Source organism: Tachypleus tridentatus, chromosome 6, assembly GCF_004210375.1.
Source record: "Tachypleus tridentatus isolate NWPU-2018 chromosome 6, ASM421037v1, whole genome shotgun sequence".
NCBI classification, from domain to species: Eukaryota; Metazoa; Arthropoda; class Merostomata; order Xiphosura; family Limulidae; genus Tachypleus; species Tachypleus tridentatus.
Genome location: NC_134830.1, coordinates 81,357,344 through 81,429,432, shown reverse-complemented (window position 1 = coordinate 81,429,432; position 72,089 = coordinate 81,357,344). Strand labels below are relative to the sequence as shown.

At 31.5% G+C, this 72,089-nt stretch overlaps 1 protein-coding gene and 2 long non-coding RNA genes across 3 annotated transcripts in view; all 3 read left to right on the top strand.

The window, feature by feature from the left end:
- Nucleotides 1-641, top strand: part of LOC143254599 (uncharacterized) — a 1,258-nt gene extending 617 nt beyond the window's left edge. The window contains exon 3 of the long non-coding RNA XR_013030275.1: nt 326-641. This is a non-coding gene — a long non-coding RNA (uncharacterized LOC143254599). The remainder of the gene's footprint in view (nt 1-325) is intronic.
- A 15,239-nt stretch (nt 642-15,880) lies between these two features.
- LOC143252912 (uncharacterized) lies at nt 15,881-19,539 on the top strand. Its single transcript, XR_013029238.1, has 2 exons — nt 15,881-16,045; nt 18,835-19,539. It is a non-coding gene; the product is annotated as an uncharacterized LOC143252912 (long non-coding RNA).
- Nucleotides 19,540-43,366: 23,827 nt separating this feature from the next.
- On the top strand, nt 43,367-45,943 carry LOC143254597 (uncharacterized). The gene is made up of 2 exons (XM_076509748.1): nt 43,367-43,912; nt 45,241-45,943. The coding sequence occupies exons 1-2, from the start codon at nt 43,368-43,370 to the stop codon at nt 45,266-45,268; spliced, it is 573 nt and encodes a 190-aa protein (XP_076365863.1). The 5' UTR covers nt 43,367; the 3' UTR covers nt 45,269-45,943.
- Nucleotides 45,944-72,089: the final 26,146 nt, after the last annotated feature.

Genomic DNA, 72,089 nt, shown 5'->3' with positions numbered 1-72,089 from the left:
CCTTTAAAAAGTTCTTTTTCACGTATCTTAGAGTTGCTTAAAATATCACTTATTATAACTTTTGTAAAATGGAAATAGTTAACTCTTTAGTACCTTGAAGAATACCTTTAGTTTATTTTCAAGAAAGTAAATATAAAAATATGAGGTTAAATACTGATTGTTATTGGAAATATTTAGCTATTAAGTGATTGCATGTTATAAAATAGTGTAAGATTATGTATTATTCACATTGTGATTAGATTTTTGATACTTTTAGAAAAGATTTATCTGACTTGCAAAAGCAAATATTAAAAAATTAGTTACCAAGGATTTTTTTATCTTTCAGTTACTGGTGAACAGGAGTTGGACAGTGAAATATGTTTGGAAGTGGACAATCAACAATATTAAGATTAGTTTAGGATTTACTTTAGAATTTCCGTTATATTTGTTTCTTGTGTGAACTCTTTCGTTTTTTCTTGAAATCAATAAAATTATTAAAAACATAACGAAAGTGTACCATTATGTGTCTTTTTATTTCAGTTAAACTCAACGTTTTCTAACACAAAGTTTGGATGTTATTACTAACGGCATTTGTCAAATATCTTTGTATTTTATTTACTCCAAAATAAAATAAAATTTTCGTAGTTTTTATTTAACTTTAACTATTTCTTTCAATTTTTTACTGTCACTTTGCAGAAAATTATTGTATTTTATACAATTTTAGGAGTTTGATATTGTCTAATTTTTTCACTTGCTATATATGATACAAGCATTGTAAAACTTCATTTTCCTACTTTAAAAAACAAAATGATAAAAAATGATGATTCTATCGTAACGAAAAGATAAAATAGAATGCTTAATTCCAAACACTCATTCACTCACTTTCTGGTACTTGAAATTCTGTTATAGAGGAAAGTTAAAGTACAAGAACTCAATATCAAAACTACCACAAAAAATCAACTTTTAATTTACCAGTTGTTTGGATACCCAAAATTGTATAAAATTCTTATTACTGGCGTTATATGCATGCAATACCATACGTCTTATACGTGCTTTTATTAATATAGTATTTTGTTTAGTCTGTTTGTAGTACAGTTTTGACATAAGTCCAGAAAACCATTGAAATTGCCAATTTTAGTTTCATTTGTATTTTGGTTGTTCTATGATAGACATATTATCTACTTTGCTCATGCGAGTATTTACCTACTTTGTCTACGAGAGTGTTGTCACAACTTCACACATTGTGTACAATAGGTATTCAACATCACTGTCTTTTGCTGACGAAATAGATGATATCTAGAGATTCCAGCCTTTATATTTTGTACAAGTACAAAAGTGATGATACTCACTGCTGATGGATAATACAACTATTACCTATTTTTCGTAAGAATCATTGTTTTCGGTTAGTTCTTCTTGACTCCACATCACCAGGTGGTCAGGGGGCACAGGTTCGAATCCCCGTCACACCAAACATGCTTGTCCTTTCAGCCGTGGAGGTATTATAATGTTACAGTCAATCCCACTATTCTTTAGTAAAATGGTAGCCCAAGTGTTGGTGGTTGGTGGTGATGACTAGCTGCCTTCCCTCTAGTCTTACGCTGCTAAATTAGTGACGGCTAACGCAAATAGCCCTCGTGTAGGTTTGCGTGAAATTCAAAAACAAACAAACAGTTCTACTAGATGTCAACAAGAACAGTTCAATCGCTATAGACTATAAATGTTAACTATTTCCCAGGTCCAACAGAAAGGCGATTCCAGATTCTTATGGAAGTAAGAATACCTTTTATTGCTTTGTGATATCAATTAAATAAATATTATTGTACATTTTGCATGATGTGTCCCGTATAATGTGGAAAATGGACTCACCCTTCTCAGTGTGGGGACGCATCCCCAAAACTAACTTTATGTGAATCCCGTTTTGCAAATTTCAAGAAAAACTGAATACGTTTTTCTCTACTGATGCTTCAAATTTTGGATTACGATCAGAAGGATGTTACAGTACTACAGAGTTAGATATATAGATGTATGGACGTATATATATTGTAAATGTTATTGATTGTGGTTATATAAAAAACATTCGCGTATTAACGAAATATAAAGATTCAGAGATACAGTCTTAATAGCTTATAATATTGCAGTTTCTAAACAACAATGCTAAAAAGGATTGAGTGGTAGAAAACGTTTGGTTTGAGAATAGAAAATGTAATTGAACTTTTACACAGAGACCTGTTGTTAAAAGTATATTAACAGCAAAATTTTATTAAGTAAAGTAATTAAATGATAATTCTTAAAATTACAGGTAAATAAATTTTCGTTTTGAAAGAATGTGTTATTTACTTAAACTTCATGAAATATATATTCCAGTAAGATAAGTAATTTCAAATATTGACAGTTAAGATTATGATTATTGTTGTTGAGCGGAAGGCTACACAAGAGACTACGTGCACTATGTACATCACAAGAAATTAAAACACAGATATTAGCTTTATAATTCCTGCAATTTATTATTGCCCCACCGGGTAATTAAAAGTAAAACTGTCAGATTTTAAGTAACTTTTTGTCTTGAACAGACAGTTCATGAATTTGAAGTTTAATAAACTCATACGCACGCCCATTTTTGATGTTGAGTCTCTTTATTCACATATTCCGTTAGACGAACTAAATAATACATAATAGTGCAAGTATAACTTTTCTCTTAATACATTTTTCTGGCAGCACGTCGTTGGCAGATGAAGATAGTTTTGTATCATCAGATGTCTTACAAATGTCGTTTTCAGTCATGTTCATAAGACAATTTGTATCTCCTGGGACTAACATGATTCATATAATCCTATTGTAGAACGCAATCAATCAATTGTTCTTGTCAAGAACATTGAAATTTGATACTTTCCGTCGAGCTTCTTCATTTAGAAAGTTTCATGTCACTGTAGATTAGATACCAAAGAGTTGTTGAATTAAATATACATCGTTCCCACACCCTGTTGGGGTACTACAACAACACCTTGAACACCTTGCTTTCACACTTGAGTTCTTGGATGATCTGCGTTGTTTTTTCGGTGATACGAAATCCAAGGGATTCTTAAAAGTATCGCTAGACATTTCATCTTCATCAATTTCCAATGTAATAGCATAATTAATTCTTCCTTTTCTCTTTCTTTGTACCTTTAATCTGGTCTGCGTCTGTTTCCCATCTGCTTTTCTTGCCATTTTGACTTGCGTGACTAAAATGCTGTATCCAGATTGAGGGAGATTCCCATATGTACTTCAAATACTCACTTTGCATTTACAAAATATTTCCTTCTTTTCCTGCATTAACGTTGCTTTATCGATGCAAGATCAGTACACATACTCACTGTCTGTCGATGGTGGTTAAGGCGCTCGATTCGTATTCTGAGGGTCGTGGGTTTGAATCCTACTCACATCAAACATGCTCGCCCTTTCAGCTTTGGGGTGTTATAATGTGACGTCCATTACCACTTTTCGTTGGTAAAAGAGTAGTTCAAGAGTTGACGGTGAGTGTTGATGATAAGTTGCCTTCCTTACACTGCTAAATTAGGGAAGGTTAGTCCAGATAGTCCTCGTGTAGCTTTACGCGAAATTCATAAACAAACAAGTAGGTCGATGTCTGTTTTATGGCCACTTGTGGATCCAGTTTTCACAAACAGTGCAACAAACACTTTATTTTTGTCCCTTCAGGTTTAAATAAAGCTGTTAGTCAATAAACAAACGATATGGAATGACTTGGAAAATTTAGATTCTGAAAAATCTGGGTGCCTGGCTCGCGTTAAAGTATTAGTTGAAAAAAAAAGACCCTGCTGACTTTAAAGTATTTTACAACAAAAGTTACGTATTTCTTAAATAACACATGTAGCTGACGCAGTTGCTATTTGCCAGTGAGTTACAAAAAGTCATTTTGATGCAGTTTTAATATGTATGACTATGAAATACAACACGTAATATTTACAGGTAAACATGATAAAGAATCTGACGTTTGTTAATTGTGTTTATAGAACTGCAAGCAGTTATGTTACATAATGAAATAACTCGCATTAAATAGATTCTGGAAGATATTAAATGTTATTATAACTTGATAACAGCGATATCGACGACACATTACCTTTAATAACTACTTCTAAAGTTTTAAACTTTTGTGTACCAAGAAACCAACAGTTATAATGTTATCGTAGCTGGAGAAATACTAATTGTGAAAAAGAATATATTTTCAGTTCTGAGCAGAGCCCATTCACACATAGTAATTATGTGTATATTTAAACTTCTGGCATTTAATTAAGAATAAAAAGTAGTTTGTCATCTACAGTTTTACATTTTGTTTGGTCGGAAGAACATGTAAGTTCTGTAACTAGGTAACCATGTTCTTGGGAAGCTTCATCAAGCATAACACAACACTTGAGCTAAATGTAACACTGTTATCGATAGTTACAGCTTTATTATTTTTAGTCGTGCTAAAGACGAGGAGGAATTGATGATATGTAAGAGACTGACGATTGCAGACGTGAAACAAAAACTAAACTTGCAAAATTCAGCAATATCACTTCCACTTTAGATGTAAGCTGTTCTTTTTACGTTAAAAAAATAAGGAAAAATAAATTAATAAAACATAAGTTTGTGTTTATGCTATTTATACAATCTATTATCTATAAGACAATAATAAAACGAAATCTTTTTCGAAAAAGAAATGACAATTATATTATTGTAGATGATTTCATTTATGCCCTTTTTGATAGACTTCTTTATCCAACTTTCTGTTACTAGTGATAACTGGAAAATAAAGCAGTTGCTTGTTATGTATGTTATATATGTTTCCAAGACTTTAACAAATAAGTTTGTAAAAAAGTTAAATATTTTTAGATAAGATAATAATATCAGATTCCAATTACATGTAAAGAAGTATAAGTGTTAATTTGATAGCTATTAAACACAAAGCCACATGGTTGATTTTCTGTGCACTCTCCATCGTGAACATCCTGAGCTATAACGTAATAAAGCTATATAAAAATATTCGCATTAGACTCTTTCTATTTATACATTGTCTGCTCATTCAAGTAAAATGTATTATGATTGTACTCCTCCTAGGACTGTGTAGACGTAGTAAAAAACTTACTACTTTTGATAGTAGCTGTGACCACAGTACCCAGTTTTATCTGCACCAAATACTCAATATTTTAAAATAATAAATAATTAAGAAATTTAAATACTATAAAACTCGCTAGCGATAAATAAATACTAGAGAAGTATATAAGTACTTTTGATAACTATTAACATACAAAATTATATAAAAAAGATATTGTTTGTTTGTTTTGAATTTCGCACAAAGCTACTCGATAGCTATTTGTGCTAGCCGTCACTAATTTAGCAGTGTAAGGCTAGAGGAAAAGCAGCTAGTCATTACCACCCACCGCCAACTCTTAGGCTACTCTTTTACCAACGAATAATGGGATTGGCCATAACTTTATAATGCCCCCACGGCTGAAAGGGCAAGCATCTTTGGCGCGACGGGGATGCGAACCCGCGACCCTCAGATTACGAGTCGCACGCCTTAACACGCTTGGCCTTGCCGGGCCTATAAGAAGGTATAAAAAACAAGTAATCTATGTACACTCCACACATAAACTAAACGAATAGACTTAATTTACTAATGAAGAGTACTCAATTAATATTTAGTGACACTATTTTGTTGAAAACACTAACAAAGCCTATAAATTATGTGGTTGAAACAGAATTAATCATAAATAGTTTACATTTTCATCTTACATATTGCTTATTAATGATTTTATTGATAGCAAAGGAGTTAAAAAGAAAAAAGGACAATGATATGCTCTTCGTGTGAGTGACAGGAGTTTTAACATTTAAAAAAGTTTGTCGTTTTTTAACGTTACAAAAAGTACCGCATAGGGTAAAAGAAAGTATATAATAATAAGGAAAGGGCATGTCACCTAGTAAGGATAAAACTAAAAGGAAGGGAAGATATTTAGCAATAAAAGCAGTAACTCAAGGCTGAACTTTAAGCATAAAAAGTTCGATAATATGCAATTTGTTTGTTTTCGACGTAAAAGAACCAAGATGGAGGAATTAGAAAAGTGAAAATATACCTAATAGCGAATACAGATGATATAATTATTTGAGTGAAAGGAAAAAAAGGTCTATGATCGATAATCAAATATTAAGAGAAATATTCAATAAAAAACAAATTATTCTCAATATGAGAATATCCAAGATTCAAGCTTTCAAAATGAAAAGAAAAATATCAAAAACAAAACGGAAACAGGAAAGATGATAAAATCGAAAATGTTCAGAAATTTGAATATCAGGATTATATTTCTGAAGTGATAGTGAGACGCAATGAATACCAAGTATTTAATCAAAAATTCAAAATGAATTATTGTTATAGTGTGGAAAACAGGAGAAAAGACTTTTCAATAGGTAGTAATAACTACTAAATTTCGAATGGTCACGTAAAGCTGCAAAAGGACAATCTGCTTTAGCCGTCCCTAATTTTAAGATAAACTGGAGGAAAGGCAGTTAGATGTACTCACCTCCGACTTTGAAAGTATGATTTGATAGTCACCCTTATAATGTGTTTGTGATCATAGCGAGGGGACTAAATTTTCCTTCTTTTTTTGCGACAATGAATATAAATCGCAGACTGAAAAACTACCCATGCGTCTTCGCTCGGCCTCGTTGTGAAATTTAAAATCATGGAAAAATAAAATAGATCAAGTCATTTTATTAGGAACATTATAAGTAATACTGAAAATAAAAGTCTAGATCCTTAAAAGTAACTATATATCACTCAAATACATAAAAAACTCATAACATATCACTCCTTTATCGTTAAAGCAATTTAAAAAATATTTTGCTTATTTTTTATACTCCTACTTTTTTTTCAAAATATTGTATAATATATTTATATATATAAACACCAAAGTCTGAGTGAAACGCAACTTACGTATCTATACAAACCAATAAATGGTGATACAATACATGTAACTTGTTTTTTCTTTCGGTTACAGATTTTTTTTTTATTTAGTGTAAATTTTTCCAAGCATCTTTTGTGAAGTCTTACACCTATATGGACTTGCTCTTTACCCTCCATTCCTTCGTCTCTGCCTTCATAATTAATAAATTGTAGAGTCCAAATATTTCTTTCAAAGTTTTTTTTTACATACTCATTTCTATACGGCTTCAACAAGAGACAGATTTGAACACATCAAAATGTACCTAAATTCAAATTCTAATCAAGACTTCCTTGCACGTGATGACAGGACACAGACGAAGAACAGTACTTTCGTAAAATACTAGAAAAAGGATAATACATTCTTTTATAAATTCTTGTTATAATGTAAATACTTTTTAGAAAATGTTGTTAATTAAATAAATCTTAAGAAAAAAATTGAAGCAAAATAACAAAGTATTTGACGTAATACGACGGACATTCAGCTAGTTTGTAATAAAAAATACAGTTACTGTAATCTACAGAATTTTATTTTTAAAAATATCGATTGATTTTTTGTTGGTGAGTTTAAATTGAACTTTAAGTACAGTTTTGAAATACTATATTGTGATATCATGAAGAAGACGTAAAATGTATACAGATACACTGCAAACCCTGGAAAAAAATAATAATTGTTGTCATCGTAGTTTGAAGTTTTACTGTCGAAAGAGTTGACCTTCATAACAAGAAAGCATATGTTAGTTTTGTTTGTTTGTTTTTGAATTTCGCATAAAGCTACTCGAGGGCTATCTGTGGTAACCGTCCCTAGTTTAGTAGTGTAAGACTAGAGGGAAGGCAGCTAGTCAACACCACCCACCGCCAACTCTTGGGCTACTCTTTTACCAACGAATAGTCGGATTGACCATCACATTATAACGCCCCCACGGCTGAGAGGGCAAGATGTTTGGCGCGACGGGGATGCGAACCCGCGACCCTCAGAGTAGGAGTTGCACGCCTTAACACCCTTGGCCATGCTGGGCTTAGCGTATGTTAAAATAATAAGCCTTGATTTCCAGTATAGTAAAATAAATACTATGCCATGCCGTAGAATATCTACACTACACAATAAAAAAAACATAATTGATTATTTTCTGGGAGTTTCTACTGGTGGTTGTTGAAAATATGTTGTTTTAATCTTTGTAAAGTTTAATATACACTTAAACTGTGAGCAGAGTAAACTGTGTTTATTGTATAGAGACATTCCATCATTGTTTATAGTTTAAATTAATGTTTTTCATGTAAACATAAAGTTAAGAGTTAGGATTTTGTATAATAATTTCAGTGCGAAGTAAGGTGTTTTCGAATGGCACAGCAGAATGTTTACTGAAATATAACGCTATAAACTGAGTTTCGATACCATGAGTGAGCACAGCACAGATTGCCCTTAGTACAGCTTTGCGATTAACTACAAACAAATTAACTAAAGTTACAATTGTATAAGTTTTTCAGACTAATAGTCTTGTTTTTATTAAAACTTAAAACTAAAGGAAGAGTTACTTGGGTGCTTACTGCGAGTATCAGTATTTAATTTTTAGCATTATAAGCTCTCAGGTTTACTTATAAACAGCGGATGGGCAATATAATATGCATTAAGCTAGAGTATATATAATTACATATTCAATAAACATCCAATAGCAGTATAATTAATTAAGCTTTGAGTTGAATTTTCTGCAACATTCAAGCAACATTTACAAAACGTGTAAAACAACATGCTACTGAAATAGAAAATATAAGAACGCAAAAAACTATGACTAAGATATGCGATAAGAGGATATCGTTAAATAAAAATTAAGACGAGAATACACGATAACAAGAAATCACCAACCAAAAATTAAGACCAAAATACATGATAACAAGAGATTACCAGACAAAAACTGAAATCAATACACTAATAAACCAAATCAGAAATAAAATAAAATAATTAAAATCACAACACTGGAACAGCAACTGTTCGCAAGTAAATACAAAAACACGATCCTAAAGCGTTTTGGAAACATATAAAAAGACAAACTACAGATAATAGAATACATACATAATCATATCCAACACTCAAAAACATTAATAAATGTAGATAATTAACCAGAAATCAAGTGATTTTAAAGAACAGCTACAAAAAAAAACAACCTTTATAACCCCAGGCGAACCAAAGATGAATAATCACTTTCTTAATCTGGTAAATAATTGCATATAAACGAAAGACCGTCTATATCCACCCATCCTCAACTCAAAACACACCTCACAATACAGCTAAAACGCGAATACGACCACATAACAAAAGAATAAATCAAACCAACCACAACTTCGGAAGTAATAAACAATTTAAAAATACACAAAAATATATTGTTTGTAACTACACACAAAGCTACGCATAAAAATAAAGCACCAGAGCAAGAAAATACAAAACACACTAATAAAAAGACGCCTGTGAGATTGCACAAGCACTCAACAGCACTGGTCAATCTAGATATCAAATCAGACTACATACTGACTTAGTGGAAACAAATTGATGTTCTTCTGTTTTCAAAGGAGGGTAATCAGCAAATAACCCGAAAACTACTGTCTAACCAGCTGTAGTACAAAAATACTAAACAATAGCCTACTCACTTATCAAGAATTAACTTCAAACAACCAAAAGCTCAAAGCCGCTGACAAACTACTGACCACTTAATTAATAACAGTTTTAATAAAACCACTGCACGTTAACAGATAAAATAATAAACAGCTCTAATAAAAACCGCTGCTCATTAATGGAGAAAATAATAAACAGCTCTAATAAAAATCACTGCACGTTAACAAAGAAAATAATAAACAGCTCTAATAAAAGTTACTGCACGTTAAGAGAAAATAATAAACGGCTTTAATAAAAACCGCTGCACATTAATGGAGAAAATAATAAACAGCTCTAATACAAACTACTGCTCGTTAACAGAGAAAATAACATACAGCTTTAATAAAAACTACTGCATGGTTGAATATTTTCTCGATTCAGAGAAAGCATTCGATAGAATATGACCCAATAGCTTTAAATATAAATTGTTGAAAATGGGACTTCTAACTAAAACGATATGCTGATTAATCAACTTCCTGAAGGAAAGGAGTGTCACGGTAAACGCAAAAGGTACCTTCTTGGATATCCTCTTCCCCATGTCAGGAGTCTGCAAGAGAAGAAATACTTAGCCCTACCTCGTTTGTCATCTATATAAACAAAATGCCTCTAAAAAGACTCAAATTTCATCCAAATCTCATAGTTCGCAGATGATGTGGCCATTTGGAAGAGTACCCAAAAATCATATAACAGAATCTTACAACATAAAACCACTATTAAAAGAAACAGAACAGTTTTGCAACAAATGAATGAGCGCAGTAAATACTCATAATACACGATAATATTGTTCAGAAAATTAGATGAACAAAGAAAAAAACCCTCAACTATACCTAGATGGGGCATTTGTCGAAGTCGTTGCATCTGAAGAATTCTTAGGGTTAATTTACAATTCAAAAGAAACATGAATTAAACGTATTTAAACTATTGTACGTCTATTTACAGACAAATTTTTTGTTTATTTTGGAAGTTAACGCAAAGATATAGAAAATCCATCTGTGGTAGCTGTTTCTATTCTGGAAAAGACTCGAGGGAAAGCAGATAGTTTTCACTACCCACCGCTAATTCTTGGAATACTCTTTTACCAACGAATAGTGGGATTGACAGTCATATTATAACGCCCCCTTAATGAAAAAGCTGGTATATTTAATGGGATAAGGGTTAGAACCTGCGACCCGCAGGTTGCACGTATAGCACCTTAACCACCTGGCCATGCCGAGGTACACATAGAATTAAATAGTTACATTGTGTAGATAAGAATATATGGATATTAGCATGTACAATTTCCATAAAAAATGTGTATATAACTTTAAGCTATATGTATACTTTCCCTGCATAAACAATAAATAAATGTATAAATACAAATTATACATAATGGGTTCTCTTTTCTGAAGTTGAATTATTAGAACAGTGCCACATGTATTCCATCTTGGGAATGGTGATAGAAACATAAATAATGCAGTAACTAAATTCTGATCCTAAAATTATAACACATTTATATTTTTCACATGGATTATTTTGTGATGTAGTGTAAGACACTGTGCTGCTTTAATATATTTTATATGTTTATAAATGCATATAGATACACTAAAGCTTCCATATTATTAGCGAACCTTTAGAGTATACTCTTTATTTCCATACATTCTGCTTGTGAGTAAGTTGTTTTATAGTCCTACCGATGTATAATAGTTTAATATACTGATCCAACTACTTTTACTAATAATTAAAAGTAATCTGACATACTAAATTTACGTTATCATTGTTACTTTCGGTACCTGACCATCATTCTAGCACTTATGCTTTATCATTTCATAAATAATTAATATACTTGAAGGTGAATATCATGCAGTGAAAGTATGAAAAAAAAACCCTAAGTATTTAAGGAAATCCCCAACAGCAACAGCTAATTTCTGTTATACAAATATATTATCAAACTTTCCACAACATCTGCTTAATAATTTTCTGTCTTGATAACATGTTCAAAGTGAAATCAAGTACAATTTTAGTGAACTGAGTTGTGCTATTTTGTACAATCATTCTTCATTTATCAAACGTCATTGGAAGCGAAAAGGCTTTTAGAGTTGTAATCTACATACACGTGCTAAAAATGTGACCTTATAGCTCAACAATTATTTAAATAAACATTATTTTGAATAAAAAACCGCATGTCATGTGTATTGTTAGAAAATATAGAATATGGCTACATTAGTAGTTAAAAAATATGCTTGGAAGAACGTAATTTGTCTTTTTTGAAATAGCAAAGTGGTTGGGCTAATTTACCAAACACTTTTTGTACATTGTATGCAGAAATATGTTACACTAATTGAGTCTAGTTAGACTGCTTTAATTTGTTTGGGTGGTAGATCAACTCACTGATTTCGTGACTACAACAACACAGAGTAATGAAAAAATTAATACGCATAGTTAAGAAGTGTATTCTTGGAGAACTCAGGTGGGTAGTACAGTGGTCCTATTAACGACTTGTATTCTTGGAGAGCTCTGCTTGGTAATACAGTGGTCCTGTTAACGGCTTGTATTCTTGGATAGCTCAGGTGGGTAGTATTGTAACGGACAATCATGCTGTTCTAAAGGAAGACGTACATAACTGACAGATGTTTCGGTTTCTTTCCTGTAAAGTAAAGGAGTCTAAGCCTCCAACTTCACATTTGTTATATTGGGTCTGAATGGAAGATTCTTGGTGGCAATTCTTAAGGTTTGTTACCTCTGATGTATTGGCCATTTTCTTGGAGGAATGTTAGCATACATGATAACCTAAATACTTTACACGCATTTACTGTTGAAGAGAGTGAGGGGATGGTGCGTTTCATGAAAACAGTTGTTCCTGTAATTCAACGACAGCAAACCAAAGCCTGTGGTTTTGTCATTTCATATTCTACACTTACCTTTACCACTGCCAGATAAGTTTATTCATCTTAAATCGTTTCATCACCCTTATCAACTGCTATCATTCTTACAATTTCTTTCTTCAGCTCTCTTCTATTTTCCTCCAGTTTCTGTTCAGTATGTAAATAAAAAAAGTGATTCTGTGAAAATATTGTGTATTTTAGTACAGCAGCTTCTCCATACACTTACCGGGAATTCTGAATTCCGCATTAACTTTATTTCATAATACAACAATAAGAAATGGTTACAGCAAAGAACCTGCTCAAATTAACCATGGAACCATTAAGTTATATGTTGGTTTCTATTCTCAATCAAACACGTTGCTAAACTACACTTTACACGTATGCACGCAAGCTGGAGGTGGAAATCTTGTTGAAGTTTGTTTTATTTTCGGTCTTTCCTTTAAATTAAACCAGTTTAATAGAATGCTACTAACTTATCAATAATCTTAGACAATACTACTTTATTTTAATGTTTTAAGATAGCAACTGTGAGTAAAATTAATAATTTTTTATTCACAAATTAACAACTCTCATAATATCTTAAAAGATAATGGTAAAACTCCTATGAGTATCACCAACACATGTCATTTACAAAATAAACATTACAAATGGAAAATAATTTTATAGAAACTAGAAGTTTTCCGTTCAACTGAGGTCATTGCTTTGATTTCATCAAATTATTATAAAACTGTTTTGAAAAATCTGATTTTTATAACATGTTGGTTGTTATATAACTTAATCTTCGTTCCTGGGTAGTTTAATAAATAAAACCTAGAAAATTAGTCCACCACTTTTTATTAAATTAATCGTTTTTTTTAATATATTGGTACCTTTTAATTCAATACTTGAAGGACTAAAAGTAAACGCTGTTTTTATGGTCAACCAGGCGAATTCAGAATTAACATTTATAACATAAACGTTATTTTACATGCAGTTTATTTGACATTTATTAGCGGTTTCACGCACTAAGTAATGTTAACATGTCTGACGGTTTCATCGAAATATATTCATCACTTTTTAAACGAGCAAAGCAAAAGATAGATAAAAGTAGATTTTTAAAGAAATTATAAAGAATTTGAAAGTAAGTTATATATTTAAAAACGACTGGTATGGGTAGAGAAAGCACTAGAGGAGAGATCCTCCACTAGTGCTTTCTCTACCCATACCAGTCGTTTTTAAATATATAATTTTCTCTACAAGTGGGTTTACTCGTCATCATGGATTATTGAAAGTAAGTTCATTCTCTAATAGATTGTTTAGGCAGAGTATTCATGATGAAACTTTGTAGAATGGACGACAACAGCCTGTTGTGGAGACACAAGTGTAGAGAATGACGTCGTTCTCTACAGTTGCCGTCCATTCTATAAAGTTTCATTCTCTTCCTACAGAGACACCCAGTGGCTCAGCGGTATGTCTGCAGACTTACAACGCCAAAAACCGGGTATCCGTGGCGGGCAGAGCACAGATAGCCCATAGTGTAGCTTTGTGCTTAATTCAAAACAACAACAACATCTCTTCCTACAGAAGGTGTGTCTAGTCTTCTATGAGTTAACAACAAGAAAGTCCATAAATAGATTCAGCCAGTAATGAAAGATATAAGAGTTGCTTTCCACTATTTGTATTATCATTAAACTATTTAGACAATTCTTCCCAAATAATGTGACATGACGGTATCTACATATATTTTTTAATCATATTTAATTATGATACATAACTTATGCCAAATGTTCATAAGTAATAAAGAACCTCGTTGTATTATCATAATCTTTAACATTTTTATATGCTAATTGAATTGTTCAACAATTTCTAATCATTGTAATTGAAATTCCGCTAAAAAATTCACTCATACTAAAACATATAGCTAAACAATGACTTATCTGTGTCCAACATCATGTATCAAAATCAGAGATTTAGCGTTATACGAGTAAGCCCTCTTACCGACTTTTGAGCCACCGCTGGACTTTGTGATGAAAAATGTACTTTTATTTAGAAAATTGAAACAGTTAAAGATTACTCTTTTTAGAATGCTTGAAAGAAAAATGTGCTCCAGTTTTTATTTTCTAACACATAGTTCGGGTATTGTTTAAGAGTATGAACAATATTGACTCCTGATATTTATATAAACTTCATTAGTAAAAGAGAGAGAGAGAAATCCAGTTCTTGTGAAAATTGTTTTAATCGTTCAAACTAATGAAATTACAGCTTTACAGAAACACACGTAATTATTCACTTGAATTTACGCCTCTATTTTTAGTTGTTAGCACAAACACAAACAAAAAATGTGAGCTTCTAAAACAGCTGTATTTTGGCTCTAATAGTTATGAGTTATAAGTTCTACATAATATATTATGGTTACAAAGACAGAAATACATAGATACGAATGCAACTATTAAGGAAATGTTATGACAATTACAGTTACCAAAGTTGCAGACATTATACGCATAATAAAAGCGACTATCACAAAGGCTATTACGAACATAGTAACAGTTACAGACATTAAAAATAATAAGTGTAGAAACATTTTTGCTTCTGAAATATATATTGAAAAAAATGTTTTGAAAAGGTCTTTAGCATAATTTCGTGAAAGCTAGTATGTTGTATGTCATTTTGCAAATAATATGCCATCTATATGATAGCATTTAAACATAAATGCAAAAACAGGGAAAAGATCAAACTCTTTTAGCAGAGTTGTCTCTTCTTCTTTAGAAGCTCTTGGATTATCTTTTAACTTTAAGGATTACTTTGTTGTTAACCACATTACTGTCTAGCTCCTAGTTAATAAATTGGATGTAAGTTATTCAGTTCTTTCAAAATACATTAAAATAATTAATTGTTTTAAAAGGTTTTTACAGATGAAACAGTAAGTGTTTATACTCATTTGTTTCAAAACATATGATTGCTTTTCACAATTTTTTCTTTCCTACAAAATATAACCCTGTCTTTGATCTAAACATACAATATTTTAATATAGAATTTGCTTTATACGAAAAACATATTGTAAGACTTAAAACTCTAGTAAGTATACCCCAATTTCGAAAGTTTCTGAAGTGGATAAGCGTACTATTTGAGTTTCGAAATGATACCACTGGCTTCTTTAACTTAGAACTTGTTTGGTCTTCAGACTGGAAAGACTTATCTCCATCTTTGACATAATATTGTTGTATTTTGAATGTTTAACTTCACGAAATATTGCAAATAAATTTGACTTGTTGTTTTAGCAATTGATATTTTGTTTGTCTGTTGTAACTTTAAATTATTCATCCATAAATCAAATTTTAATTCGGGGGGGGGGATTCCCGTATTTTAATGACATAACAAAATCCACCAAGGTCTCTGAGATACGTGTTATCAGAGTGTATTTGTCCTATAAAAGAGGAAAAGTCTAATTTCACAATGAAGCAACCTACAGCAAAGGATGACCAATCAATTAACATTCTACTACTTCCGTTAAATAGATATATATAAATATGTAAAGTCATCTTAAGAATACATTCGCAAGTTATTCGTTGGAAAAGATTTTTCACTCAGCATCTCTGCAATAAATAGGTAAGTTTTGTTTTATTATTGTATGCAGTTTTTCTTATACCTTGCAATTTTTACAACAATATAATACAGAATTTTGCAATAATAAGTCGCACTCATTCCAATTTTTACTTAGCGCAGATAGCCCTCGTGTAGCTTTGCGCGAAATTCAAGCCAAACCAATTTTTACTTAATTAATGTATTAGTGAAGCTGCCTTAAATATTCAAATGGTAGTGCTCAAAAATACTTTCTCATTCATATTTCAAATTGTAAATATTTATAGACTTTTCAAGGAATTTGGCGGTTTCCTGTCAGGTAGAAAACTTATTAATGACAGGCAAGTTATGTGTAGTTTCATTATTTGAAATCCATTTTGTCGAAAGCTAATAATAAAGTGAAAGATTAATTAATTATTTATACCTTATAAATATAAGGTAATATTTCAGTATATTAATAATAACTGAAACCAAGTTTTTCTTTCAAAAATATTGGGCTAAAACCAAGTTTTGATACCCTTGGTGAGCACAGAACACATACTGTGTAACTTTGACTCAACAAACAAACAAATACTGTTAAAAATTTATGTGAGCTATATATATATTTGTATAATATTAGTACTAGATATTCATACGCAGGGTCTCCGAAAGTGTTCTGTTTCAACATGCCTCATTAAAATCAAAGCATAAATTCGCACAATTATACTAACTTATGTATGGTTTTGTTTGTTATTATGCGCAGAGCTTCACAATGAGCTATCAAAGTGTCCACCGACGTAATGAAACTCAAATTTTAGCCATACTGTATAAGCTACTACTTTCAGCTGAAGTATGGGGGGGATGGGATAACTCCAAACACAATTATAAATTACACGAATAACGAAAACAGTTTTAGTGACGACTCACTGGGTGAATGTTACGTCTCCAAATCTACAACAAACGACTTTAATTCATCATAAATGTTTCGAACGGTTCAGATAGCATGAAAGCCAACATTAAGCTGTTGACTGCCAAGTATTTCAGCTGCTACAATACAACTCTAATGCTTCTTTATTTTGTAACTTTTTCGTGACGCCATTTTGGATCGAAAGTGAAACAATTTGTAAGTAGTTCAAATGCATCTATGGTGCTGACATCTAGCGTTGAAGTTAGGTATTATTGAGAACGAATTAACTCGTCCGTGGCACTGTGTTACCGATCGGCTTGGACGAGTTATCTCGTCTACGGCAGTGAACAGCTTAAAGAAGAAAAATTACATAACATTTTTATTCTTAAGAAGTGTGCTTATAACTAGGTTTCGAGACCTGCAGTGTGCAGAATACAAATAGCCCATTGTATAGCTTTCCAAGAAACAAAGAAAGAGAAATGTTAAAAAGCGTTTATTTAAAAACAACTAAAGTGCATTGAATACAAAGTTGATTTTTACAAATAAAAATTACTGTTACTCCAGGAATATAATTTTCGACATGGATATCTGACAAATTATGTGACTAACAAAAGTAATATACCTCGTAAACGACAATTATTATTACTCCAAAAAACAAATATATTTCGTTATTTCTTTCAGGTAAGTCTGTTCAAGTCATCATGTGGTGACCAACACATGTAACAAAATATTTTGGTTTTTGGAAAAAAAATTGTTTAAATGGTATGTCATTTTTATTAATTAGATATCAAAAATTGTATAAACCAATTAAATTACGTGCTGTATTTTAAAAGGATTGTCTCACGTTTTTAGCTGTTGTTATTTTTTTATGTACTTTCATTTTACAAAAATGTGCAATTGCGTATTTGAGCATGACAGCAATTCTTTATTTTTAAAATATTTAAACTTTTTTTTCAAAAATCGCTAATTGAATTGAAATGTTAAACCTGCTGTTTCTTAGAAATAACAAAATTGTAAAAGATGTAAGATCCCGAGTCACAAAGATTAAAATAGATTAATTTTTAGTGGAATGTTCGTTCTCTTATAACTGATAGGCCTGGCATGGCCTAGCGCGTAAAGGCGTGCGCTTCGTAATCTGAGGGTCGCGGGTTCGCACCCGAGTCGCGCCAAACATGCTCGCCCTTCCAGCCGTGGGGGCGTTATATTGTTACGGTCAATCCCACTTTTCGTTGGTAAAAGAGTAGCCCAAGAGTTGGCGGTGGGTGGTGATGACTAGTTGCCTTCCCTCTAGTCTTACACTGCTAAATTAGGGACGGCTAGCACAGATAGCTCTCGAGTAGCTTTGTGCGAAATTCCAAAAACAAACAAACAAACTTATAACTGACTACATAGTTTTAATTAACTGTTCAAACCTGGACATCAAAATGGCTGTAAAAATATTTTTAAATTTTAATGTACTGAAAGACTATCACCACACGTGGTTGAGGGTAGTCATTACATATTTCTGGAAGCCTTAAAAACTATATATATTTTTCAGCTTACTTTCGTTAACTTTCTCTTCTAAAAAAAATTAATAATAATTTTACAATACGTCAGAGTTACAGAAAAGTCTTACGTAAAAGAGAATAAAAACAAAAGTTAAATTAACTTCAAGTAGTCTATTAATTAAACAATAAATAGGTTACATGAAACAATAAGATTAAGTGGAAAAATCAGGAAAAGCATAATTATATATGTATATTGTATTCTCCTATTAATATATTGTATTATCCTATTAGTTCTGGACCCAATAAAACACAAGAAATATTTTATTACGGTAAATAAAACTTACTACAAATGTAGAATAAACAAAGGTAATTTGATAGAAATAAGTAATTTTATTAAAATATTTTAAGAATTTAACCATTGGTTTTTCTTCTTCCTTCTGCAGCTTCTAAGTCTAACCATGCACAAAAATATGGCTCTACTAGCTGGTCTCTTGGCTCTTCTTGTTGTTTTGAACAGTGTAAATTCTGGAAAAAGTTATGGGAAATACGATGAAGAAAGCAGAAACGATGAATATGGCCATGGTTATTATAAATATCCGAATTACTATTATATGAAACAGAAACATCCTCATCCAATTTACTATTACAAGGGCTATAGCCACGAAAAATAGGTTAATCGTGGATAACAAAACAGATATACGATATCGAGAATTGTCCTCAGTTGCGTTTTTTTCTTATTCACGATGTATGCATAAAAGAGTTAAAAATATTACCTTAAACATGCTATTAACATAATCACGATGTTATAAACTGCATTTTATTATATGAAACTGTTATTTTGTTAAATTAGTTACATAAGGTAATAAATTAATTCATTTTGAATCTTCTTAATTAGAAATTACCTTTGTAAAACAAAGTTAACACTTTTAAATCAATTGTTATTTATATATTGCTTTGATTTTCTTTCTTTCTGAGTTATAAATATGCTTTCTAGCTACTTATATTAGAATAACACAAGAAATAAGGACGACTTAATAGAATTAAAAACAAGTGCTACTGATCTCTGATATTCAAAAATGTATAATCGCAAACTTTTCTGTTCAATTGTAAACGTGTTAAATCATAATAAACGGATTTTTATAAAGAAACTAATTGTAATGTAAATTATTTGAGCTATCTTACGTCATTTTAGTTAACATTTTGTTCCTGAGTAAAAACATTATGGTACCTTTACCAATAACATAATCATAACATAATGTTTACGGGCAACAGGAGATCTATTGGTCCATCTACGCTGTTATGTCTTCTAAATTGCACTTAAATTACTGAATAATAAAAAAGATCTCAAAGCCAACTCTTATGCTTCATATACTTATCAAGATTTCTCTTAAACTAATTTAAATTTATTGCTTCCACAATTCCAAAGGCAACCGATTCCAAAGGTCAACTACTCTGTTACAAAAATAAAACTGTCTTAGCTGAAGATGACTCTTACCCTGCCAGAATTTATATTTGACCTACAGTCTTACCATTAACTGAAAGTATGAAAACATGAAACATCAAGACTGTTAATTTCCTTTACAATCTTAAACACATCAACAAGACACTCTCTAACTCTTCAAAAGAAAAAAATTCAGAGATTTCAGCCTCTACTCGCATGACAACCTCTCCATTCCAGGCATCATTCTAGAAGCTTTACTCTGAACACTTTCCAACAATTCATTTTCCTTCCTTAGGTAAGGAGTTCAACACTAAACACAATGTTCCAAATGAGGACTCATTAGTGACTTATAAAATAAAACTGTAATGTGTTTTAATTTGTATTCAATATGTCTGTAGATACAACTTAAAATCCTATGTTTCCTACCATTAACAACAACGCACTGCTTGGATGGCTTTGTTTCCTAACACTGTTAAAGTTATTCCATCCAAATTATACTTATAATATAAACTATAATTACCGACATGCATTATCTTACATTTATAATTGTGTTAAACGCTTATTAATCGAAAAAATCCAGATATTTAACCACAAACGTTAAATATTTTAAGCATGATAAACCGTTTAACTTCAAAGAATTAACTTCGGACATTAGTATTTCTACGAGGACATTAGATATTTTCTTCAGTGAAAAACTTGGGTGTGCACAAGGCAGCTAGCCAGTTTCCTCATCAGTTGAATTGTACGTGTGTGTTTACATAGAATTAATTAGTTCAGACGAGTTGTAGGATGCCATATATAAGTTATAGTATCATCAAGAAAACTGAAGAGAGTAATTAGAACATCAAACATAGCTATTAAAACAGTATAAAAACCAGGCACTTCTCTAAATTTTCCATAACGTTGTGTAAAAAAGTGTATAGCTGCTAAATATGTACTACATGATCAGTGCCGTTGACAGAACATTGTTTACGAAGGAACTTATAGCAGATTGTCTATCATATACGAGAAACTTGAATGTATATGTTAAAAACTTCAATATTTATTATGCTGTTGTTGAGCACTATGGAAAAGAGCATGGGATATTACAAGCAAATAATACTTTAATGAATGCCAAGATGTTATCCAAATATCATAGACTTTTAAATCAAAAGAATAAAGAAACTATTTTAATATCGAAAAAAACTAAAATGAACAACTATAAAGGTTGAACTACAGTGCACGATATTGATTTTTTCTTTACGATTTTAACTTGTTTTTATTTTCTGGCGTGCTCCCCAGTGATACAGCGGGTACATCTGTTGACGCTAGAAACAGGGTTTTTATAACCATGGTGGGAGAGGAGAGGCCAATGTGTAGCATTGATCTTAATTCCAAACAAAAATACAACGTTTTTGACGTAGGTTCTATACACTTTTACAGTTGTTAATTTGTTTAACATATTCTTGTATTTACTCACCTAACAACGTTCTATTAAGTAAACTATGTAACAATTACATAGAGGTAAATACTAATAAAATGACAAAGGTCTGAAGTATTGTTTATCTAATGTCTAGTTCTATTAGATAAAATACAAGGTGTTATTTGATAAAGGGGAATATAACCTTACAAGTCAAAGTTTGGGTAGGTTGTTAATTAAAGTCACAATAAAAACGATTACATTTTCCTTTAAATATTAAATACTAATAAGTAACTAGAGAAGGATATTGATGGACTCAGCAGATAGCCCGATGTGGCTTTGCTATATGAAAACACACACACACAGAAGGATATGTTAAGAATCAGAGAGTAATAGATTCATATGCTGAAAACTTGCAAATTATTTTATATAAATATTCTCAGAACCAAAGTATTAACGACATATGACCAAGCTGTGAATAAATAAGCAACTTTAGATATGTGTATTGAAAACTAGTAAGCATTTATGGTTGATGCTACCATCTGCAAGCAGCCAGCCACAACAAATTAAATATGAAGCATTACCAGTGGAAGCCTTTCGAAAACATGCATCATCCTGACACCCAGAAACTATTTTATTTTTAATAAGCTGGAATGTCTGCTTGATGTCTTATAATGTAACATATCTGAGTAAAATTTCGAAAATCAATAATTTTATACAATATAATGCAAATTCGTAAGCTCAACCTGGATACATAAAGGCAGAATTATTGGAATGAGAATATGCCAGCATTAGCTGATACAGCATAGAGCATGATAAGTTGAATCACTGCATTCTTTCAGTTAATTTTAAATATTTGATGTTTAAGACATATCATTTTCATATTTCAAAGTTAAACATATATTCGCAAACGAACACACAGCTTTTTTTAGAAAACTCTGAAATGCGTGTGTTTTATAGCGAAGCCACATTGGGTTACCTGCTGTGTCCACTGTAAACTTACCACTGTCCCACTGTTCAGACCTGTTCAGAAGTACATCAAACATCTGTTATACCAAGATATGTATAATATTTGCAATACCGTTTGTTTTAATTTTAATTCAACACTAGACCATCACAGAAGATATCTTTCATCTAGAAGCTAACGTGTTTTCGGACAATTTTATGTCATCAAACCCTCTTGTAATAACCAAACATTATTACACATATTTTCACTTCAGGAATAATAGAAATTAAATTTCTAATTCCTTTTTAATTTGTTTTTAGAAAAAAATATTGAGCATCAATCTTTTTGTTACCGAGTTTCTCTCTGACGGATTAAATCAACTGTTTATTGCATAATAATAAGAAAACAGGTACGATCCTCTAAAATGGTCACCAGTGTTTAAAAGATATCGATAGAATACTTGTGAAATACTTAAGAGTATCTGACTACTTTTTCTGCGTATGAAAGGCGATTTGTTTTCTGAACTCTTGCTTAACAAACTAAGCAGTTTTGTTTTGGTGTACCTAAAAAGTGTAGAACTGATAAAATGTATTGTCTTTTATGCTGTTAAGGACAAACTGAACAGTTGTTTATTACCAGGATAGATAGGATTGGTGAAATAGGTAATGTTTCTGTAACTGATGAATATTCCATTACTTGTAATTTGAAATGTTGAAGTATAAGAAGAAGATAACACTGTTTTTCAGACAAGAGATTAGATTTTTATAATTACGAGTAGAAGTAAATTACATGCTGTTTATGTTTTTAACAAATTCCATTATGTACTTTTTAATTACGTAATGGTATATATATATATATATATATAGAAATATTATTATTGAAAATACAGGATTTACATCTTTCTAAAGCATTATAAACATAGTATGAATTAATTCATAATGATGATAAACTTACTTAAATTAAAAATGTATTCTTAAGACGGCTGGTATGGATATCAAAACTTTAATCAAAATACAGTACGGAATAACGTTTCAACCTTCTTAGGTCATCCTAAGGTTAACAATTATATATTTTATTTTTAAGGTTTAATACAATAATCCCTTAACATATACTTTGCATTCAAAATAATTACCTTCACCACTCTTTAAAGGTCCGACAAGACCAGATGGTTAGGGCGCTCGATTCGTAATCTGAGGGTCGCAGGCTCGAATCCCCGGCATACCAATCATGCTGGGCCTTTCTGCCGTAGTGGCGTTAATATATGACGGTCAATCCAACTATCCATTGGTAAAAGAGTGGCCCAAGAGTTGGTGGTGGGTGGTAATGATTACCTGCCTTCTCTGTAGCCTTACACTGCGAATCTACGGATGGCTAGCGCAGATATCCCTCGTGCAGCTTTGGGCGAAATTCCAAAGGCAAACAAACAAATCATTATTCAAATCTTTATGAAATTCATAAAGTGATTTTTATTGTTTTCAAGTAGAACACTTTTTAATTTTATACAATCTCTTTCCACGTAAGAAATTTCTTTGTATTTTAACAATTTGATTACCACATTCAAGTTATATCACATCTTTTATTTGTAGTTTTGTTATAATAATCACTGTTCTATTTTTTCATTAAGGTATGAAATTGTCTTTGATTTTATTATTTTTATCGACCTCTTTAAAATGTTTTTTTCAGCTTTTCAAACACTACATTTGTTGCTTTTCTACATTTCTCAATCAAACATTTCTAATTAAACTGATTTCAAAAATAACGCTTTGATGAGTTTCAATAAATTGATAAAGCAGTTCAAAGTAATGATGAAAATAATATTGTGGAATGTAAAATTAAATAATAAGAAAATAAAATATGACAGGAATTTTGTGGTATATTTACAATTATGTCAGTTTTGGATTAGACCTATTATCATCCCAATGGACTTAGCAAAAAAAAACATTTATTCTAAAGTATAATATAGAATAAATTTCTCTAAATACGTAAAAATCTTGCGTATAAAATACATGTTTCATCGTTTTATTATATTTTCCAAAATAAATCATATATTTTTTACTAAAACAATTTGTGGTTGCTTATAGGTTGAAAATAATACAAATGGCATTTAGTCAAATAAAACGAAACATATGGGAAACGTTTATTGAATATCATGATAAATTAGAACATATAGAATATTTGATGAATATGAAACGTTTTATTGGGATACAGTACTCAACAAAATCACATATTAATATAGTGCTGGTAGTAAATAATAAAAATATAAGGGGTCCTTAAAAGATTGTGACTATAAACTAGAACGAAAGTATAAAAATCACGTTGAGCATTTAAATAAACAGCTTCGTAGTAGGGATATTACAATTATTTATATAAAAGACAGTAACCATATAAGGTTCAATGCAGCCCGAGAAATTATAAATAAACAAAAACTGAATCAGAGGAAATGAAATAAAAATGGTTAATAAATAAAGTAAAAAGCATATAAGTTCATTAAAACGATTATTAAAACAAAAAAGGGAATAAGAAAAAAGGATAAAGCACAAGCCTTGGATAAATTAAGATATGAAGAATCAATAATAAATTTTCTTAACTCAGTAATTACAAAAAAAATAGAATTTCAAGTTATTCCATTAGAAAATGCTCAAAATACAATACGAGAATTGAAAACATTAGAAGATGCAATTCATAGCATTACAATATTATAATTCAAATTTTATCTGGAATGGATGGCTATCGAAGAACCAAAACTTATTGAGTTTATTTGGATGAAGGATTAAATGTGTTTTTCTCAGAGAAACAGTAATTTCTGTTATCATCCGATTTCATTAATAAATCTGACACTAAACGGAATATAATAAAGAGCACTATTATATTTGTCTAGATTATACTAAACATACCACCCAACTAAAACAGGTATTGTTGTTAAAAAAAAACTATCACATGTCGTACAAGATAAACCATCCAAAATAAAACAAGTACTATTTTTAAAATCTATGAGATATTACACTGCCTTACACTTCTTAGTGTGAATGATTAAAATTATGGCTTTCAATATTTTCACATTATTATTGTATAGTAAGATCTTTACGTAGATTTCGCTAACTTACAAACATAATTTGGAAAATGTTTCAGTTCAGACGCCGGGGAAAAGTATTTTAAAGTAAAGATGTTTTGTAGAGAACACTATTATGTTTAACTTTAAGAAACGAATCTGACGTTTTTCTTTATAAAACTTACATCTGAACAGGTTTTACTATTGCCCTCTGTTAAAATAATCGAACATTACCACCTTTTGTGATTTTTCACTTCATAAAATGTCTTGGTAAAGTTTAGGAAATCACCATAATAAAATCAGACATGTAAATAGGTCTCATTTAAGTGAAATTTATCGGAGCAAAATATTATTTGTTTCTTCATGAAAAGTCATAACTAGTAGAAGTGATTCTTTGGTTAAAATGTATTTAGTGTCTCTTTCAAAAGAAATTATCTTTCTTAAGGACTCAATGAGATTTTTAAAAGCAATATCCTGAACTATACTAGTTCCAATTTGTTTGAATGTTTTTGTACGTTGCAAACTGTTTACTTGAAATATTTTCTATACAGTTGATTTCGTAAAAAACAAAAACTATTAAAACGCATAAATGAAAGTAGCATTTATATTCCTCAGTTTATTGAGGTCGTATTAATTTTTGTCCCCTTTCGGATAAAGGAGAGTAGAGTCGATATCATAAGGTAATTTATTATTATAAACTAATAGAATATATATATTAAAATATAATGCCTTATTTTACAACACTATATTATATTAATTCACTTTGTGTATTTGTGAATTGTTTGCTTCTCAGCGAAGTTCCCTCACACTTTTGGAGTGAGCAGGACCAAACTTGGCAGAAGACAAGAAGAGTTCTTATTGATTTAACGTACATGAGGTCTAAGCGAAATTCTTACGGACGCTAAACCCAAATCAGGATTTGTATGTCGTATTCTAGCTTCACCTCAAGATCCCGGGTGTCCTGTTTCAAACTGTGTTCATACATTCACTGTTAAATTAATAGGATTCAACGTCGTACATTTCCTCAAATACCACGACCACGGTCTTAACGGCATTCGTGTTTGGATATTAACTTCATAGTTGAGTAGCTATAGAAGAAATCTGGGATAATTGAAGAGCATAATCGATATATTGAGCCTTCTGTGAATCACGAGTAGACCTTTCAACCTCACGGTGAAGCTCGGGGTATTTTATGTTTATGATGTGGTTTGTTTTCAATTTCGCTTAAACCAACTCAAGGGTTATCTGCGCTATCCGTCCCTAATTTAGCAGTGTAAAACTACAGAAGGCAACTAGTCATCATCACTCACCACAAACTCTTGAGCTACTCTCTTATCATCGAATGATGGGATTGACCGATCATCATAACGACCCCACAGCTGAAAGGGCGAGGATGTTTGGTGTGACGGTGTTTATTCTTAGATTGCCCACGACGGAAGAAATATAAGTTACCCATGCATTCCTTATTACTAAAAGTGAAGTGTTTCTTCTAAGACTGGACTGACAATCCGCCTTATATTGTAGGATCACTCTTGTTTTGCATAAAGAAGGCTATGGCTTTTGAATAGTGACAAATAGCAAGAATGTCACTTTGTGTATAACTGAAATACATCAGTTAAATGTCTTAGCTATGATTAATTGACATTGAAAAATATTTTATTCTTAATAAATGAAAAATTTGTTCTTTTTAGTTAATTTACGGACTTACAATGTTAAAAACTATAACAACTAAACAGAAACTTATGTAGATAGTAGGTTACAACAATACATTTACAGTAAAAATACTAAGGATGCTAATGTTTTTGAGCATCATATAATAATAGATGTGATGCAGAAGTTTTTATCAATGCTTATTTGTTTGTTTGGAATTTCGCGCAAAGGTACACGATGGCTATCTGTGCTAGCCGTCCCTAATTTAACAGGGTAAGATTACAGAGAAGGTAGCAAGTCATCACAACCCACCGCCAACTCTTGGGCTACTCTTTTACCAACGAATAGTGGGATTGACCGTCACATTTTAACGCCTCCACAGCTGAAAGGTCGAGCATGTTTGGTGCGACGGGGATTCGAGCCCACGTCCCTCAAATTACGAGTCGAACGTCTTAACCCGCCTGGCCAGGCCGGGCCTTTATCCATGCAAATATTTTATGTGCTAAAAACGTTCAGCGAAATTGTTTCTTGTACCGCTGATGACGCTAAATAATAGTTATAACACAGCATTCCCAGTCTCTATTTAAATCACCGAGGAGAAAAATAAATATTACATTTCTTTATTTTTATGTTTTAAAATATTTTTAATTAACTCTTGTGAATTTTATTTCTATTTCAGGGTTAACATTATATACAATCGAACAAGACTCAGATACTTATATTATTTCTATACATCCATTTTGAACTTCAGTACGAGTCGGAAGTAACCTATTTGAAAGATACGGTTAAATAATTTGCTTCCACAAAATAATAATAATGTGTAATAATACAATAACTTACGCAAGAATGTTAATTATAGATACACATGGACCATATCTAATTATCTACTAACAAAGTACAAGTCTTACGTGAAGAACTTGTTGGTTCAGTACAATAGAGCTAAGAATCGTTATTAAAATTACTTAGAATGAGAAACATAGATCCGTGATGACGAGATAACCCACTTATAGAGAAAATTATTTATGTAAAAACTGCTGGTATGGGTTCGCTCCTCTAGGAGCGAACAACGTTTCGACCTTTTTCGATCATCATCAGGTTCACAAAGAAAGAAAGGGTTACTGATCGATAGCTGACAACATGTTTGAAAGCGGTTGGGCAATTGAGTGTAGGAATGTAGAGGGCGTGCTTAGATGTTGGATATATTTATTAATATAGATAAAAAGGTGTTCCTTTATATTGGTTTATTTTGGGTTTGAGCTGTTGTATAAGTAAGACTTATTTTGCGTTTGTTTATGTTTGTTTCTTTATTTAGTATTTGGGTGTTTTCTATGGTTATGTCGTGTTTATTTGATTTACAGTGTTCGAAAGCGTGTGAAGGTGACTTTTTGTGTTCTTTTAATTTGGTTTCCATTTTTCTACTTGTTTCTCCAATATAGAAGTCTTGGCAGTTATCACATTGTATGTTATAAATAATGTTGGTGTGGTGTTTGTCAGTGTAGTTTTTACATAGTATAGACCTTAGTTTTGTACCTGGTTTTTGAATAAATTTGGTATTAACCGGAATGTCATATTTTGTTACTAGTTTTTGCGAAATGTTGGTTATTTTTCTGCTGATGTCGGGAATATATGGTATGAAGCAGTATATGGTTTAGTGATTTTTTGATTCGTGAGATATATTTACTTTTGCTACTTGATTTTGCTTTTTGTCTCTGTGTGTGCGTATAATGTTTCCTACGGTTTGTGGAGGAAACTTATTGATGTTGATGAAGTATTGTTTTATTTTGTCTAATTCATCGTTAACTTTATCTGGTGAGCATAGTTTTATAGCTGTTTATTTGGTTTCGTAGCATGTTGGTTTTTGTTTTGTTTCATGTGCTGAATCCTAAAGAATGTATTGTCCAGTAGGGGTGATTTTTAACCCATAATTTGATGTATAATTCCTGGAATACTAACATTATATTACTGATGAATGTAATATATATATATATTATTTATATTTCTTTTCCTTTCATCCTTCATGACTTTTAAGTAATTTCCCGAGGAAGAGATAAAAGAAAAATGTCTGTTTAAAGTAAAGAACACTGTTTGAGTTAGACTGAACAGAGCTTAAGGTACATCGAACACTGTTTGAGGTACATTGAATATGGTTTCAAATGCTAGCTAAATGATTATTATTAAACGTTACAAAACGTAGATTGATGGAGATGTAAAACAAAAACTACGCCATTGTTTAAAACTTCGAGTATTAAGTAATTTTAACTAGTTAGCACTGAAAGTAGACGCTTATTCAAACATTATTGTGCTATATTTAATATCATGGAAAGAAGTGTAGACTACGAGCTTTGTAATTTTTCACTCGAATTTATGCTTTCTTTCCAATCCTTGCAGAAATATTGTAGCTACAGAGAAACCCCAACTAACAAGAGTATTAAACACATATAAAAGCGTGTCAATCATGTTATAAGCCTTATTAATACTTAATACTTTATTAATTCATAAGCCTTATGAACCAGCACTTTAAAACATGGATCAATAGGTTTGGTATGGTTAAAAGGTTTCACGTTTGGAAGTGCAAAATCCCTTTAGTGCCCAAGAAATTGTTAGTGTGTAAATATAATAACTTTTCTTCTTGGTTTTGCGTTGTTAAAAGATTTTATCGTTTTAAATTTTGCCTGTTTAGTTAGATATTGAAATGAACACTAACATATAAATTCAATAACATGGTGAAGTTTTGTGCTTATTAATAAATAAACAAATTATACGAAAATTAACTATTATTTTAGTATCTATGAATCATATATATCGCGAACATGTTTAGTCAATTTTGAATAACGTTCGCTAAGTAATTTTATTTACGTAGCTAAAAGAAATAGCATAAAAAAGTAATTCACCAGCATAACCATTATGCAACTAAAATCTGTGTGAGTTTGTGCATTTATAAATGGTAAACTTCTGGATTAATTGTCAACAAATCAGACATGCTTCTTAGCCCCTCCCTTGGAAAGTGACAAAGGAAAGGGGAAAGATACGAACGTTAGTATTTTGTGTTGAAAGATAAAATTTTTTAACAATTTATCTATAGCAAATTCCTAATTTCAAAAAAATGATAACATTCGCACAACATCCAACTATGTTTTTAAACACATTTATGTTTGGATTGTTTTGAATTTTGTGCAAAGCTACAGGAGAACTGTTTGCGATATCCTTTCCTAATTTAGCAGTGTAAGACTAGCGAGAAGGTAGATAGCCATCACCACCCACCGCCAACTCTTGGGCTACTCTTTAACATACGAATAGTAGAATTGGCCGTCACGTTATAATGCTCTAGATGATGGAATACAATTTAACCAGATGAGGTGATAACTGAAAAAAAAAAAATCGAGCATTTTTCGACTGTATTGCTACTTGGAATGAACTCTTATTTTTCCTACTACTTTTAATTCAAGTTTATGTTTAAATTTAACTATGAAATGTTCTGTGCAGCCGCATGTTTTAATATTTAAAGAATAATTTACTTCAAGGCAGACATATCAGTCTACGAATCATACATTAATATATATATCATGCGCAATGATGATAAGCAATCAGCTACTTAAAATGTTACAGCACGATCTAGAATACAGAGACTTCCTGTGTATGCAGTATACTGGCTTTAGAAGCTAATCAATTAAGGTGATATAACATGTTGGTCAGTCACTTGTTATTTTTATGACTGAAAGTCAGTAAAGAGTCAGAATGCAACAACTCAAAGGTTTGGAGTAAAAATTACTTACTCTGCAGCCGTTTTTCTCACGTTCATTTTATTTTATCAATTTTGCATTTCATTCCAGTAGTGTGTAAAATTAGTTTTTCCATTATTTTATTTGTGTCTATTAAATCCTTGATCTCTAATTTTTTTATTCAATACTAGATCTCGTCACGTTTCCTGAATAATGAAGATATCATTATTATGATGGTTTATACTGTTATACGAGTTCGTTTGGACTATTCGATAAAAAAGTAAAAAGTCCATTCCAATTAACGATAACAAGCACGTTTATTTTTTCAGTTTCCGTATTCAGACTGACTAGTGTTCACCGATATATAGTTGAAAACCATTGTTAATAATTTTTTTATTTTGATATTTTCCCGCTAACTACGTAAAACCGTTTTAAATTTTGAACTGGTTTTGATAATTTAGTTTAATTTGAATTTCGCGCAAAGCTACACGAGTGTTATTTGTGTTAGCCGTTCCGAATTTAACAGTGTAAGGCTAGAAGAATGGCAGCTAGTCACCATCACTCACCACCAACTCTTGGACTACCTTTTACCAATGAATTGTGAGAGTGATTGCAACATCCCCACGGTTGGAAGGGCGAGCAAGTTTGGAAGAATAGGGATTCGATCCTGCGACTCTCATATTACGATTCCAGCGCCCTAAACACTTGGCCATCCTGGGCCAATTTTGAATTGATTGAGTAGATGTAAGGCAGCTAGTCAATATTATGTATCGCAAACCCTTGGCTATACTTAGCTGATCGAATAATTAGACTTAACTGCTATTCTTATAATGTACTCATAAGTTCGGAGTCCATATTTGAAGCAATATGACATTAAACATGAGCCCTTGAGTTATAGTTGCATAGGAAAACTTAAGTTTTTACGTATGCTAAAATTCCGATGTACACTCTTTGTTTTCGGGGATTGGTAAAAAGAAGGTTGGCGTTGGCTTTTAATGGACGTTAAAACCCCATTAGGCAATCTTACTGCTAAGAACATATAATGAACATGATTCAACAATTCCAATACAGTGTTAAACATTTTCTTTAAAATTCCAATCCCATTGTTAACTTCAAAGCCCAATTTTTGTTGAACCCCTTACTCTTATATTCCTTTCTTAGACCTGTGCTGAACCGAATACTTTCTGGCCCTGCAACAGGTTCATTTATATCAAATTATAAAGTTTCATAATCATAAGGGTTTGTTATAAGGTTATGTATGAGAAGCAACGATTAGGATTGAGAGATGTGGGAAACCGGTCAGCTATTGGCCAATTTCTAAGAAATCGGGAAACTATGTTATTTAGAAAATGCTTAAAATAACAACCGCAATGCTCGTACAAGAGGTGTGGAGATTGTAAGACTCCTTATGATTATGAATCGTTATAACACAATCAGGTGTGAGAGGTCAGAAAGAAAGTGCAGGTTTTGAAAAAAAACCCATCAAAAAAAGGAGTTCAACAAAAAAAAAATGGAGATAGAAAAGAGTAAATAAACTGAGAGAAGTAAAGAAATAAAGTAATATGCTGTCAGTAAACAAATTACACCTATTTTAAAGTATGGTTTATTGATTAAAGTAACAGATAGCAATTTGTTATACGTACTTTGTTATTATTCATTCCTTGTAGGGATAGGGACATTTTAAATAACGTTGATAGGCAAACGAAGGGAGAGCGAGTGCGGAAATAATGCAATCGTAAGAAAAAAGTGATCCGTAAAATGTGGCTTGTTGTCTCTAGACAAGTCGAAATTAAAAATGTAAATGCTATGATCTCTCATTCGAACAATTTTCTAATGGCTTAGAATAATGTAATACCTTAATTCCTTATACACTGATCAAAGTTTGGCAGCTTTCTCACATCTCTCAACTTTAACCTATTTTCTTCACACCTACCTTCATAATACTCTCTTAGCAGAGCTTTTGTGTTATTACTTGTACTACAGAAGTGCTTGTACACATCAGTACGAGAGACCAGCAATCACTTAGAACAGTTTCATAAACATACAAATGTATCGAAATATAAAAGTAAAAATTCATTTTAGAGACTAGCAGCCGCTTCGAATGTTTCATAAGCATACAACTGTAACAAAACAAACTGAAAAAAAACATTTTTTAAAGAAACCAAATTTGGTGTGAAAAGACCTATATTATCTAACACTTTCAAAGTGTCCTTTATTCACTGTTGGTGTTTTCCTTAACTGTTTCAACTCGAAAACTACCCTATAAGCACAATATTTCAAATAGCACTAAGAAAATAATTAAAATTAAAAACACTTCCGTACTTTTAAATTATTAAACCAATCTTGATTTTTGTTTAGCTGTTTTACATGTGCAAACAAAGAGTAATTTTACTTGCAACATTTTATTTTAAAACTTCAAAGAACAACAATGTATTTCCATGCTCTACATCAAATAGGAAAACTCAACTATTAAGTTACTCTTAGCCTAACCTTACTTCTTTACTCGAACTCCTTAAATTCAAGTCAGTGGTAAGAGTATAACATAAGTAAGCTATCTCATTTTTAGAAAACAATAGAGATATAAAATTTAGATTTACTGCTATAGGTTTAACACGTCCAACAAAACGTGTGCTATAAATATAAGTGCCCTTTGTTATATATATGTTTTTTTTTCTTTGTAATAAGTGCATGAGACTACGAGTTTGTTTGTTTTTTAATTTCGCACAAAGCTACTCGAGGGCTATCTGTGCTAGCCGTCCCTAATTTAGCAGTGTAAGACTAAAGGGAATGCAGCTAGTCATCACCACCTACCGCCAACTCTTGAACTACTCTTTTACCAACGAATAGTGGGATTGACCGTAACATTATAATGTCACCACGGCTGAAAGGGCGAGCATGTTTGGCGTGACGGGGATGCAAACCCGCGACCCTCAGATTATGAGTCGCACGCCTTAACAAGCTTGGCCGTGCCGGGCCTTGAGACTACGAGTGTTAATTAATCTTTTGCGTTCTTCTTTACTATTTTGAACTTTATAAATGGCACGAAAAACATATTTTTCGTACGATCTTTATAAAAATAATACGAATTGCTAATGCATTACCCATAACTATAATGCTTTGATATTTTTCGTTTAACCTGTTTTCACGCGCAACTCAACTCATTTCTGATTGGACGGATTTTAACTGTTTCAATTCTAATCCGACTACTCGTTTGTCTTCCACAGAACATGAATTATTGGTCTTGACTGGTGAATACATACGTGTTATTGAAAGCCTGCTAAACCAACTAAAACTTTCCTGGTATGTTTATAGAAGGAATCTTTTATGCGTAGAATTGTTTTGTATGGTGTATACAATCATACAGTTTATATAAGCACTTATTAGCTAATAAAACTATATACGTCGAAAAACTTATATTGCTTTAGTAGGCTATGTCTTGTAGGACATTGTATTGTGCAAATAACTATTAATTTAAATAGTTACGAATCTCGAATAAGATATACTTTATATGTGTGCGTACATAAGCCTCTTTTGTGAAAGTATTTGTACAACATCGTTTATCTGAAGATACGAACTTCTAAAACTAAATATTAAACCATATTTAGATAATTTTTCTGAAATAAAAGACCATTTTCATAACAAATCATTAATCCAACGTTACATACAATAAGATGTAAAATTTGTAAGTACATTAAAGTATGACACGAGAAACGCGGATCTTTCAATTACTGTGCAAAGTACAATTCAGCAGAAAATATTCGTGTAAAAAGATTCATTTCTTATTGGGACCAAAAAATCAAATAAGATTAAAGAGTCTTAAAACCTAAAAGTATTCAATATTTATTTGAAATTTGACAATGTTTTACCTTAGTAATTAGCGAAACTTGTAATTTATTGCATAAGTTAATATTTTTATATTTTCAACAGAAAGAAATCATTGAGGAGTTTTGTATTAACGTAAAAAAACTAACTGGCTCTATCATAAAAATATGTCTTATTTCATATGCACGTTGCAGATACGAAATCAAAGGTCAAATAAAGAGCTACCAATCATTTCACAAATTTTGGGTTTTGTTTTAACACAAAGAAATAAATGATAAAAACGAATTAAAATCACTAAAAACCCAATGAGACTGGAAGATAGTCTCATACACTCTTCATGTGTTCCCCACTGTTTACGGATTTACAACGCTAAAATCAGAGGTTCGATTCCCCTCAGTAGACACAGCAGATAGTACGATGTAACTTTGCTATAAGAAGAACACACAAACATACACTCTACATTCTTCGATATATTTCAATGCATTATTCTCAGGAGTGTAATGTATTGCAAAATATAATATTTATTTATACAATTACTAGAAAAACAATTTGCATATTAAAGAATTTCGTGCAATCTGTTGACAACATTTTCATCAGGTCCATCATTCTTATTTAAAATTTCAATTTACCATTTTGTATTTAATTATCTTAATAGATTCTCGTATATTCATACTAATTAAATTCCCATATTGTGTTATAATAACAGTTTTTCCCTTTGAATTGTATGTTTAGTTTCACTGATGTGTTTTGCTAAAGGTGAAATAGTAATATTATTGTTTTTACCATTTCTTTTGTGTTCATTAATTCTTTTATCTTTAACCGTATTCATAATTTGTCTAGCTTTGCTTATCGGTTTGTATATCGAAAAAATATTCATTTATTTTTAATTTTTTTCATTATTTGACAGGATAAGACTGGTATAAGCGATACTGTCAAACATTCCTTTTACTTTATTCAGCAAATAGTTTTAATTTGATATTTTTATATCAGCTTTTAGTATCTTAATATCTCTGTCAACAACATCAGGTTTAATGCCTCTTTCTACTGCTATATTCTTAATTAATAATATCTCATTGTTAATATCATCCTGTTTACAAAATACTCATACCATCCTATCCCTACAAGAGTAAAAAAACAGTAGTTTTTGAGATTTAGTGTGACAAGATTATTGATATGGCAGAATGATTACAGAAAAAGGTTTACAATAAATGGCAGTTTTCAATTTATTCTTATATTTACTCACTAAAACATCCAAAAATATATTTTGGTATTATGTTATTTCGTTTACACCTCATTAAAATGCGAGCTGTTAAAGGCATTTTTTGAAGATTACCCAAGTGTCAGGGAATTTTTAAATTAATAAAGGCATTCAAAGAAAAGAACCATAATAACTTAATTGTGTTAGGGATACTGTTAAGACTTAATTGTGAAGAAGAAATTATAAGTACATCACTGGAACTGAATACTAGGCTTTAGGTTGGCTGTTTGAATTTATGGAATCAATTCAATGTAAAAGAGAGTTTTTCAGAATGGATCGTTTGAGTTGGTCAACCAGTTTTGTTTGTTTGTTTGAAGCTAAGCGAAAATTTACACAATGGGCTATTTGTGCTCTTCCCACCACAAATGCTCCCCAGTGACACGGCGATATACCTGAGGACTTACGACGCTGGATTTCGGGTTTCGATACCCAAGTGGAAATGAACTACTGTGTAACTTTATGCTTAAATACAAACAAAAACCCACCACGAGTACCGAAAACCGGCTTATATAGTTGTAATTCTTTAGAAATATTGTTTTTCTACTAGGGGCGATCAAATGGAAAATTAGGGAATTGAAAAGTTATATTAGTAAAGGACAGCTGAAAATATAAAAATAAAAAGTAAGAAGTTCTTCAAATATATTAAGGGTAAGCAAAATATTAGGACGAAAGTAAAGCCTTTAAGGGATGACATCGTAAAGCTAATATATTTTATGATTATGGGATGGTTGGTTATTAAATTCTACTTTTTCTTCGGTTTTTCCAAATAAAGATTTAAGTAGCATATCTCAACTTGAACAGGTGTTAGTTGGAAACAAGACTGAACAAAACGGTCACACTAACTCTGATTTTGTTAAAAAAGATTGGAAAGTTTAAAAAGTGATAAAGCATATTTGCCAAATAACATTTATCCAGAGTTTTTAATAAAAACGTTAGTGATCGAGCATGTGAACCATTTAATGTTATTTGATCTAAGTCCTGCAACAGTGAAACGGGGTCAGAAGATTTGAAATTGATTAATTTTACTCATCCTTTCAAGAGAGGTGATAAAATTGTCCCAGTAATTATAGACCTATTAGTCTTACATCAGTGGTGGAAAAGTTTTTGAAAATATGATAAATGATGCTTTGAAAATTCATTTAACAAAAATTAAACATTTTGTTGAATTGTCAGCATGGTGTCACTAGGGAAAAATCTTGACTTAGTAATGTTTTGATATTCTTTGAAGACATTATTGTCTACATAGATTAGAGCACATATGTGAATATGATATATCTGAATTTTCGGGAATAATTTGACAAGGTGCCACTTAAGATTCTTGTTAAAGGAGTTATTTCTGCAGGTGTTGAGGATAGGTTAGCAAACTGGATAGAAAACTGGCTGAATGGAAGAAAGCAGAGGGTTGTTATGAATAAAGTTCAGTCAAACTGGATTAATGCGACAAGTTAATTACCACAGAGCACAATGTTAGAACATTTGCTCTTTGTGATTTACACATTGACATAGTTAAAAAAACGGTCAATAAATTATTTATATTTGCTGATTACATCAGAATTTTTGTGTTACTGATCATGACGTGAACGCTAATACCTTACAAAATGATTTGAATTTTTTGGTAAGTTGGACAAATAAATGGCAGATGGCTTTTAATTAGAGTATATTCAAGGTAATTATAAGTATTGTTTGAATTATAAGTATAGTTTTGGTGGAAATAACCTTAACAGTGGTTTGGAAGAAAAAGATACTGGTGTTCTAGTTGATCCGTTTTCTTAATCCAACCAAGCAATGTGTTGTTGTTAGTGGCAGGGTAAATAATATTTCAGGTTGTATCTTTCGAAATGTTGAATACAAGTCTGAAAAGGTTATAATATTATTGTGTAGTCCATCGATTAGGCCACATTTGGAGTATTTATTCAGTCTTGGACCCCTTACCTTCAGAAATATATTTTTAGAGGTTCAGAGAATTACTATTAGGATGATACTTAGAATAAAACTGTCAATGAAGAGAAGTAAAGATATCTGAACTTTCTTTCTCTTGAATAAAAGAAGAGTTAGGGTGATAAGACAGTTGTAAATATTGACAGAGAAAAAGCTAAGTAGCTTCATTTTACTAACAGTGTGTTTGGCCTTTAGAACAAGTTGTCTTCATATGGGGTTGAATGCAGTTAACTTAATTTCCATGGAATTAATTTGATGGAATGCTCGATAAATATTTGGATGCAGCTGGCATGCTTTGGGATGGTTTTCTCTCAGTGTTTACTTTAACTTAGCGGATAGAACAGTCAGCATAGATAGACCAAAACATTTTTGCTGCCATTTCTTGTTATGTTATGTAAGAAATATATTTCATCGAACAATATAGGTTTATTGAAATTAGATAAAATGTAGTTTTATTTGAATTTACTTACTAGCTATAAGTATTTTATTACAAGCAAGTTACAACTTTTCAAGTACGGGAGGATAGTTTTAAACAGATATGACGTTTCGATCAATTTGAAAACTAGCGCATCTGTATAAAGATATTCTTCATTACTTTAAAGACTGTAACTTGTAATGAAATAAAATTTGCTTCACTCGTGAGTAGCAATTCCATCAAACATAACGAAAGGATTTTTCAAACTATTTTTACTGCATGTGCTAAACATAAAATAAAGTGATTATTTTCAGAAAATGTTATTGTTTAAAAAGTTGGAACTAAAATCATATGATGTAAAGGAATATTTTAAATTTAAAATAAGCCATTCTGTTAATGAATTTTATGTAAAGGTAGTTTTTGAACAAAATATTTTACAGCTATTATTTGATAATTTCACAAGATACGTTTAAACGGTTTGTTTGGAAATTTCGCACAAAGCTACTCGAGGGCTATCTGTGCTAGCCGTCCCTAATTTAGCAGTGTAAGACTAGAGGGAAGGCAGCTAGTCATCACCACCCACCGCCAACTCTTGGGCTACTCTTTTACCAACGAAAAGTGGGATTGACCGTCACATTATAACGCCCCCAGCCGTGGGGCTGGGAGAGCGAGCATGTTTAGCGCGACGCGGGCGCGAACCCGCGACCCTCGGATTACGAGTCGCACGCCTTACGCGCTAGGCCATGCCGGGCCCGTACGTTTAAACGGATGAACAGAATTTAACATACAATTTTTGACTTGGTGAGATAATTTTGATGGGAAGATTCCCAAACTAAACTTTTACAGTACATTCTTGTTTGTTTGTTTTTTTAATTCTGAATAGAGAAATGAATTTCTTGGAATATACAGAGTCCGAATTTCTCACCAGCGTGGCTGAATACGCTCTATTTTGTATGCCATGAAGAAGCAAGATACATACCGTCTTTCAAAATACTACACGAAACACAATAGTGACCACATATATTGTACAATATAAGTTCTGTCTCTTTAACGCTATAACGTCTTTTTCTCCGTGGTTTTGCAATTTCTGTGGATAAAGATGGCCGTATAAGGCTCAACAAAGTTGAATTACTCTCTTTAAGAAGGTTAAGTACAGTACCAACCTGTAGGATGCGCCAACATAAACATTTCTATTATTTTGTGCAAGAGGAACACAATGCGACTAATGTATTATCTTCGTATACTAACACTCAACAATATAAAGTTATAGCACTTCAGCATGTCGAAACTAATCGTTTTATAGATGGGTTGTTGTTTACCTTAGTGGAAATCTACATTGAGCTATCTGCTGTGTACACTGCGGGGAATCAAATTACGGATCTTAGCTTTGTTACAGATGGGAAAATAATATGGGATATTTTATTTAAGAGAACACTTCCGCGAGTTTTTATGCATAAAAAGGTAATATGCAGTACATGTATAAAGACAGTTAAGAACAGAGCATCATACTTTAATACCTGCACTTAAGATATAAATTGAAAATTCAAGAATATCAACGAGCTTGTTCTATTGTGATGTTAAAATAACAGTCTATCGGGGCATATAGTCTTGTCCATAACCTACGGTCATTGTCATTTTCAGCAAAAAATATTAGAGGTATCAGAAACGAAGGGATACGGCCTTGAAACGCTAAAAGATAAAGTCAAAGAGGTTAGAACATTGCTCTAGATAAAGTAGGGCGCGTGTAGGTTTTGTAGTTATTGTTCAGAGAAGAAAGTTCGAGGAACTCTCAGCAACCCAAAGTAGTTCAAGCGAGCAGCCAAACCTTACGCTGAGCAACATTAGTGCGACTATATGTTTGTATGTAGGACACCCCACAAAGACATCAGTTTTATATCCAGCTTATTAATTAGATGGATGAATTATACAGCGTAACCTATGTTAGAAATTACTTAAAACAGCCATCCTTTCTCATGGTATAAAAATAGCTCTCTGCTTATAGATGATTTTGCCCAGTAATAACCTAAAGAGTTCTGACAGTGAACTTGAAATATATTGTTCTATTTATAATGGTCTTCATTATTTGTTAAACTGAAGGTAAGGTACTCACTATAGTATATGAAAACACACGTGTGCTTAATTCTATATATACATATATGTAAATCTTGACTGGTAACTACACAACATGTAGTGTATGATGATTAACTTTATATACATAATAAACGTTTTATATGTCACTCTGGACACAGCACTTAATGATATAATATCTAGCAGTTTTGACATAGCATGTGTGATGTTACAACGGTTACCAGTCTTTTTATGTGACTAAAGAGATTATTGAGTAAACACAGTCAATTGTAACCTTAACCATCCCCTAGTGGTGAGAACTAAGTCTTCTGAGTTACAACGCTACAGTCAGGAGTTCGAATTCCCTCTGTGGACATAGCAGATAACATGATGTGGCTTTGCTATAACCTAAAAAAATACAAAAATGAAATGTGTGTGTGTTTAATAAAAGTATGCTTTAAAACTTAAGTCGCAAAGTGATATCGTCATTTTCAAAGAAAACGTGCAGACTTATACAGCTTTTGCTGTCTGTACTGTATGCTACTTCCTTGTAATTTTTAAACAGTGAAAAGCATTCCGATTTCTATTTTCTTTGGTTATACACACCACAGTCACCAATAAAATAATTCAACAACGAGTATTTTATGATATCGTAGCAATCTGATTATGTACTCTGTGTACAACTTGTTCATCCTTATATTTACTTTTCGTCTATGACCTTGGGAATCAGTCAAATTGTATTCTACTAATAGTAAACGGTTATCTGGCTAGATACTGAAGTCTCTTCAATTTAATGTTTCCAAAAAGCACTTATTCGTGAAACATGGAAACGATATTCTAAGTTAACAATTATTACCTAAAATAAGTAGAGAAAAAATCGATAAATATATGTAGTTGAAAAAATATTTTAAATTATAGTCAATTTTCATTTTAAAACAAATTTCAAAGCAAGCAGCCAAATGTAGAACTCCTTAAGTAAAAAAAAATATAAACATCGCATAATATGTGTGTGTATGTTACGTGTTTGATTAAGTAATTCAACTCTTTGTTTATTCTCAACTCTAAGTGTAGTCCCAGAAAAACATCAAAATTATATATCTATATATATACATTAAATTAATCACTTTCAAAAACTAATGCCTCAGACGACGTGTAACAAACAAGTTAACCTTATTGAGTAGATAACTTTTTAGCTTACTCTACTGGCTAAGTAAAATTGCAGCTCACTTCCTAAGAAATATTCTACCTTATGAAGATGATGACAACACATAATAGCTACTAATTTGCTTTATGAAATATAGCTTTGAAAAGTCTTGTAAATCAATATAAGCACTTTGGGCAATATAAAATATTTATTCATTTTTAAAGCAAGGGCATATTGAGCTACCTGTTGTATCCACAGCGGAAAATCGAACTTCGGATTTTAGCGTTGTAAGTTCATAGACTCACAAATGACCCACCGTGTACAAACGAAAAGAACGGGCATTTTATAAACAATTATAAGCACCTTATACAATAAACAAACAAAAACGAGACGTCCTGTAAATCAATATAATCACTTTATACAAGATAAAAGACGAGATGTCATGCAAATCAACATAAATACTTTATATAACACAAAAAACGTAAACGTTATGTTTATACCAACAAACTACATCATTATTTTCTACTAATGCTAAGTAATTACGCATCAATTATTTTTAAAATCTCTGACATACAAAATATATGCAAAAAAACCCACAAAATCTTAACGTAATCTAATTAATCATTCTTAAATGTAAAATCAAAAATAGCATAGGAATTTAGAAAAGACTCAACTGCAATATCTAACGGAAATAGATAAACAAAATAGTATATATATATATATATATATATATATATATAAAGATATAATTGAAGAGTTTATTAATAAGTTTTGTAAGCATATTATTAAGAATAAAAAATGTTAAAATTTCGGAAATAATAAATATTAATAGATGACATCTTACTGATTATTTATCTCTTCCCGTGTAAAGTGTCCCGTGAATATGAACAAATGATAAGTTATTCTGAGATCTTAGTTCATCCTGCAAATTTTCAATGTCCTTGAAACGTTGCTATACTGATGCAATATTGTAAACAATAACATTTCAGTGAAGACAACATTGTTGTTTCTCGTTATCACAAGCAGTTCCTTTCTCCAAAAGAAGCTTTCAACTGAATTTATCATTCAGTACATATCCACACACATTTTAAAGTGAAGGAATTTTAAGATTTCCTCTAACTGTAAAATACTTTTGTCACTTTGTGTTATTCGGACAGACTGTACTTTAAATATATGTAATGTTTGTCAGATGAAATATTTAAGGAATCATGCAGTGTATCTGTCAAAACGTGCGTGTTACGTCACAGAGTTTTTAACCTGATTTTAGTAAAACTTGTCTTTGTTCATGCACTATTTTTTACTTTTTTATCATTTAAACTTGTGCACATGATAAGATAATAAATGCTGTGTCGATATAAATATAGTCCCACCTCCACTCGAGGCACTTGATTTACTAGATTGCTCTTAAACTACTTCCATGTACAATGAAGATGTTTAAAAAAAGCACTTTTCTTACTCAAGCACAAACAAGAAAGAAAGGTTGAGAAATTTTATTACCCTAATTTTGGTTAGTTTCCACAAGGCAAGCTCATGTGTAACATCTTTTTTTATATATAGATTATATTGCTAGAAACTGTTCAGTTTGGCAGTTCGCATGTGTCCCAATTATTTGACCAATGGAAGTCTTCAAGTAGGTCGTGTCAGTCTATTACTTGTTGTTCTATATAAAGGAAGACTAGCTAACGTACTCGTGCTATCAGAAAATCCCAGTAACGAGTCTTAAAATATTCGCTATAAAATATCCTGAGACACTCAAACAGCGACGAAGGGGTAAAGTTCTGTGATACAACGTTTTCTTATATAATAGTGTTTCAATAATTTCGTAACTTATATTCTATGTCTTTTCAAACAATAACCATTTACTTTAGATAAAAGCATTATGTTAGAAAGTTTATTGAGAACAGGTGAGATATATTGTTCTTTGAAAACAAATAACAAAATATTTTGTTGACCCGGAGCAGTACATTTATATCAATCTACGTTTATTGATCTATAAAAATATTAATTTCTCACGTTTCTGAATTACAAACGTAATTTCTATGAAAACAAATTAACAATATTTGTTTAACTATATTTTTATATTATTGTAAAACTAAGAATTTAGTGTATTGTTTTCCCTTTAGATATAATGATTATGAGGATATTAGTTTCGTGTGGACTACTGCTGTTAATGGTTTTTGTAAGAACTGATGGCTACGGCGGGGGAGCTGGATGGGAGGATGACGTCTATCTTGTAAAGAAGATCAAAAAAGTTGTTCCCGTTCCCCATCCTGTACCTGTTCCAAAGATCATTCCTATTCCCAAGTTTGTGAAAGTTTTCAAACCTTTAGCTATAGGCCATCCTGTCAAAGTTCCACACATCATCCATAAATTTCATCACATTCCCAAAGTTGTACCTGTTGGAAAAATCGTCCCTATCTATAAGTATATTCCCATTCCCACGCATGTTGGATTTCCAGTGCCAGTCAGGGTACCTAAGCCTTACGTTGTTCACGTTCCGAAACCATTCCCTGTAAAAAAGCATGTGCCAGTGCATGTTCCTGTAAAAATACCAAAACCTGTCGTCGTGCCTGTACACAAGGAAGTCCCGGTCCCTGTTCATGTGAAAGTTCCAGTTGAGGTTCCTATTGTGAAAAAAGTCCCTTATTATGTCAAGAAACCTGTACCTATCTAGTAAGTTGTTTATTATTGAAAATTTGGTTCATATATATATATATCACATTAAACTAATTCCTCCAATTTGATTCTGTACATGTGTATATATATATAACAGACTGACCTAATTATACCCGTACAAATAAGAGCGATGTTCCAGCCTCCATGTCACACTTAGAAGTACTTCCTATGTTTTCAATCGTGCTTATTCTATTGATAATGTTACACAAGATATATTTCTTGTTCAATAAGAATCAGATTAATTTAGATAACAACTTTCTATTCAAATTTTATTGAGGAACAGGTCGCATTTATTATTATTTAAAATAAATTAAGAAAATAGGATCACAACAACATGACCCACAATAGTATTCATTATAGCAAGCTTGTAGGGTTGGTGGTTAAATTAATGTTAAATTTCACACAATGAAGTTTTTCACACGTACTTCACTGAACGCTGTCTTTGGCTTTCAAGACCATGTTTCAACGGACCAGTTTTTTCTGCTACTATTTATTAAAAAACAGCTATTGAGTTCGAGGTATGGCTGGAACCTTGTAAACTTTTGTCACCTGTAAATCTATTTATTACCTTGTTAACTAAGAGTTTCTTCCAAATTAACATTACACTATTTAATAATAATTCTATACAAATAGTTTTCTTTGGAAAACGTTTCACCTGCTCTCCAGTCCTAGACCTAATCTGGAGACATTGCAGTATCGCATGATCAGAAATATATATAGTTCTCAGCTGTGGTAACACGCAACTATATTAGCATGTTCAAATCGTTTTTATAAATTACGTTTAACCGTCTTTAATGACGTACTGAAATACCATCTGATAAACAACACAAAAGAAGCTTTCATGCACATGTTTTAATACAACATTTTGTTCTTCTGCACACGTTTCTAATGTGTTTTGTCAGAATTAACTGATATAATAGTCTATGTAGAAGTAAAGCAAAAGTTTAGCAAGAAATTAAATCTGAAAGTAAATTATGAAGTAATTGAAAAATATAATTCACATTTTGTAATTTCTTTCTAATAGTAGCATAAGTCAGATATTGAAGCTAAATAACTAAACTATTTTCAGTTATGTAAAAGTATATTTCTAGAGGATTTAACCTACAATATCTTGACCTTAACTACTAAATTTCTACTAAATTAACTACTTAATTTCTGTTAAATACAGTTTATTCTAAATGCCCTCAAAACACTAATATAATAAAATATTTTTAAAGGTTAACAGTATTGTGTACCATTAATATTCGGCAAATAGAGAAATTCTGTCTAAATATTTTGTTCATAAGAAATGTTAATATAATCTTATTCTTGTTTTCTATTTCCAGTGAGGAAGAAGGATGGGGTTGGGATTAGTCCCAATAGCTCCATTAATCCCTCTATTTTGTAGTTCAAGTATAGTCTTCATAAAATCTACGTATACATTTACATTCATAAAGCATACACTTTTTATTTTCCAGTCTTTTTTCTTCAGTGTTGCATAATTTTGCTGTCAAAGTGATCAGTTACTTTATGTTAAGTATTAATATAGATGCCTTCAACATTAGAAAAATAATATATATATGTATATGTTTCGTACAACAATTTGTTTTGTATTTACTTTTAAGTTTTAGAATTTTTTTAAATTACGTTTTTGTTTCATTCGCTACTCTTCAGCTAGAAATCATTTCACTCTACTTTTTTACCTTGTACATTGATGTACATTGATGAAAATAAAACTTAAAAATAGTGAAAGCCACGAAACCGATTTTTAAATATAATGTGATTTCAAACAATTATAAAAGTTGAGAGGAAAAATAAAAGAAAATGTTTCAAGAAATATAATATCCACAAAAAGTGAAATTCGAACTGTCAAATTATTATTATGATTATATATATATATATATATGATACGTTGATCGAAAGTCTAAAATTCCTGTGTTTGCATTACATGTCTGCTTATCATGCATTTCAAAGATTAACACGCTGGCGTGTGACTAGCTATTTCAAAACGTTTTCAATATGATCTACATGTATAGTCACATAGATAGAATAGTTATTCTTGTAAATATTATCCCTTTTACGTTAATAAATATTTTATTAATATATTATTGTTGGGTGAAATAACTTTCTTAGACTAGCTGTTAAACAAATGAAATGTTTTTACCTTCCTTCTTTTTTAGCTATTTGTAATAAATTATTTATTGGTCAATACTTTGGATTTTTGTCTCTTCGTTTAACGGATAAAAATATAAAGCACTTTAATGTTACTGACTGGACGTCTCAGCTGGAACTCATTTTGTGTCCTAATAATATTCGTCACTTATGGCAGTAAAATAAACACAGTATTTGAAATAAACAAAAATGCCCTGGAAATAATAACAATAAGCTTCGATTCTAATTGCCTACCTATAAAAGTTCAACTGATAATTTTAACATTTATTGTCTAATGAATTATAAATATAGATATTATTTACCATCAAACAAGAAGATTAATAACAGCTTTACTTCTTACTACTAAATAAATTGTTTCTCAATGTACAATTCAGTGCTAGAATATTACAATACAAAACTCTGGACGAAATCTTGAGATTGCTCGAAATAATGCAGTCTTCATTAGTTGGCTATCTAATATCGAAACGTTTAATTCAGATAAGAACGTATCGCAACCAACAATGTTAATCACGAACTAAAACACCTGATACAATTAAAAGACAAAAATGGATCAATTATTAAATCATTAAAACAATTTTCTAGCAGATTTCTTAATGTTAAAACCAGCTGGGATGTAATAGGTAATAAAAGGGCAAAATGCTGCAGTATTTTCAGTTCAATAACGTCGAAAAAGCTGAAAATATTTTGTGAATGAGAATGGAAGTTGAAACTATACTAGTCTTTGTTTATATAAAAGCATTTCTTATATTCTATCAAAATGATGCTGTGAATGAAAACGTAATCATTACGTATATTAGTAGGTATAAAGCTAGAACTTTTAGTCTAGAATATACTTTTGTCAATTATATTATTTATTAATGCAAGTACAGTTCCATTCTCTAAATGACTCAAAAAGTAAAACAGATTATGAATGATAAAAAAAGTTTTACTTATCTTCGGTGACCTTTAAGGTAATATAACAATAATAATCTGCTACCACAATATCAAACTGAAATTAATTATTTTTCATATTATATAATATATATCACAGTCCAATATATAATAGAATATTTCCATTTATTTTAATTAAAACTAAACACTCGGTGTATACGTTTTCACGGGCTCTCTCCACTCGCATATGTGTCTAGGTAATGGTTAAAAATAATGTTTACTCATCTAACTAGATTTACAGAGTAAACAGTTTATGGTCATTGCACTAGGACATGCATAAACGTGAAAAAGGAATGGCGGTTGTATAGTAGGTTTACCTTGGCGTTCCGGATCAATGAGCTCGTATTGTACAAGATTTTTAATGTTGTCTAACACTAAATACCGGCATTTTATTATTCTTGTCTACTTTCTTTATGTTTGTTAATGAGATGAAATAGTTCTCTGTCTCATTGTAAAAAGATGTAGGGATAGTTATTCTTGTTTCTTACTCCATTTTAGATTTTATCAGTTGAAGTTCTTTCTTTGCTAACTTCAATTTACAAATTGTTTTTCTTGACATAAAAGTTATCTTTGTAGTCTTGATTACGGTAAACCTATCAGGTGAGTTTCTAGCAACCTCTCTTTGATATGTTTATTAAATCTATCTTAGGGTGAAGTATAAGAAGGATCAGTTGTTCTTGTATACACACGCTATAAAACTGACAAGTATGGTGCGTACAATTTGTATGTGTAGTGTGCAGACGTATTATTTTTAGCAGAAAACTACTCAATAAACTATTTGCGAGGGGAATCATACCCTGGATTTTAGCAATATAAGTCTCTAAACGTACCGCTGACTAACTGGAGGATACATCAATAGTTTCAAGTATCTAATGAAATTAGCTTCAGTTTTCAGTTTGGTTTTTATTAACTTGTATACATGAAGAAAAGTGTATAAAACTATTTGCTATATAATTAACCTGAGCCAGTAATTATAAACTGGATATTACATCCCATGAATGTTTGAGTACACATTTGAATAACTCAGTATAGATATAATTACCATTATGTTATGTGTTATACTTTATTGCAAAAGAAACTTCGATTTATTACATTACGTACTACTATTTCAAATAACTGGAAATTTAAAGTTGGATTTAGAAGTTAATTAAATATTAATATGTGTCAAATTTACGATATTTGTCAGCGAAATTGAAACACACAACTTTTTCACACATATATATATGTATATTTCAAAATACAAACAAAAACTCAATACATTTTTATGAAAAAACTTATTCTAAAGACGGCTGGTATGGGTATTAAAACTTTAATTAAAATACATGGAAAACAATTTATAATAACTGTTATTACTCATAATTGTTGTAAATCATAATTTACAAATTTGCAAATTAATTCTAAGTTGATATTGTCACACCTTGCTTTAGCTAGCTGGCTTGATTGGCCTCACACTGCTGACTTTTATCCATGATGATATTTAATGTACTCGAAGAAATTCTAACGTCCGAAGTAATTCACCGACGCTGAACGGTTTCTAATGTTCGAAACCTATTAACGTTCCTGGTCAAATTCTGTAGTTTTCCGATTAGCAGACGTAAATCGCAATTATAGCTTCAAAGACCCATAGCACAATGACTGTAGCTGACCAATAATAATAATACTCTTCTGTCTCTCGCTTAGCTGCTTTTATAAGAACCATGCAATTTTCTCGAAGTTTCACCAAATGCTCGAATACGCCAGCGTTTTCGTAAAACAAATATTATTAATTATAACTATCAAGAATCTTCTATAAATTTCGAGAACAGGCGGACTTGAGCAATACACCGTTAACAACGTACGTTACATGCAGAAGGTAAACTATACAGAAACAAGTGTAGGTATTAAAATAAATCTACAACAGTAAATCTGTTACAATTACTACACGTATATTTCTTAAAACAGCTGATATTTCTTCAGATATTTAACTTTTTGTTAAAATAATTTAGGATCACTTTTGCTTCCATTGAGCACGATAAAAACTTGATCACTTTAGTTAGTTGCAATATGTTTACCTTTGTTGACATGGAGCAAAATATTAAAGTTGGACCGTTATCATTTAAGAGTAAATTAGGAAGATTCGTGAATTCAGACCATATTGTAACGTACTGCCAATTATATCTTTATGAAATAGAAAAATAAAAGTTGGTAATATCTAAGGTGCTTAAGACATAATTATATTTTTAGCTAAAAAGCAAACTTAGTTACGTTTGATGCTGTTTTGTTTTGTGGACATCATGTTGTTGATGTCATTTTGAATTGAGCACAAAGTTATACAATGGCCTATTTGTGCTCTGCCCACCACGAGTATTGAAACCCGGATTTTAGTGTTGTAAGTCTGCAGACCTACCGCTGAGCTACTGGGGAGTCTTATGGATTCTTAAAATCATACACTCTTTTCAAGATAGATATAAATAAAAGCTTTACAGTATGGGTTACTTAAACTATATGTAACCCTCTTATTACCACAGTAACTGAAATAACTCAGTTTAATTTTTGAATCTTCATGGCTCCTTTTCTGTCCTGCAACGTTATTCAATTATGTAGATTACGAAAATTATGCATACGGTTTCCAGAAGCCATAAAATAAGTATAGATATTTATTTCACAGACGTTTGTTTATAAAAAAGTCTTTAAATAAGTCAAAAGAAAATAAATATTTAAATATGTGGTTACCCATATAAATGTATATTTAAAACTTCTAAACATCTAGGCAAAAATAATTTAGACGTTCACTCTCAAAATCATTCAAGTTTGGTTTAAAAAGATAACATAAAGCTGAGCTTATTTTAACATAAAGACGAAAAGTCTAATACATCAACATCTCCCCACTTGGTACCTTGGCTACTGTTGTTTTTAATTACAAATATATTTTTCAAATTCTCCAAACTTTCAGTAACTGTGACCATTTGTATTTATTTTTCATACATGACTAGTAGCTAAAACAATCGATGCATTTGAAAAGCAAAAAAAAAAAAGTCCACTTTTATCTAAAATTTTATGTCAACAAAACTAAATTTTGCGAATAAGTTTAAACAGCAATTATAAATATCAAATAGTACTTTTAATATCCAGTTCAGCAAGATGTCTTGTGATCATCGATTATAAACAATAGTGTTTTCAAATTAAATTAGCCACTACTATATTCGGATGTCAAATAATTAACCTTATATGAAATAATTGTATAACTTATCAGTACTAGAAGAATACACAGCACTCATAACAACAGTAATAGCTTTGAAATATAAATACGTATCTCAGTGTGTTTATGTGGTTGTAGGTATGTACATGTATATATATATATTTTAAGAAATTAATACGACCTTTCATGATTTGATCATAAATATCATGTAAATTAATTACGATACGCATAAAATAATAAATAAGTAAAGGAATGAATACACAGTAACAAGTATTATCACAAAATGAACATATAAGTCACTTAAATTATTAGTTGTAAAATCTTCTTTCTCTAAAGTGATTTTTAATCGTTTCTTTAAGTATAACATTTTTAAAAACATTCAGATTTTCATTAAACTCCTAATCTCTTGCAAAGTAAATAAATTATGATAAGCAGGATAACTTCATTAACTTTTTTATCTGCAGCTGACGAAAAAAATCATAATCTGTTTTATCTCTTGGATTAGTTTAAAGTTGTATAAAAAAGATAATTCTGGGAAATGATAAAACTGCAGCAGACTACCAAAAAAAACCATATTAGAAATATCAAACCTATCTTTAAAACTGTTTTACCAGTAAGAAAATATTAAATTTTTATTAAACGTTTTGCTATATTCAGCGTTTTCTATCATGTGAATATTTGTGCTTACGCGTACGTTTGGCAATATTTCTCTTCCAACAGCCATAACTGATAAATCTGTGACACTACAAACTATTGCCTGCGTATAAAATGCAATATAACTCGTAAATATGATGACAGTATAAACTACTGGCTACGTAGATGATACAATATAACTGTTAAATTTGATAACATTTAAAGTTATTGCCGACGGATAAACTACAACAAAATTTTAAAATTTGATGACATTGAAGCTACTGCCTAAGTAGAAGTTACAACGTAAGAGTTGAAAGTCTGGAGACGCTAAAAACCACTGCATGCGTTGAAATTACAATATAATAATTACGTTTCATAACAACACAAATTATTGCCTACGTAGAAGTATTATCATGGGAATATATAATAGAAGTGTTTATTCTTCTACAATTGCCCCCCGCGAGTACAGCGGTAAGTTTACGGATTTACGCTAAAATTAAGGGTTCGATTTCTCTCGATAGGCTCAGCAGATAGCATGATAAGAAAAGCACACACACTTCAATTATCAAATAAACGTGAATAATATATAACATTTTCTAATCTAATACCTCTTATGAGTTTGAAGTTTTATTGGTTCAAATTTCATGAAGTCCAATAATAGAGAAAAATTTCTAGTAAAAATATCGCTATTAAGATAGAAGTAAGTTTTTGATAAAAATATTTGTTTTAAAGCGTTCGTTCGCTGTAAATCTGTGCTCTGTCGGCCGTGAGCACCTAAAATCCAGCTTTTAACACTACAGCCTTTAGGCATATTGTTGAGACGCCTGGAAGCAGTCGTTATGAAAACTTCTTCAAAATTACGAGTTTTGTAGAGTATTTAATATTGTGTATTTAAAGGAAAGATATCGCATTTTGTTTTAAATACGAAAAAAGACAGTCTAAACATTGTAAGCAGTAGTTATACTATGTAGTCGAAATATTCAGTAGTTCAAATATACGTACATATATTATTTTTATGTACAAGACTTTGATATCGTTGAAAAATCGAACAGCACTACTAAAATTTCTCATAAATCATTTACTTTAACATAAATATATATTTAGAAACGTACATAATTTATACTTGTAAATTTCTACTGCGAAGTTCTCACCCATTTACTAAAGTAGTAGTACATTCTCGAGTGTAAGAATCAGCAAATATGTGTGTATTGCCAGTATTGTTGTGCACGTTGAAATGTCTAAAAACTCTCTTTACACCTATAAATGTAATAAACGCGACGCGCCGATAGACAGTACACATTAATAGTTTGCTATAGTTATATATACTATAAACCTCTGAAGCTATAATTGTTATGAACGCTTATTAATCGGAAAACTATAGATTTTTGACCAGGAACGTTTATTGATTTCAAACATTACAAACCGTTTAACTTCAATGGATTCACATCAGACGTTATTATTTTTACAAAGACACTATATAACTTCAGATGTGAAAAATTCACATGTGAACAGAGAAGAGCTTCCGATTTAGTGAATTTTATCTACATCAGCTCGAAATTAACTCTCTTATTGTGAACCCTCGATAAGATATCAAGGAAGTTCTGGATCAGATATGAAACTCAATATTGTTTGTAAGTTTGTAAAACATTTTCACATAGGTCATCATTTATAATTACTACTTGCAATAACCGTTATTATAAATGACATTATTATTTGTATATTACAATAAATCTGTAGTAAAAAAAAAAAAAAAAAAAAAAAGGCCCGGCATGGCCTAGCGCGTAAGGCGTGCGACTCGTAATCCGAGGGTCGCGGGTTCGCGCCCGCGTCGTGCTAAACATGCTCGCCCTCCCAGCCGTGGGGGTGTATAATGTGACGGTCAATCCCACTATTCGTTGGTAAAGAGTAGCCCAAGAGTTGGCGGTGGGTGGTGATGACTAGCTGCCTTCCCTCTAGTCTTACACTGCTAAATTAGGGACGGCTAGCACAGATAGCCCTCGAGTAGCTTTGTGCGAAATTTCCAAACAAAAAAAAAAAAAAAAAAAATATGTGTATCGATCTTCTTGGCAAATATTATAAATTTGATACATATCCACATTTATTTAACTTCTAAATCTAAATTACAACTTAACTCAGTTTCAGACTGTTTGATATTGTAACACGTAACACCTAAACATATTTTAAAAAATAATTAAACAACTGTATTTGCAGTAATATACCTGACTTTAACTAAAATACTGATAATCAATGCTAATTAATGCACAGTGTTGTTATATATTTACAAAACTTAATTGTGTTTTTTTTTTTGTTACGTGTTCGTTACAATATGATTGTACGAGTGTAGGGACCTTCTTTTTAAAAAGAACACTGCGTCGTCTGTTTTGAAAGCAGGAAGTTTATGAAACAATAAAGAGAGCGTTATTGTTTCAGAACAAACACATCAATTACTTTGTTAAACACATATTCTCAAACTAGGTTTAATATGTTTTTAAAATGTTATTGATAAATAATTTGATATTTAAAATACTTACAATAAGCTCACTGAAAATAACATCTTTTAAAATCAGTGATTAAAGTCTTTCAATAAACCACATCCTAGTTTATCACATGTTTAATATGTTATTTCGTCGTATTTTGTAACACATTGTACATCGTTCTGGCTTTATATTTTTCAATATATCTTTTGGTAAATATATCTCACATAGATCAATTATTTTACTGTTAGCAGTTGCCCAATAAGACGTAATATATAACATACTTCTAACAGTTATCCCAGATGTTACATTTTGTATAATGGTAACAGTTGTTTCTTAATGTTTATTAGCAGCAGTCCCAACATGTTGTGATATTTTGTCATTTATTGTTAAAAATTATGTTCACATATAGTTTAAATTGTTTCCTCTGTTGTTCTTCTATTAATATATATTAATAATATTTCTCTCAGTTATTCTATTTTACCTTATACTGATAACAACTATTTCAGTTATTCTGTTTGAACACGTATCAGTAACATTACTGTCTTTAAATATTTTATCTACAGAGACATGAATGAAAATCCCATCATTTGATTTTCGTAAACGTAATTTGGTTACAGACTCAAAGACCCTGTGTTTTATAATATATTTTCCACCATATATGATATCTGATTCTAACATATAATGTTAACATTTATTGACGAAAGCATTTTTAGCGATTTTACTCTTATATACAATTATAAAAGTTTCCAATTGTCATATTTTAATTTGTATTGGTACCATTTTTTCATATACTACATTCAAATGTACAATGTAGCATCTTCTTAAAAATCTATAATTGAAGGTAATTTGTAGCATATGTTTCATATGCTATGATTATCTGTATATAAGTAATATTTGCTTCAAATACTGTATTTTAACAAACACTAATAGCTCATACTACAGAAGTTCTATTTAAACTTATAGTTGTAAAAGCTCCTTCTAATGTTTCATTACGAAATAAGTTCATAACAGTTCCTTTGGATGATCTGTTATAATTAATACGAGATTCTGTTAAACATGACGCTCTCCTCTTATGGTACTTTTCAGAATACCATTTACCTTCAACAAGAAAATATATATATATATTATAGTTTGTTTGTTTTGGAATTTCGCACAAAGCTACTCGAGGGCTATCTGTGCTAGCCGTCCCTAATTTAGCAGTGTAAGACTAGAGGGAAGGCAGCTAGTCATCACCACCCACCGCCAACTCTTGGGCTACTCTTTTACCAACGAAAAGTGGGATTGACCGTAACATTATAACGCCCCCAGCCGGGGCTGGGAGGGCGAGCATGTTTAGCGCGACACGGGCGCGAACCCGCGCCCCTCGGACCACGAGTCGCGCGCCTTACGCGCTTGGCCATGCCGAGCCATATATTATAGAAACTAATCGATAAATAGTAGCTATTTGATGTGAAGAATGGTCCAATCCAGAAAAATTTTCACAAAACATCTTTTTTCCTTTTAACCACTACTTCCCATAAATTTTACGATTAGAACTGTTATACAACTACAAGTAAATATTAAATTGTCTCAAGGCGATAAAATAAAACAGTTATGTTCAGGTTGTGTTGTGATCTATTATTAATCATACACTGCTGCCACCTACATTCTGTAATTAACAATGGAGTGCTATGTCATGATCTTATTTTTAAGTGTAATTTAGCAACATGATACATCTAACAGCTGATTAACAGTTATTTGTTTATTTCAGATATTCGAGCAAAACTACAAAAGGGTTGTTTGTTCTAGTAGTTCCTAATGCTGAGGCCGAATAAAGGATCTGCAAGTTTAGTGTTCATGTCCTCTTATTTCGAAAAAAAAAAAGAGTATGGGTGCGTTATAAAAGTGATAGCCTTATCCTACTTTTCAGTGAAAGAGAATAGATTAAGATTTGCAATAGTTAAGGTCAACTAGTAGCTGCCTTACTGTTGTATTTCTGTTTAAAGTTAAGAAAGGTGAGTGCAGATTCTGAGTAGTTTTATGCGAGCACTTTATTGTTTGTTTTGTTTTTTTTTTAATTTCGCGCAAATCTACTCAAGAGCTATCTGTGCGAGCCGTCCTCATTTACCAGTGTAAGACTAGAGAGAAGGCAGTTAGTCATCACTACCCACCATCACTCTTGGACTACTCTTTTACCAAAGAATAGTGGGATTGACCGTCACATTATAACACTCCCACGGCTGAAATGGCGATCATGTTTGGTGCGACCGAGATTCGAACTCGCAACCCTCAGACTACGAGGCGAACGCCTTAACCCACCTGGCCATACTAGACCACAAGTGTTTGAAGACAAAAGAAACACTTATTATGAACTTAATGGGGATTACTAATCACTACACGGCGCCCGAAATTCCTTGAGAGTATTAACTCATTTAAGCCAAAAGAGAGAATGTAACTATGAAAATAAAAACAATAACACAGAAGTGTAATTATATTTATCATGCAGAGTTCTATAAAATTGAATGTTAATTTAACCATAAGAAATATATTATTAAGAAGCTTCACATAGATTAAATAATATAATATTTTATTTTCAAAACTATGCTTTAGAATTTTTAATTTTTGTTTAGCTCATTTTAAGATTTATTTATTGAAAATAAAACGACTGTGTGGGATGAATCCTCACAAGAAATTAAAGTAACACATTTTACGTGATTAGTGCCAAGTCTAACCAAAATCCCGTGGGGACCAAGTTAGAGCAGTTTTTCGACGATAAAAGTTAAACGTTTATATATGCATTCTTTTCCCTCAACATCAGAAATTGATAAATTGTTTACTTCCAAATAAACTCGTGTATTTGTTACATGTTGGCATGTAGAAAATTTCTGAGAAGTCGTAACTACATCTATGCTGTTTTTATTTATATACTAATTTTGAGCCTGGCATGGCCGAGCGCGTAAGGCGTGCGACTCGTAATCCGACGGTCGCTGGTTTGCGCCCGCTTCGCGCTAAACATGCTCGCTCTCCCAACCGTGGGGGTGTATAATGTGACGGTCAATCCCACTATTCGTTGGTAAAAGAGCAGCCCAAGAGTTGGCGGTGGGTGGTGATGACTAGCTTCCTTCCCTCTAGTCTTACACTGCTAAATTAGGGACGGCTAGCACAGATAGCCCTCGAGTAGCTTTGTGCGAAACTCCAAAACAAACCAAACAAACTAATATTGAAATAAAACTAATTCTTTCAATGTTTAAACTTTGATTTTATATTTGCGTTATTTCAGTATAAAAACTATTCCACTGAGTATTTACACCGCAGTTAAAATGTTATATTGACGTCAAAACACGTCGTTGTTTTCAAAATTGCCATCTATTGAAAGTTGTATAACTATTTTGTTTTAACTTGTGACCAAAACATATTGAACGGCTTTTAAAGCAATAATATAACAAAACTATGAAAGTAAGCTAATTTAAAACATTATAATTTTAAAGACAAAAATTACTTTAAGATTTGGAGACGTTATGATTATCTAATTTTCTCTTTTTCAAAAGTTATTTTTATTATATAAACTTTGATGATTCAATTGAATTTTACTTTACTATTTTCTCACTCGGAATAATTTCTTTGTAGCACTCTTATAAATCTGATATTTTTTTTATCTCCCGTATAACGCATCTAATAAAGAAACTTGTTTAATTTATTTGAGAAATTTTCTAACGATCTTATCCATGAATTTTGTAAGGAGTTATTTTATTTAACGTAAGTTGCTACGGGTCTTTTTAACAATTCTTATAGAGTAAGAAATACATTAACATTTCAGTAACTCAGAATTGTTCTATACCAGCAAGGGTCGCAACAGTTGCGTGTAAAAAGTGTCATAACTCGAATTTAGATATTTGAAATAACTTGTCTCATTCGTTTAATATATGAAATATTACAAATTATTTAGTTAAATATAAATTTCTATATTATATAAAGAAAAATTCACTAGTCTTGTTCTTTTCTACATGTACGAAATATCAAAGAATTTTTAAATTGATAACTTTAATTTCATGTTTATTTTCACAAATAGCTCAAATAAAATGCATGATATGTATGATATTTGGACATCACATTGAAATAATACTAGTAGATCTGTCCTCCATTTATGTACATTAAATAGTAAAAAGCAACCTTAAGTACACAAAGTATAATACGGAAAGTGGCTTCATAATATAAAAACAACAAGACCCAGACGTTTAATATATTTTAATAAATAAATTTGTCCTTGATTATACTATGACTATATAGGTTGTATTTTATACCACTAGATGGCAACATGGTTACGTCTTTTTCACCGATTGTAAAAAATTGTGAAGTCGTAATAACTTGTTTCAATGATATCACCAAAGTAAGAGAATGTGATATTCTGGTGATAACAGAAACTGCTTATTCAATGATGCATCAATCATAAATTCAACTAAGATTTGATTTCTGTTACGTTGCTATTACACGTTTCATCAGCTACTATTTGTATTTTTGTGTATGTTAATTCTCTCATCACTGTACTTGTAATCATGCTTCGATATTTAAATGGCTCTTTTCATTTCATAGCTATTATCGACTTCAGACTTTAAACAGAGGCTTTTAATAGTGTACAGCAGCAGCTGAACTTAAACTGTATTGAAAACAAACTGTGTAATTGTCTATTATTCTTATGTCTTGCTTCTCTGCTTTTGCCACAATAAGGGTTAATAACACAATGTTTGCTTTGTTTCTTTTCCAATGGAATTATCTTTCGTCCACTCAGTAGTTTAAAGCTATCAATCAGAAAACGCATATTAAGATGGCTGGATAATAAAATAAAAAACAAGTTAAAGAACCAATACCAAGGGTTCCGCTCCCTTTATTTTTCAGGTCTTATGAGGAAACATAAATGAATTTCGCTCCATTTTATTCACAATTATAAATGATGAAATACCCTAAGTTATTCATAATAATTAAGTAGAAAAGGTGTTAGGAGTGACGTCATTATCTTCTTCTCTTAATCGTATAAAATTAAGGGTTCGTTGAGCTTTATTTCTCATAAAAGGTATTTCAGATTAATATGTTATTACGTAAAAATATGCTATTTTATGAGAGATTTGCGTCACAGTGTTGTTTTATAACATTCTATGTTAAACTATTTTCTCATCAGGGAGCAGTGTCACGAATCATTGGTGAAAACAGCTTTACAGATATGACCTTGGTTATTGTACTTCAAACGGTCTGATTAGTTCTGGGTTGGAGAGAAAGGTTCATCCGTAGCGATGTACAACAAACGAGGTGTAGCTGAAAAACAAACTGTTGACAAGAAACCGATATTGAGTCAGTTAAAACTGTTGACAAGAAACCGGCATTGGGCCAGTTAAAAATGAAGTATTTAAATCTCTCTCTCTCTCTTTTGCGTTTATTCCGATATTTTATCTCGTTGTTACCATAAAATGAGTTATGATAGTCTAGTTTTGATGTTTAATATCTTAAATCTTTATATTGCATATTGTGTATAATATGAACATGTATAAGTAATACTAACATAACTAGATGTAAATACTAACTTTATTTGTAAAGCTGAAACTACTTAACTTGTTTTGTAATAAAACTTGGATGATACATACCATTAAACTTGGATATAACAACGTGTCTGTATAAATTTGTAGTAAAATAACGAATTTGTTTCTATAAGTTTCAATAAAAAAACAGCCTCATACGAAATATATTAATTCTATAAATAACTTAAAACAAGACAACAACATCAAAATTCTAAATGTAGATAAAGGCAATGTTGTAGTTATAACGAACACAAATGAATACATTCAAAAAAGACCAGCATCTTATCAGATAGAAACAAATTTAAACTAATAAACATAAATATCACAAAAACACATGAAAAACTAATTAAACAAAGTAGTACCAAAAATGAAAAACCAGCAAAATCTCAGACAACACTATTTTTACCTACGAAAGACCGACTCACGCACACCACAATTATACGGCACTTCCAAGGCTTTAGAACTTTATATCCAAGACCCCAACCCATTGATATAAATCCCCAGCAACCTATTAACAACTCTTATAGAATTCACTCCCACCAAAACTAACTTTATGTTCAATAACCAAAACTACCTACAAATAAATGGCCTAAGTATGGGGAATTCCGTGTCACCAATTCTAGCCAACATTTTATGACACACATTAAATCACAAGCGATCAATTCAGTCTTACACCCACCTCTATACTGGTACAGGTATGTTGATATTACAAATGCTGGATTCACATCTACTTTGATTTTTCAATCAAGTTAACTCGATACACCCTAACATTAAGTTCACCTGTGAACAGGAAACAACTAACCAAATAGCATTTCTTAACCTAAAAATCACTAGAACTGATACACAATTCAAAACAGATATTCGCAGAAAAACACCCACACTGGATTATACATTCCCTGGGACTCAGCACATAAAAGAAAACAAAAACTCAACATGTTAAAAAACCAAATATACACAGTCACAAAACTATGCTCACCCGATAAAATTAACGATGAAATCAATAAAATAAGACAAAACTTCATCAACATCAACAAATTTCATCGAAAAATCATGAAAAAAATTATACGCACACAACTAGATCAACAACAATAAATTCCAAGATGCAACAATCTACAAAACCTTACACTGCTGCATACCATATGTTCCCGACTTCAGCGTTAAAATGACCAACATTTGTGTTTTGTGTTTTTTTCTTATAGCAAAACCACTTGAGCTGTCTGCTGAGTCCACCGAGTGATATCGAACCCCTGATTTTAGCATTGTAAATCCGGAGACTTATCGCTATACCAGCGGGTGAAACTGTAACAAAGCACAACATTCCAGTGAACACCATGTTTATTCAAAACCAGGTACAAAACTAAAGTCCATACTATGTACAAACTACACCGACAAACACAATACCAACATAATTTTTAAAATACAATGCAACAACGCCACGACTTTTATTTTGGAGAAACAAGCAGAAAAATGGAAACTAGATTCAAAGAACACAAAAACATATTTACACTTTTTTCAACACTGCAAATCAAATAAACACAACACAACCATTGAAAACACCCAGATACTAAATAGGAAAACAAATGCGAAATCAAAAAGCTCTACATATACAGCAACTCAAATCAAAATTAAGCAAATATAAAGGGACACCTTTATACCTATACTAATTAATAACATAACATCCACCTGCAAAGTCTCCTACAATCCCGTACTCATTTATACTCTGATCTCTAAGACATGTATCTGGCAACGGTCTGTTACAAACTCTCTCTTTGTTAAGTTGAAGATGACCAAGGAAGGTTAAAACTTTGTTCTCTGCCTATCATTAAAAGTGTTAATACCTATACCATTTGTTCTGAGATACATTTGTATTTCAAGTGGGTTTCTCGTCATCAAAAAGAGTTTAACATGTTATTTAGCATTAACAGTCTTGCATAAATTTTAAAATTACACTATCCTGTCTGCGACACACCTTTAACTAGATTTTAGTCCAATATAAAAAAGGTGAATTCAGGTGATCACAACCTGTTATATGTTACATCATTTACCATCTTAACAGACGTAAAACTGAGAAACAATAAAATCTTATTCAATTTAGACAAAATCTGTTTATGAAAAATTAAAACAATTTGTGTTTGATATTGTCACTCCAAACAAGTAAAGATTACAAATTTCACTTTGTTATTCGCCAGGATAAATATTAAAAAAAAAAGATTATCTAATGCCGCAAAGGTACTGTGTTTAAATTATATTAATGTAGGGGTGAAACGTTTTTTTACAACTACTATTAATAAGGTAAATCATCCATTCAGTATGGTAGGTTGAATGCTGCAGTTTATAATTTACACATAACTGAAAATGTTCATTGCAGTACATCGCATTAGGTAAATTTGAAAGTAGTCGAAAAGTGCTTTGAAATTTTAAACAAAATCGAAGATCCAAATCCCTGCACATTACAGACGTACAGGATGGTATAAAAGTTAGTATCACAGGAGCAGGATACCAGTCATTACAAAAGAAAAGCAAACACGTAAATAAACAATGTTGTTACATAGCTAAATCTTTTCTCTTGTGCTTAAAGCCTTATTCTATCTTTTATATAACTGAATATCAACTCTGTGATCAAACACGTAAGCTATCTTCCTCTCTGAAAAGTCAAACTGAAGAAAATTTGGTATTTTTAGGTCTCACCGATTTTCTTTAACCATATCTTAAGATACAATGTTGTTAAAATAATGATTTAACTTCTAGATACAGATTCATAAGAAACAATTCGAATTTATTTTATAAAAATGAAACTGTGATAGTAAATAAACTCAATAGAAATTATTTCTTTACCATAATTTGTGTAAAATACTCAAGTGTGTTACATCTGAGTTGTCACGTTACTCACATGTTTTACTTCTTTATTACCGCGAAAAATGCATCTTTAAGGCAATTCAAAACTACTCTTTAGTACTCTTAAAGTTAAAAGGTATATGAGCACAAACTCTGTAAATATATATATGTTTTAATCTTGGTATGTTTGTTAACTTAATGAATGGAAAAATTTTCTTCAGGCTCATAGGTATTTGAAAATGTTTCAGTTACGACACGTTTGTATGATTAAATTTCCTCAACTACAAATTTTCAAAATAATTATATAGTAGGCTGTTCGGTTAAGATTGTGGGTTTCTTCAACTTATGTTACTGAAATTATTGTATTACTAGTTCTTTTAGATCTTCGTTCTAATCTTCAGTTGTGAGTTTGTATCTCTTTACAAAAAAAAGTGTTTTTGATGTCAGTATGCAAGAACACTATTCAACTTAAACCAGAGTGTAAGTTTATAGTATTCACTTACAGTTTTAAATCTATGAAAAACAAGTTGACATTGACATTCCTTCTGTATATATTACTTTTTCTATTCATGTAGTTCTCTCCAGGAAATGACTTTAGTGGTTTTATTTTACGTGACGAAACTGAATTCAAACAGTTAAGCTATAGAACATATTTTATCTAAACTAAAAAGCAATATGGTGAGCATACTTGTGGCCCAATGTGAAGTATGTGTATTCGTAGTGCATTTCTATGAGAAAAGAAATAGTCAATTCGTTTTCTTAATTGCCTTTCGTTTCCACGTATTTGCTTCTCTCCATATTTACTTTATGGAAAATAATGTTAATGTAAACTTTCAACTGCTATTTGAGGAAACCGTTGTTCACGCCTCGACTATGACGGTTATTTTTAGTAATTAGTCATTTTCTGTAAGGGTGTTGCAGGATTTGTGTGTTTCGGTTTAATAAATGGGTGTTGAAATATGTAAATCCTGTTGAATTGTTTTCGCTTGGTTCACTGCACTTTACAAATTATCTCTACAGTAAAACCTAATCGTTCTGTTTGTCAGGTTGTTTTTCTTTTAAGGGGTATATTTTAAAACTTTTCAAAAACAACATAACTTTAAGTTTTAATAAACTTTTTCTCATATTACAATAATATTTTAGAAGACGTTTTATTAAGTCTGTTAGGGTAGTGTTTTGGGTATATAAAAGTTATCATCTATATATTTTGAAAGCTATAAATAAAGTAATTTATTCAAATTGAAACTATTTAAATTAAGTCTTGTTAAGTTTCAGTAAAATAGTCCTACATGCTTTTAGCTAGTTGTTAAGCACAAAACTACACAATGGATATCTGCTATGTGTTCATCGTAGATACTGAAATTCACGTTTTTGTGTTATAAGCAGATAGCCTCGAGTAGAATTGCACAAAGTTCAATAGACGAACAAAATAACTTACCACTGAGCTTCCAGAAAGAACAGGCAACAGGAGATAGCACTGTTCTTATCGCACTTACAGTTTGTTTATTATAAGTTTCTTTTCACTGAATTATGAAGAACTGCTTATAGTTTTAAAATTGTAATATAGTTGTAAATGAAAATATTTCATAATTAAAAACTTTGGAATGGGTGTTTTCATAAAAATATTCTGTCTACTTATTTAAAGTAATATGTGTTCAATAAGTAAACTACATATCTCTAGGCAAAACTAGTTTCTTCTCCTTTTACCGTTTTACGTTAGAATTTCTTATTTTATAGAAACATTCAAGTTAACAAAGACGCTAATTTGTTAATTAAGTAAGTAATAATTGCTAAAAAGTATTTTTAAAGTTCACTTTTCATCTTGTTTTCACGTTTTAATGAGTTTCTTGAATCAACTCTAGATGAGACTACAGATTGTTTTTTAGATTTGTTTCAATGTAGATAAATCTGAATTTTCTCCATTTATTGACACTTCATGATAAAGAAGATTACCTCTTATGCTTCGAAAACAGTCTTTGAAGTTTCACGTCAATTGTATAACATAGATTAAGTGTTTACGTGTATTATAATTGTGAGTATCCCATTAGGAACAACAATTAAGGTTGACTACCCACAATAATGTTTATAGATGACGCCACTTCTTTTGGGTCTTTTACTAATGACTCTGGACGGGAGAAAATGCATATGGGATCTTTATATACACCTACTTATAAACGTCTTTATAAGTTGCTTATGCTTCGTTTTATGTGATATAAAAACTGCTAAAAACTACATTCTAATTTTTGTTATTGTATGTCTCGAAGCTGAAGACTTAGATCGCTAACAAACAGGGCTCCAAACTCCATGTTAATTCTTTTTTCTTTCCCAAAATAAGTTCTCGAAAGTAAAATGCTTTTAGTCGTGAAGATGAGAAACGACATAAAGAACTATTCGTTACAACTGTGATTTTATAGCCTTGCGGGTTCAGCTTCATGTATGAAACATAATATACTCGAGGCCCGACATGGCCAGGTGGGTTAAGGCGTTCGACTCGTAATCCGAGGGTCGCGGGTTTAAATCCCTGTCGCACTAAACATTCTCGTCCTTTCAGTCGTGGGGGGCGTTATAATGTTACGGTCAATCCCACTATTCGTTGGTAAAAGAGTAGCCCAAGATTTGACGGTGGGTGGTGATGACTAGCTGCCTTTCTTCTAGTCTTACACTGCAAAATTAGGGAAGGCTAGCACAGATAGCCCTCGTGTGGCTTTGCACGAAATTCAAAAAGAAACAAGAATATACCCGAACATAATACACTTCAACATACTAACAAATGCTGCACTAATTCAGAGTTATATTCTTTATCATATATTTTTAAACATATATTGCAGTATGGCTCATTCCAAAAAATCTTACAGTATTCCTTGTTTGATAATTTTGAATGTTTGAACAATGACAATTACAAGGAAATTATTGTATCGGGTATGAAATATTAATTAGAAAAATATTCTGAAAACATAAACATCTAGTCGTTGTTGATTCCAAGTCTGTTGTTTTTGAAGAATTAGGTTATTAAATATCAGTACATTTAAGATAAGCACATCTAAATTATCTGTAAATTTATTTCATTGACTTATGTATGTTTTTAGTATGTATTGCCAAGTAATGAGTTAACTTTTTTTAGCAAGTCTATCGCATCGACAGTCAAATGTTATGGAATATCTATATGAATTATCCTTGAGAATCACACATGAAATAAACCTACGAAAAAGATATTATTTTTTATGATTTTAGTACTTATTTTGAGAAACATAATGTATAGAAACATTGGAAACATTTATCATTATTTTTCTTGAATTAACTACATTACTACTTCTCCATCACTAGAATCAGTAATAGATATACGGGTTAGTTCCTTCAATCTTAGATAGAATTAATAATTAAGGTAGTCTATATTAGTTCTTCTTTATTACAACTACTTTAAGGTAGTTTATACAATATATTACTTATAGTTATCTGCTCCAATTTGGACTGTTGATTTAACACCCTATGCTAATGTAAAAGTTTATTAAAAAAATTCCCTCTTTGATATCAATAATTTCTCACTTTGAACTTAAAACCCTGTAAGTAAATTATTTACTTATACCTTAATATTTATCTAAATTTTAAAAAGTTTTCTTCTGGATTTTTAATTGCAAAGTCTTTGATCAAGTCCTCAAAACTAATTTAGCGTAATAAATCTGCTTCTCTACTTAGCAGAGACAAGGCATCCAGCCTGTCTTGTCGCATAGTTGTTCTGTTGGGATTTTTAATGTGTTTCAGTTGAGAAAATAAACGCTCATTTATGTAATTTATGTCCATTATGTTAAAAATATACGCAATGCAATGCATAGGTTTGGAAACGCACACTCAATTTTGTCTTCTGAAATTAGTTTATAGAGTTCAGTATGTCTGCATCTAGTTTTTGCAGTTTTTGTTGCACTGACCTTATGGCGCACATATGAATGAAACTGCTGACGCTCGGCAGAGAGGTTAGTGTCCAAGTCCAAGCATCAATTAGTTTCAGTTTCAGCAGATAAAGTGAAATCATCTGGCACATCACTTAGGAAACACAACCTGTTTCCTATTTCTTTGTACCCCTCTTCTTTCTTCTCATTTGGGTTTCTAGTTTGTCAACAATTGTGTAGAAGGTGGAGATACAAAATCTCTCTCTGGCATTCAGATATGTTTCTTGTGCATCTCCGTCTTTGAGTATCTTCTTTCTGACACGTTTGCGAGTTTGGGCTGCATTGTAATTGGTAGTATTTCTGGTGGTATTTCCTTTGCAACTGCTATAAATGTTTCAAGTCAACCCTTAAAATGCGTAGTTGGTCAGCTAATGACCCATACAGATCTGCACGTTTTTAAGTTCACATCCTCATTTTGCAGAACTTGACTTGCTTTATGAAACTTTTGCAAAATCTCATCCCGAATGGTCAACATAAAAAGAAATTCTAGCTCTTGCATCTTATTTGCAATATTGTCTGCTCTCCTCTAATGTCTCCCTTTTATGACATGTCTTCAACTAGACATTTTAAAGATTCCAAAATCTTAAAGAAGGACTTCAAAATTGCTGTTGTAGCTATAACATGTCTCTCATCTGGTATCAGAGAGGGATTTTAACACACTTTCATTTCCAAGACAAGCTTTAAAAAATTTTCACCGGCTGGTTGAGACTGAGAACAATTATAGAACAAAAAATTAACTGCCACTTGACAGTAGTCAATAGCACTTCGGCCTACCAAATCTAGTGAATGGGCTGCACAGGGCACATATATGGCAAACTTATTTTCTTCTAAAATCTTTTGCTGCATATCCTTGTAACGCCAGAGATGTTTGCAGCATTGTCGTAAGACTGACCCCTACATTTTGAAAAATTAAGTTTGCAATCTTCACGTAAGCACTGCAATACCTGGTTTGCCATTTTCTCACCGGTATAGATTTTCAGTTCCAGAAAGATTAAAAAGCGTTCAATAGACTGCCCATCTTTTAAGTATCAAAGTACAACACTTAACTTATCTATATGTGATAGATCTGGCATCGAGTCAACTGACAAGCTAAAATAACTGGAAAAATTTACTTCATCACCAACAAACGCGTGGACCTTCTGAGCCATTAGTTCAATGAGCTCTTCACAGGTGGTTTTGGACGATTAAGAAGGATGCCCTTTTCCAGAAGTTTCATATTTTGAAATGTGCCATGCTAAAAATGGATCAAACTGACTTATGAACTCAAGTAGCCCTAAAAAATTCCCATTCTGCAGTGAACCAAATTTTTCGTCTGCTCCTCGAAAAGCCAGGCCACGTTCAGCTAACGTACAAATAATAGCTATTACACGCCCCAAGATATACTCCCAGTAATTGCACTATTCTTTAACTTGTTTTTCCAACTCTTGTCGCAAGCCTAAACCTTGTCTGCGAGTTAAGTACGTTAGTATAGAGTCTCGGTTAGTAGTGCTTCTTTCATGACGATCAATTACAATAGTATTTCGCCAGTCACTGAATTCTTGTCTTTCAACAAAACGCAAGGAAAATTTAGGAGCAAAAGGTTTACATACAAAGCAGTAAACTGACGTTGTTGATGATGAATACAATAACCACTCTCTCTTGTATTGGTCACCATTAGCTTTTACCCCAAAGAAAAGCTTTTTGCAAACAGTATCTCGTTGGTTTGCCACAATTGAAAGTCCAGCAAGATTTGCCAAATGGCCCATTGTGGTGTTTACAGCTAATGGGCTCACAAGCAATACAATAAGCCACATCATCAAGAGAGAAATTGAGCCACGACCCTGAATTTTTTGCGTTAGTTTCTTCATCTTTTGTCGACTGAAGCATTTTACCATAGTCCAATAGAGTTTCGTTTTCAGCAATTATTTTAACTTCAGATTGTTTTGTAGAGCAGCTTGCATCAACATTAACACTAGAGATATCAGGAGAATTTACAGGCATAGTGAGATCAGTTGTGAAACTTGTGCCAGATGATCCAGCCTGTGACACCTCAACGTCATCATAATATTTCAACCTTGGAGTAGACAAAGTGGTATTTGTAGGTGTGGAGGTTGGCTCAACTTCAATTTGTCATGTAGAGCAACTTGTATCAACATTAACACATTCTTTCTAAATTGTTTGTTTGGTATGATAAATTACAAAACATGTACTCACACACAAATGAGGGCTTTTTACAACAAGTTGTTTGTTAACATTTATTAATCGGGATAATGCAGATACCTGACTAGGAATGTTCATATATTTTGAACATTACAAACCGTTTAACTTCAATGAAATAACTTTGGACATTACGTATCTTTTTTTGTTATATGAATGTCTGGTATCGAAACTCAGTTTCTAACATTATAAGTCCACAAATATATTGCCGTACCACTGGGGGTCGATAGAATCCAACTTCAGATAAGATTTTTCAACTATAAATATGATAACTAATAAACAGAAATGACAACTAATTTTCTTTATCTACAGCTCGACTCCAATGCATAGCGCAATGTATTCTACAATACTTTTGTGAATTCGACTCTATATACTAAATGGCAAAGTTACTCTATGTAAGTAGTTTCAAGATGTATACTTCAGATTCAATCTTTTTCTTATGGACAGATGTATTACATTTCAACGTGAGTCTTTGTGCAAATTTGTTTACTTTCAACGAATATGCTCATCTTTATCAGCTTGAAAATGTTGTTATTCCTTGTTGTCTTTCAAAAATCCCGATGTAAATTTCTTAACTTTCTTCCCGCCCCATTTTTTGGAAATCGAGTAAGAAACGTTTTACTCGATACTCTTAATAGGGTTTATCGTTTGTTTGTTTTTTAATTTCGCCCAATGCTGCACGAAGGCTATCTGTGCTAGCCGTCCCGAATTTAACAGTATAAAACTAGAGGGAAGGCAGCCAGTCATCACCACCCACCGCCAACTTTTGGGCTCCTCTTTTACCAACGAATAGTGTGATTAACCGTTACAATATAACGCCCCCAACGGCTGAAAGGGCGACCATGTTTGGTGCGACGAGGATTCGAACCCGCCACTCTCAGATTAGGAGTCGAACGCCGGGACATTTAAACGTGTTTCTCTGTATACGTACGGTAAAACACGAAAACTATCTGTTTAGTAGTAATGCATTCGGTAGAAACAATATCACGAAATTTAAAGTTTTCAGTTACTCCTGGGAAGTTAGGTTATGTTGAATATTTCGTCACTCTTAAACAACTATTTCAGAATATTACAGAAGGGAAAACACGCAGCCATTCTGTTTCAAAGTTCTTGAAATTGTGGGTATATTGCATATTTTCATAATTTTGAACTTATAAAGTTACCTATCAACTTATTTAAAGAGGAATTTTTAACTACCAAAATCTTAGTTCATTAGATAGATTAATAACTGTTAAATTTTGTCAAAGTAATGTTGTAGTAATTTTGAATAAGGAAGGTTATACTAAATTAGCCTCCCGCTAGTACAGCGGTAAGTCTGCGGATTTACAACGCTAATATCAGGAGTTCAATTGGTGGGCTCAGCCGATAGCCCGATGTGGTTTTGCTTTAAGAGAAACACACATATTAAAATAACTAACGATTTTGAAGAGCAATACTAAATATAGGAAGATATTGTTCGGTCCAAAAACTTTCAGAGAGAGAAGAATGTTTACAAACTCAACTTTTTAATATTAAAAATGGAGGATTAATATTTTAAACCGTTTACAGTGTAATTATACTATTTGGCTTCCACTTGGAGAAATTCTATGGATTACATAAAGTACAAATTGCCCTATAATTTCGTTCCTTTGTTTCAGCGCAAACATATTTTAGGGGCTACATCTATCACGGGGAATTGAAACCCGTTCATACAAATTGGTTAATTTAAATAAAAGTTTTTAGTTTTCCAAAGATATTTTAAATTACTTTTAGACGAATCAGTTTATACTGCTTGATTCAATATTGAGCCATTATATACAAAAATAGTATTAAACGAAGTAATGAAGTTAATTTTGCTAATTTAATATTTTTGAAATTTGGACATTAGTAGCAGTTTAACGAAACAAGTTTGTATTAAATTATTGAAATTTGTTTTTAAATTATTCTAATGTTTGTCATGTTAAACAAATAGGCTGAGTTTCTTTTGAGTCAAGAGTTGCACCATGATCAATTAATTTGTTTTAAGGTTTTATGTCAAAATATAGTTAAATGATTGTCATGAACATTTAAAAATCGTTATATTACAAACTATATATGGATGACACCTTTGTGAATTTTTTTTAGGAATAAAGGTGATACGCATGGGTTTGAAAAATATTTAACATCTTATTATTATATTTACAGTTACATATCAAAGAACGACTTCTCTTTATCATATTCGAATACAAAAACAGTTAATTTAGGAAATTCCTTTGAAATTAACTGTTATCGTAAATCAAGATTACCTATCTGGTATATATTTTGATAGTTACTTACTTGGGGAATTTGGTTTGTTTTAAATTTCACGCAAAGCTTCACGAGGGTTATCTGCGCTAGCCGTCTCTAATTTAGCAGTGAACAAGATTGAAGACAAGAGGGAAGGCAGCTAGTCATCACCACCCACCGTCAACTCTTGGACTACTCTTTTACCAACGAATAGTGGGATTGGACTTCACATTATAACACACCCAGAGATGAAAGGGTAAACATGTTTGGTACGACTTGGATTCGAACCCGTCGCACCAGACATGATTACTAGTCGAGTGCCTTAACCATCTGGCCATGCTGGGCCTACTGCTGGAGTAAACGAAAATCTATACACATTTTATTATATTAGATTTACAAAATATGCTCATGTACAACGATAACACATCAAACTAGGTTTTACATTAGTAGCTTATTTGGGACTTACATAATGTTATTTACGATTTGAAAATTAAAAACCTATCTTTTCATAACAAACACTGAGCACTTGGCGTTTTTATAAAAATCACATCACTTGAGCTCAGTATTTGTTATTGAAGTTGTGTTAAAATAGCCCAAATAAATTTTATGAATAGCCATTCAAAAATAATTTTTTGATTAAATTAACGCAAGAATATCAAAAGACACGACCATGCCATACTTGAATAATGAAGATCTTCTCTATGACATCGACAAGATTGAGGCGTAGTGTTTATGAGGGAAGTTGTCCGGAGAATTAAATGTTCTACTACAACAATCAATAGACTTGTCCAGAGAAAACAAGAAACTGGTTATGTAAGTGAGAGGTGACCTCCTGGAAGACAGGAGGTCATCACACTAGCAGAAAGTATGAAATATTTTTTATTCATTTACGTAACCGTTTGATAAACCATTGGTTATAGTAGGAAAATGAAATACCATACAGTAACAAGAATACAAAGGTATGAAAACCGTGCAGAGGTCTTTCAATAGCAATTTTTTTTTCTCCTGAGCTGAGTCCGATGAAAACATTTATGGGCCTTCTCACCATTGTTATCAGCCATAACCGGTCAACCTTTGTTGCAATTGTACACGGAGAGTGGCGAAATCACCCCACAGCAATCTATCCAGATGCTGACTGCTTATATGCAGCAATGCTACGAGAATTGTTTTAATACTCAAAGCTTGTATAAAATACTCCATGTAATTAGTTAGCCATTCTTCAGCTTGCTTTGCACGAATGAGATTCAATCTATCATGTATGATTTCTATGTTCTGGGAAGTCCTTTAAGTAAGAAAATGCTGAAAACAAAAGAAACATTGCGGATAAATCCAGAGTCAAATATCTTGAAAATTATACGAAAATTTGGCACTTAGTTGTCTATCGCAACTTTCATATAAAACAGGTAGGCTCTGTTATACGGATATAACGCCTTGCGTTAAAAGGCGATCTTGTAAAGTACAACTCGTTGCATGCAATATGAATTACTAAATACAATGAACTGATTTATTTACCTTGGGAATCTCTTCCCATTGACTAAATATAATTGCCTTACTTGCTATACATTGCTTGTTGTCAATTTGTGTAACAAGGAAACAAGTTTTTATTCTGTCAAGTAACATAATTCAATTCAAGCACACATTAAGTAACTAAATACCAAATCTTGCTATCTTTATTTTGATGAATGAATTCGTAACAGAAAAGTTTATGACACTTGCTTTGACTGACAATACCCGTCCTCTATGATAAAAGTACAATCTTTTTTTCGTGTTTACTTCAAATTTAATTAATGAAAAACAAGAACAAAAACTAATATATATAATGTCTATGGTCTCTTTCAATCATCTGTTTTATTTAAATTTACTTTCATGTTAGCTAGACATACAAAGATTTACTTTTACTATTCTAGTAACAACACTCATATTATTGTTTGGGAGAAAAATATTGTGAACCTTTACATGGTCATTAAAATTTTTATTGCCATATAATACTCTAAAGCCTTAGGTAAGATAAATTTTGTGACTAGCATTTAACAATCAAAC

Coding starts and splice junctions, on each gene's coding strand:
- LOC143254597 (XM_076509748.1), top strand. CDS start 43,368: ATGATTATGAGGATATTAGTTTCGTGTGGACTACTGCTGTTAATGGTT. Junction 43,913..45,240: donor AAGAAACCTGTACCTATCTA/GTAAGTTGTTTA, acceptor TTCTATTTCCAG/TGAGGAAGAAGGATGGGGTT.